Source organism: Chlorocebus sabaeus, chromosome 21, assembly GCF_047675955.1.
Source record: "Chlorocebus sabaeus isolate Y175 chromosome 21, mChlSab1.0.hap1, whole genome shotgun sequence".
NCBI lineage: Eukaryota > Metazoa > Chordata > Mammalia > Primates > Cercopithecidae > Chlorocebus > Chlorocebus sabaeus.
The window spans coordinates 129,285,523-129,346,470 of record NC_132924.1 but is presented as its reverse complement, the minus strand read 5'-3'; the positions used below and the strand labels follow the sequence as shown (position 1 = coordinate 129,346,470).

General features: G+C 42.3%; 1 protein-coding gene and 2 pseudogenes across 9 annotated transcripts; 1 reads left to right on the top strand and 2 right to left on the bottom strand.

Moving 5' to 3' along the window:
- Positions 1-1,135: 1,135 nt before the first annotated feature.
- On the bottom strand, positions 1,136-37,075 carry RNF32 (ring finger protein 32). Of its 9 annotated transcripts, none has more exons than XM_007983601.3 (9): positions 36,966-37,075; positions 33,889-33,980; positions 33,023-33,281; positions 22,932-23,074; positions 20,132-20,164; positions 19,459-19,583; positions 18,830-18,938; positions 2,526-2,693; positions 1,136-1,834 (listed from the first exon to the last, which is right to left on the bottom strand). In XM_007983601.3, exons 2-9 carry the CDS (start codon positions 33,901-33,903, stop codon positions 1,598-1,600), a joined length of 1,089 nt encoding a protein of 362 aa, XP_007981792.2. In that variant the 5' UTR covers positions 33,904-33,980; positions 36,966-37,075; the 3' UTR covers positions 1,136-1,597. The 9 variants fall into 9 exon arrangements, with proteins under 9 accessions (XP_007981792.2, XP_037846978.1, XP_007981790.2 ...); XM_037991050.2 differs by lacking the exon at positions 36,966-37,075 and adding an exon at positions 36,852-36,958; XM_007983599.3 differs by lacking the exon at positions 36,966-37,075 and adding an exon at positions 36,777-36,915.
- On the top strand, positions 37,069-37,998 carry LOC140709732 (putative transmembrane protein RNF32-DT; annotated as a pseudogene).
- Positions 37,999-44,116: 6,118 nt separating this feature from the next.
- On the bottom strand, positions 44,117-44,554 carry LOC119621562 (large ribosomal subunit protein uL24-like; annotated as a pseudogene).
- Positions 44,555-60,948: the final 16,394 nt, after the last annotated feature.

Genomic DNA, 60,948 nt, shown 5'->3' with positions numbered 1-60,948 from the left:
CCATTCCTGCCTTTCATCCCACCGATTTTCCTGAGTATCTGTTGCCTACAACTAACACTAGTTCCTGCGTCAGTAAAGTACTGCGCAAGTTGCAAAGAACAGAAATGGACTCTGCCAACATAAGCAGGAAAGGCGTTCACGGGGAGTGTATGGCATGGCTCACGGATGTCATGAGAAAGCCCCAGAAGAAGTGCTGGGCACAGCCTTTCCTGGGCTCTTCCCATCACTGAATGATCCGTGTATCTCCGGGACTGTCCCTCCCTCTAGATCCAAAGTTTGGGGCAGCAGAATCGGACTGCCCCGGCCTTTTACACATGCCAGTGCTTTGCCTGCCACAGTATGGGGAGAGAAATGTCAGCTTACAGAAAATTGAGGTTCTGTGATTCAGCTTCCCTCTGCTCTCTTACCGTAAAAGTGCTTACTCATTGTTTAAAGCATTCTCCAAATTAGTCTCCGAATTTTTTGATGGTATACATCATTAAAAAATGTTTGAGCACATCACAATACATGCATATTTATTCATAAATGATACATATGTAGCTATGTCATGTGTACATCACAAAACACATGAGAGTATTTTTTCTAAGGAATGAGATAAAAATAGAAATGTTGGTACTTCTCACCTTAGACGCTGGGTTATTCTGAGCGTGTGCCATGTGTACACCCACTTGGCTTCTTCCCCTCAGGCCCACACCCTGCCCTTTCCTTGCCCCTTGTACTTACCTGTGGCTGGAGTGATGAGTGCCACTTCCAAGCGTGGCCTCGAACAATGTCCTCCTGCCCCTCCACCAGCAGTGGGAGGATTCACTGGGGACTCTGGGCAAAGGAGACTGTGTCACAAGACAAAAGGGAGCCAGGGTCACACGTGGCAGACCCTCACCCTGCCTCACCCCACGCTGACATGGGTTGGACACCTCAGAAATCACGTGTCTTCAGCGAGCCACTGAGATTTGGGGCTTTACCTGTTACTTGGCTAGGGTTAACCTAACTGATGAGACTAACTGGTTACCGTAAATAACCAAGCTCCCAGTAATAGTAAACCAGTGACAAAAACAATTCTTATCCAAAAAGGTTCGCATTTTTTTAATGTATGAACTAAAACAGCCTTTATTGCTCTAAGACATTAAACTTTGCATTTTTTTGATGTTGAATACAACGGAATATTTTATTTTCATATTTTATGACAAATACAGCAATTATTACAAAACGAATATTAGGGATGGCAAAGGCTTCAAGACAAAGTCTTAGTGGAAAGCATTTGGAACTTAAGGAGTGTTTTACACTTGGAACTTACTGTAAGGAGTGTCGGTCAGACACTAGCTGTCTCAACCTCCATTTTTAAAAGCAACCTCTCATTTTTTGCCATATTTCAAGTGATTCAACTCATAAATTTGAAATTTACTTTTTAGAGACAAAAGACTAAAATTAGATGGGCTGTCATCTTTTAAAATATACTTAGATTTCCTACAACTACCAATAGCTTATTTCCCTGGGAAACAGATTGCATTGTAGTACTTAACCCAGAACTCATGCAGTTCATCCAAAATGATGGTAAACTTTTTTCCTCAGAATTACCTAACTTTCCTTGACTATGAATTCAGCATTCAAGAATCTTCTTCTGGTAGCCGGAGCGGCAGAGAGGACAGGCATGGAAAGGCGGCCTGTCTCCCACGGAGAACTCCTCCAGTGCGAGCAGACACGCATGGTGGAACACGTGTGAGCAGGACAGGAGGGCCGTCTCTCGGGAACGCTGGCCGGCCCCCACGCGCTGACCGCCAGCAGGGGAGAGGGGCGCCAGGCAGATGGAGCACTCGTGGGTCTCCCGGCGCAGAGCCTGCGGCACACGGGACAGGAGGAGGCCACGCAGGTTAGTTTCATCACAGCAGAAAGTTACTTAAACTGAAACGAGCATCATGTGCCCCGAGACGTGGGTCTTCTAAACATGCAGAAGTTTCATTCTGTGTTAAAATCACATGAATTATATATATATACTGTTACTCCTGGGAATGGTGGAAAGGGTTAGTAACCCACCTGTGACAAGCAATTTTGAACAAAAATACTTTCTAAAATGCTGAACATTGATATTTCCTTTGAAGTAAGCAATCGAGAGGACTGTTTTTCAAAACACTTGACTCACTGCTACACCTTCCCACATTTCCTCATTTTATGGTTTTTAAAGTAAGTTTTCCCCGCCTTGGCTTGAGTCATCTCATGGTCGTTTTCAGGCTGGAACTTTCAGGAAACCTGGGAAGGCGATCTGTTCCCTGGTGTTTTCATGGTTCACAAAACGGCATCATACAACAGGAACTTCCAGAATTTCAAACCGAAGGGACCTTTGCCGTCACCCTAAAGCCCACGACGAAGGTCCTACTATGGGTGCAGCGGCAGCTACGGCAGAGGTTACCCCGGGCCTGACGCTCCAGGCTCCCCAAAGTGACCCCTCGACCTCCCGCCACAAACCGCTCCCCACAGCCTCCCCGGCTGCAGCTGAGTCCGCTGGTTGCCAGGCCGCCAGCCACGCCTACCTGTACTTGGATTTTCTCCCATTCCTCTTCTGTGATCTCATGGCCGTATTTTTCTTCGAACTGCTGAAGAACACTGCGGTTTATAGCCAAGCACCGATCGATCTCTGCAAAGAGCTCTTCGATGTTGGTGTTGTATGAGCACAGGATTCGGTGGCTGATTTCTGTGAACTGGGGAGGACAGAGGGAGGGGCACGCTCACACCCGAGCTTGGTGCAGGTTGCAGGGAAAGGCTCTTGAGCCTGGCCATCTATTTTGGTAACCTTCCTCATCTCTGTCTTCAAAGAATACTTTTTAGGGAAACAGATACATGTCTATCTTACTTAACTTACTTAACTATAAATCCAGATAATCTATCTGGACAGATGACCACAAGAACCCCTATCTAATGGGGTTCAGAATACACTACCCCAAAATAGGGCACCTTGGCACACTGAATATTTTAAGGAAAAAGTGTGCCTTCCCAAAGGAATTTGAGAAATGACAGCTGCAGGAGGGACCGTCTGACCTGTCCCCACCCCTGAAGTGGGTCACAGGACCCTCCTGTGAGAGGCCCCCTCGTCTCCAAAGACGGAGGGAGCCGGGAGTAGGCTGAGCACACACAGGCCCTGCCGTGGTTCCCACCCACCACCCTCAGCTCACTCCCCTTGCACGCTTCCCCACGGCCTCCGCGTCCTCAGTCCAGCCTCGCATAGAAAGCGCTCAGGCCTCACTGTCTCTTCAGGTCTCCACTGCCTTAGGAAGGCTTCCATATCAAATGGACTTATTAAGTAAATCTCTTTTGTTAAGCTTTTTGTCTAATTTACAGGGCTCTAGCTAAAGAATGTAGGAGGGTAGGGGAAAAGGGTATATTGTTTCCCTCCCCTGCTGTTTTCTTGGTTGTGAGCTTTGACCATTAGCAGGAACACATTTGAAATTAAAAGTTGAGAGAAAAATTTGAATTTTGCAGGATCAGCTCTGTCCCACGGAAACGTACTGTGAGCTACATATGTAATTTTAAAATTTCTGGCAGTCACATTAAGTTTTTTAAAAGGCGAAATTAATTTTAATATCGTATTTGACCCAACATATCCAAAATATTATCACTTCAACGTTTATTAATTGAATACAGTATTTTGGTTTTCTGGTATTTTTGTTTGGTTTGGTGGAGACAGCATCTTGCTCTGTCACCCAGAATGGAGTGCATGGGGCCATCAGTGCTTACTCAGCATTGGCCTCCCAGGTTCAAGCCATCCTACACTATAAAGGTCTGAGTCATTGCAGAGCGGTCACCAGTGTCACCTGAGGCTCGGAGAGGTAGCTCATTCAGGGCCACACCAGCAGCTCCTTTTCAGGAAGCGTGAAGACGAATGTAAAGCAAAGGAGAGTAAGGTGTGTGAAAGGCTGTGCCAATGGTGACTGTCAGCCACGCTGCCTGCCCTCTTGCTTGTCCCTTCAAGGGCAGAGCTGTGGCTCACCCAGAGATGACATCTCCCATTCCTCCAAGCCCAGGTGGGGCCACGTGGAATAGTTCTTCCAGATGGACGTGGCTCGTGTCTCTTCTGGGTGTTCTCCAGGCCCGGGGGGTGGCAGATGAAGGACAGAGGGAGACAGTTCCCGAGCCCCACAGGCTGGCATGTTGCCTGCAAGTCAGGACACCTGAACTGTCCTATGAGATGGAAGCTCCGGCTTTTAGTCACTGAAATTCGAGGGTTCTTTGTCCAGCAGTTAGAAGTGCCCTGATTCAGGAGTTACATCTGCTTCATGGAATCGGGCTTGAAGCCCAAAGAAGGATGAAATGAAGAGGGCCCATGGGGATCTCACACATTTAGATGTGTGATGGGGAAAATGCATTTTGGATGCTCCATGACTGTCCAGGTTTCAAATATTCTAGTCTACCGGAGACCTCATGTTCTTTTTCTTTTTTTTATTTAATGTGGAGCAACCTGGCAGAAGGTCACCTGGCAGAAGGTCACCTGGCAGAAGGTCACCTGGCAGAACGTCATGTGTATTTAAGTCCCCAGACTTCAGAAGGTGCCTTTGAGGACATGGAGTTCTCTTCCAATTCTCTCCCTTCTGCAAAAAGATCGTGAGACAGCGCAGGGTCGAGTGCTGTGGAGACTATGAGCTGCCTTTGTCCTTGGGATGTTAGAAGAATGAGTATTGTCTTTAAGGATGAGAGATCCTTTTGAGTAAAGAACATTCTGTGAACACAGCAGGCGGTCCACAAGGGTTGGGGTTTGAATGAAGGGGGTGGCTGAGGATCTTCCAGGCACCTGTGTTTTGGGATTAGCCATACTTGGAAGCCCGGTGGAAGCTGCTTTTCTATTTATGAGTCAAATTCTCTTTCACTCTGAATGTAATTATAATTGCCAAGCAGCTGTATCTTAATTTAGGGTCTTCAATTGGTAATGTTTCCTAAGGCTTTAATTTTAGTTTTCTTTGTTCCTTGGCCTTTCAAATATCTAATAATATCTAAATAAATTATTGAAAGTAGAAGAGTTCTCTATATGTTGTAAAAGGAAAAATTACTTGGAAATATATACAGTTACCTCCAATTGATGCTTTGTAATTCAGGTTTTCTGTAAATTATTTTTAAGTGTGAGATACTTTCCACATATGCCTGAAAAGCAAGATCTTTTCTTCCTTCAAAATTATACCTCAGAGAAAGGGTCACATTCTATCCAGACCTTGCGAAGTGTTTCAAGTTGTGCGGCATGTTCTGAGATGAGTTTTGAACATAAAAGTACTATTTGGAATGATTGATAAATTGAGTGAAATGATCAATATGATCTGGGTGTTTATTCTGAAAGTGGGGCCCAGAGCCGCAGCCTCAGCTCCTGGGAATCTGAGAGAAAAGCAGAGCTTCAGGCTTTGCCCCAGGCCTGCTGAGGGCAGTCTGGGTGGGGGGCGGGGTAAGCCCTGCAATCTGTGTTTTCCAAGCCCTCCAGGTGATTCTGAGGCCCATTCAGGTTGAAGAACCAGGGTCACAGAAGTTACCGATCACATTTTTTAAATATGCAGTTATTTAACACAGCATTATTGATCATTCCTGAGGTGTTACCTCCCAACTCCAAGCATGGATATCGCTGTGCGTGAGCTTTCAGAAGCCACTTGAGGAACACAGTAAGTGTGTGGGCCACATATACATACATACGTACGTTGATATGCATTCATGTTACAGTATCACCTGTGTGTGCATATATTCTGTCATACGTGAGTGTCTCTCTCTCTCTACAGGATGCCTGGAGGAATCCCAGCTGTTCTGATGTTACATGAATGAGTTACTTGCAGCTCAAGGTAAACTTCCAAAGACAGCATCATTAGGACTGTTTAAAGTACATTTTCCTTCAAACGCGTTAGATGGAAATAGAGCTCACATGCTCTGAACAACTGTGTTGGGCGACTCCTAAGTGGCCCTATTTATGACAAAGACTCTGAGGTCCAATACTGATGTCACCTAAATGCCTCCTCCTGCCTCAGTCGCTGTGGCATACAGGTCCTGTCTCCTTTATTAGAACGTCAGTTCCTGGGGCCAGGAGTGTTGTTCTTAACACTGATAATACCATCCAGGGTTTTTAAAGGGTTTTGCATCTGTCATTACATCCTGCCTTTAAACCCTCTCAAGAGCTCAGGACATGCACTGACCACAGCAGGCGCTTGTGGAAAAACACAGACTTGTCGATTTTGCATATATACCAAATAAATCTCAGGGAGAGTGGCCCTTCACACTCAGTGCTCCAGTCTTAATAGTAACTGGTGTAATATGGCAAGAAAGCAAATAAATGCTTAGGGTATGTTAATATACATAAGAATCACAAACTAATTCCACACTCAGGTGTTTGATTCCACAGAAGAAAACCTAGCATGGCAGACGCAAATATCCTTTCCACAAGTTTTGATGAAATATTCCATTCCACAAGTGTTGTTATGTACTTTCACTATTCAATTGAAATTTTTTCTAATTTCCATTATAATAGGTTATTTAGAACTGTTTATCAATTTCCAAATGTGAGAGATTTCTGTTTTCTAAAACCATTTTATTTCTAGCCGCAGCTGCACTGTGGTCAGGGAACATACCCTGCACGACCTAAGTTTCTTAAAGTACATGGACATAAAGATGGTAACATGAGATACTGGGATGACTGGGGAGGGACACAAGGGCTGAAAAACTAACTTTTGGGTACTGTGCTCATGAGCTGGGTGACAGGATTATCTGTACCCCAAACATCGCCATCCTGCAATATACATCCAGTAACAAACCTGCACAGGCACCCCCAAATCCAAAAGCTGAAATTACAAAACATAAATGTCTTAACCTATGATGAAATTTGCATCATGGACAAGTATATGGTCAGTTTTTATAATGATATCTTTGTACTCTGAAAGAAAATATGTGCTACAGTTGCTCGGTGTGGTGTTCTACACCATTATCTCTAATAAACGCCTTTGCTTTAAAATCTCTTTTGTCAGGTATCAGTACATCAGCTTTCTTCTGTGAAGAGTTTATGTGTATATTATAGTACGTATAATGTGTGATACACACTCACACACACACAGTTCTTATGTTTTCAGGCATCTCCTCTGAGTAACACGTACATAATCTGGTTGCTGGAGCACTCAGTCCACTTTGTGTTGTTACTGATACACAAACGGCACACCTGTCCTGCTCTGTGCCTTCCATCTGCCCTGCCATTTTTAAAAAATTTTGCTCTTTTCAATTAAAATTTTCTATTCTCTTTACTATTTTGAAGGTTAAAACTCTGCTTCTATTCTTTTAGCTGTTGCCCTAGAAGTACATACTTACATTATTAAGGTCTAAATTGGAATTTTATCCCTTGAACCAATACAAGGATCTCAGCGTACTTTGTAATGTTCCTCTCCTGCTTTATGTTATTTTTGTCCTAAGCTCTCTCTGTCTCTCTCTCTTTTAACCTGAGACATGCTGATTCTCGTTTGGTGGAGTCAATGACTATTAGATTTACTCACATTTTTACCACTGACATCTCAGATTTCCCGTCTGGGGCCATTTTCCTTCCTCATGCAATGCATCCGTTAGAATTTCCTTTAATGAAGACATTCTGGTGGCACACTCTTTTTGTCTGATGGCTTTTCTTTTGCCTCTCTTCTTGAATGTAATTTTCATTTGGTTCATATGGAAGTCTAGGCTGACGGTTAGGTCTCTTCCAAAACACGGAGATGTCACCCCACCTTCTGCCGTTCCCACTGAGAAATCTGCAGGGCTGCAGGGTTTGCCATCGTTGATCCTTGTTCCTGGCCACCTCCAAGATGACTCAGCGCCGCGTGTTCTGCAGGCTCACTAGACACTTAAACAAAGCCATATGGGGCTTCCTTGGGCTTCTTAAATCTGTGGCTTGCATCTTCAGATCTGGGAAATTCTTAGCCTTTGTTGCTTCAAGCCGTTGCCTCTGTCCCACGTGTTCTCTTTTCTCTTTGAATTCTGACAGTGACACGGAACCCTGCGCCACATCCTTTCTTAGGCAAGTCACTTCCCTGGACCCGCCTTCCCAGGGGATACGAAACGCAGGGTCCCCCTTGCAGACCTGACTCCTCAGTGAGCTGAAGGCAGGGCTTGGCTAGAACGTGTGTGTATCAAGAGCCAAAGTCAAAACAGTAGAGCCAGCCGTGCTTAGCATCCAGCTCTTCCGGAAAGAAGGAAATGAGTGTGCACTAGGGGGTGGGAAATACCAACTGTGTACTTTTTGGTGATTCCACGTATGAATTAAATGCTCTTATATTTGCACTTAAAACTGACATTCTGGTGTAAAGATGCACTGTGAAAGTCATAAAATTTATAATTTAATTTTTTCTTAGAATAACATTAAATAGCAAATAAAAAACACTACATGACCACTGGAGAGAGAGGCCACAGAATTACATGCAGCTTTATACTTTTAGTACGCGAATGGCACTTTCCCCATGCTTTCTCTTTTAAACAGGGATCTGTGTTTTCATTTTCATGGCACTAGGCCATGCCTGCCTGCCTGCCTGTCACCTGGAACACAGCTCCCCAGCCCCGCATGCTGCAGCCCAGCTGTGCGTCTCATGTGGTTCTTCTGGGCCTCCCCTCCATGGGCACGCCCTGCAGAGGCTCCCAGGAAGCCCCTGTGCTGGAGGGGCCGAGTCATGGCCCTTTCTCCCTGGGAGTCCCCAGCCCTGCCCTCTTTACCCTCTTTGGTCTGGGTCCCAGCTCTGACCTTGCACCCCCGGGGCTCTGAGGGCAGTTTCCAGTTTTCATGTGGCTGCGGGTCGCCCTCTTGAAAATGACCTATCTGCTCAGCGCCCAGCTCAGGGCCTCACAGGGGTCTGGGTCCTGGAAGGGTCACCTGTGCCCACCGGCTCACACTCTCCCAGCCTGCCCCTCCCAGACGCCAAGCCGCACTGCCCTCTGCCTGGACAGAGGTTCCAGGGAACGGCACAGTCCCTCCATTTGGGTTCAGGGTGCATCTCCTCAGACATTTCCACCTTATTTCAAACATCTCACTCCCACTTCACACTCTGTCCCCTTCCTCTCTTTGTATTTTTCTTCCTGGCACTTATTACTTCTTGAAAATTTTAACAAAGTATTTTATTTATTGTCTCTCCCCAGCTCCCTGCAGGAAGGGTGCCCTGCAGCAGCCGGGAACCACCTGAGTGGCCTCCACATGCACCTGGACAGGCGCGCGGGCTGGGTGCTCACACCTGGGCCCCAGAGGTGCTGGTCAGCACCCCCTTTACAATGAAGGCTCGCAAAGTACACAACTCCAAGTGCCGGTCCATGAAAGCAGTTCACATAGACTTTTAATACAGTTAAGTCTAATTTATATTTTAATATCTACTCACCCTACGTAACCAAATATCATTTTTACCCTTATTAACAATACTTTTTTCTTCCTTAATTTAAGAGGAATTAAAGCATTTCCTCAATGAGAAAAACAATTCCCTTTACATGTAATGGTGGTTAAAGACTATTAATATGCATTTTAATCAATCTAAAGTAAATGATTTTAACTTAAATTTACCACTTCCAGGATCCACACGGTGAATGACAACAATTTCTAAAGGGGCTGGGGTGAAAAGAGTTGGGGAAGTGCTGAGCTGCCATGGAACAGGCACTGTGCTAGCCCGAGGGTCTGGAGGACAAACACTGGTTCCTTTAACAAAGAGCTCCCGTGTAGCAAGAAAAGCCCCGCTGACGATGGATGGAATGCGATGGAATGTGATGGAATGCGTGCTGCTGTGGCACCGGACTCAGGAGACATGGAGGAGGGAGGGAGGGAGGAATTGCCGGGCTTCTTGGGAAGTCAGCCCTGGGCCGACCAGCTGGTGGGACAGGGACCTGGGAAGGAAGGAGTGAGGACACAGGCAGAGGGATGACGCAGGGGGGCAAGACCCACAAGGGCAAGTCACTGGAGCCCAGCCCCACCCACCTCCCTCGACAGCCTCTGTCCTCTGGGAACACTCTCCCAGGTCACTCCCCACGGGCCACCCTCCTTCCTTCTTGTTCCTTCCTTTCCTGTGTGAATCTTAGGGTCTGGCCAAACTTGTTGACTCAGTTCAGTGAATCACTGTTAGATATTTCTGTTTCCCTGACTGCACATGAATGGCTAGTGGGATCCATGTGTCCAGGTACCTGGGCTGGAGGTGACCTCTCTCCTCTGAGCTCTCACAGGGCACTGCTGCTCCTTTCATTCCACACACGTCAGCTGCCCAGTGTTAGCTTTTTCCCGTGTGCATTGCTTATCTCCTTGAATGAGCGCCTTAGATTCAGGGAAGCACCAATTCATCTTTGTAAGGCCCTTAGCATTCAAGAAATTTTGACTTTAGGTTTGCAACAGATGAGAAATGAGAGCAAATATATGCCTCAAATGTACATATTCCAAAGGAGTGCAGCAGAAATCCTTTTTGGGGGAACTGAGAAAAAACACTGCCTACCTAAAATGATTTTCAAGTTATTTCCAGTGTCAAAATTCAGTAAAACATCAACTTTAGCTTATAATCATAACATTGACATTAGCTTATTAATAAATATACTGAAAGTCCTTTCATAGGCATTTATGACAAATTTAAAAAGTGAACTGGGATGAATATTCTCATAGCTTTGAGTATTCAAAAGTTAGCAAGGGTGGTACTTGTAAAAGTCAACATTTATTAACTGTTGTAGTTAATTCAAAGGAATATTCTGTGGTTAGCTACTATTAAATATTTTTAATTGTCAAATTCTTCTGTGTGCAACGTTCTTTATTCCTTTATTTACTCCCTCACTTTTCATGTGGGTTAGATGACCTTAGTAACTGAAAGGGCAAGAACTGTCAAAAACAAATGACAACTGATTTCTAGTTTTTAAACAAATGGTTGATATTATGAATTCTACAGAAACAGACAAAATACCTGAACATTTTCAATTTTACAAAGAATGAATGTCTTAATGTATTTTTCCTTTTAAGCCTCACATTTCAGATACTTGATAAACTAAGTAAGAGTTTGAGTTATTGATATGTAAAACAACTACTGGTCATTTACAAGTAACAAGCTGGCTAAACATTTTTAAAAAATATACTAACAAAAGCACCCAGGTGAACTCTGTCTACCCAGGAGGGCTTTTTAAGTGATCCATCTTGATGTCAGCAAATTGCTTACTAATGTGTTGACTTATGGCCGCCCTCAAAAGCAAAATGAAAAGCCTGGAATTTACAGCATATCAATGAATCAGTTGATAAGCTTTTACTGGTTTAATATCCTTCCAGTCCTGCTGCTTGGAGCCACTTCAAGTTAGCAACAGAATGTTTGCCATCTCTATGTGATAAAGGAAGTCAAAGGACTAAGCAAACTTTAAGACCATTATGCTGTTTGGTGAGATGTAAATGAAAAAAGTCAGAGAAATCTTGTGCTGGAGGGTGTGGGAGCCAGCAGCCCCTAAAGCTGCCCCAGCATCTGACAAATCACTCAGCCCACTTTCTAAACAATGTCCGGGACTTTTAGCTGGGGTGGAGATAATATAATGCACTTGAGAGTTTTAATTGCAGCAATAAAAGCCCCTGCCTCAATCGTATGACATACGCTAGCAGAGTTTCCAGATAAGGATCAAAGGCAGTCAGGCCCGGCCGCTGCATTCTGGGCAACACTGTGGACTTTCTGTACACACGGTGCTAGGTATTAGCAGAACAGCTCGAGTGACCTTTCCAGGCCTCTTTGATCTGCGTTCCTCAAAACCTGAATGAATAAGTGTACGAGGACTACTGTATCATCCCCAGACAACTCAAACACCCTCTCTGACAAAGGCATTTCTGAGTGAATTTTTATTCTCTGACACTTTTCAGTTCTTACCACAAGACTTCAACATAGCTGAAAGGACCTGCATTGTAGCACAACATCACTGCTGTGGCTGGGTTTTGTTAGGAATGTGTCAATGACATCCTAGAGCTGTGAAAAGAAACCTGCAGTGTATGTAAGCGTTCCTCTTACAGAAAGAGGGTCCCTGTGTTTCACTCGTCAACACCCAAAAGGTGCATGAAAACTGAAGAAAACACTTCACTACCTCTCTCTGTAGTAGAGGAGTAAAAATGTAGGAGCAAAGTTCGACAAGCAAAATAGATTAATTTATAAAAACAGAATGGCTTTGGGCTAATCTCATCCTGAGTATTAAAAACATATCCCTCTTGGTGAGATCCTAAAACATATAAGGGAAACAAACACTTCCTAATCAGCTATGTCTAAAAATATCAAACTATTATCCCTCCTTGCCCTTCTCTCTATTGATTAGACTTCTCTTTCCCTAAAGGCAACTTATCTTCGATCGAAACCAATGGTTCCCAAGTATAGCAAACAAGTTTTCACATATCTGCCAGCCAAGAAAGAATAAATTCAAGGGAGTGAAACATTTATAAGGCCAAATGTCTGCAGTGTGAAAGGAATATCCTTTAGTGTGCGGTCAGGTATTTTTTTCTTTTCTGGTGTTCAAATGATCTTTCTTTTCTGAAATGATTCTGATGGTACGTGGTGTTTTGTTTTTTCCTCTCACTTGGTGGGATGAGTGTAAAAAGCTGGCACTGACTTCGTTGAAGCCCCAAGTTTCTCTAGTAGTTCAGCAGAGTCCAGAAGACTGAAGAGCCCTGAAGCTGGTCTTTATTTAGTACAGTTTTAGTTCTGAAGAACTTTCGGAAACATAAAGGAACAAATGTAATGAGAAAATGAAGACTGAGTTGAGAACCTGAAACCAACAGTTATATTTTTATTTTAAATATCTTAATCTGTGATTTCTAGAAGCTTAAAAAGCCTCATTTTACTTATAATCTTATGTTAAAATTGTTATAGGTACTTGAAAGCAGTTCAATTCTTTTTTTTTTTAACTGAAACATATGTTTGTTTCTTGGTGAAAATAATAAAATTATGTTTCTATCATTGGAAAAATGACATTTTCACATGTTACACCCAGATTAAACTGGATAAACTTGATAATAGTATACTATTATTCTAGATAAAAAGACTGTTCTGCGGATGATGATGAATTTCTTTACGATAGGGTCTGTGTATTATTTGTCTCACATTTATTATTAAGCTCTTCCAGTTTTGAGCTGTCCAATATTCTACTCGTATCTTTAAAAAAGAACAATAAAATGGATGCAACCCCTAAACAAGAATATATAATATATACGAGGAAATTCTCCACTTGTACTAAACATGTAACTCAAGATGATCATTTTGCCTTGTCAACCAGGACAAATTACCACCTAGTGTGTTCCTGCAATGTTTTTCTTTTTCTTTGGATGGAGTTTCACTCTTGCCACCCAGGCTGGAATGCAATGGTGCGATCTTGGCTCACCGCAACCTCTGCCTCCCGGGTGCAAGCGATTCTCCTGCCTCAGCCTCCTGAGTAGCTGGGATTCCAGGCGTGCACCACCACACCCAGCTAATACTGTATTTCTAGTAGAGAAGGGGTTTCTCCATGTCGGTCGGGCTGGTCTTAAACTCCCGACCTCAGGTGATCTGCCTGCCTCAGCCTCCCAAAGTGCTAGGATTACAGGCGTGAGGAGCCACTGCGCCCGGCCCTTGCAATGTTTTTCTATAGCCTTGCCTTCAGAACGTTGTAAAAGCCACTGTGGCAATCGCGCAACGTACCGTTTGCATCAGAGCTGAATCGGGTCCAGGCTCTCTCCCAGCTCTCTGAACTGCACACGTTCTGTTAGGATCGTGGTGTTTTGTCTGTTCCCTCCATGTCTCCCCTGACTAACAAAGCACAGGCAGAGAGCAGGCACCCATGAAGCTATCTGACTCTATTAATTCCATGTATCCATTAAAATGTATTTAAGAATGTAATCCATGTGGAATGTTTTTGGCAGTAAGGTATAAAGCAGTGTTCTTTAATCCCTCTTCACATGAATGAACTCAATTTCCCAACTGATTTTTCTCAAATAATTTTTTTCTCCAATGGTCTGAAATACCTTCTTTACTACACTAAAATGTCCTGTATGCTGAGATGTGTGACTTAATACTGTTTCACTGTTTGTCTATTATTCCCCAAGAATCTTAGTTGCCAAATTTATATATTTTGATATCTAACAAGGCTGTTCTAGCTCATCAATCTTTTAAAAAAATTATTAGCTCTTCATACCTCCTTAGATAAACTTCAGAGTTAACCTGTAAAATCCCAAATGCACAGCCTATACTACTCCTTTGGGTGTTAGAAACTACATTAAATTTATATAAGCTAAGTGGACATTTTTATTCATTCCAGTGTAAAATGTCTATCATGTTATTCAAGCCTTTTATTCCATCAGAAAAAAAAAATTTTTTTATCAGTGGTACATTCCTTGTTTGGCTTATTTTAATATAAATATAAAATTGTAATATACATGTATGGATTTATATAATATACATAACATATGTACACATACATGCACACACATATATTTTGTTTTCATGTGTTATTGGCAAGGATTGGCTCAAGTGTGATGACAAATGAACCTAGTTTTCTTTATGATTTTACTCTCTAAAACAAGGTGTTTTTAGTATTTGACACATAGTTTTTACTGTGACAAGGAAATTTCACTCCAGTTCTAATGTCTGTCGTTACTAAGAATGGCTGTTAAATTTTATTAAATATCTTTTTAGTAAAAACTGAGATGCTCATATAATTTTTTTCAGTCATTTCATACTTTAAATTTCTTTCCATGTTTGCTATTTTTACAGGAAGTAATTTCAATTATATTTTCAGTTCTAATTGCATAAAGTTGTATACAGCAATTTTGTAATTTTAAAATGATTTCTATTTATATGGGTACTCCTCTCTGTGTATCTACAGAAAACCACTGTCCCAGTTCAAGCAGTCAGGCAGAGACAGAGAGAGAGAAAGCCCACGCAAGAGAGAGAGACCGTGCCTGTGTGCACACGCAATTCACTTTACTGAGTCCACTGATGCAAACGCTCAGCTCATCTGGAAATACCTCACAGACACACCCAGAAATAATGTTTAACCAGATAACCTGAGCATCCCTTAGCCCAGTCAAGTTGACACATAAATTAACCATCACACCTGGGTAATGTGACATTCAATAACCTAGTTCAATAATCTTTCAGATTCCATTAAACATGCAGGGCATCCTAAAATTGTAGATGAACATTTCCGAGAGGATTCCCTTCACTCACAGACTGAGTTTACTCAGTTGGAAAGGTAGAAAAAAAGCATCAAATTGTGAGGTCATTTGGTAAATGATGAAGTGGTCTTTATTATAAAGGACAGCCTTTGAGTTCTACTCATATAGGTATATACGCACACAGGGCATGGACCCATATAGGCAACTACTACCCACTGCTAATACACTGTCTGACAGTCAGTTCAATCTTCATTTATTTAATATGAGATTTGAGTTTACAGATTTCAAGTGTTTATGGCCAAATGGGATAACTGAGCAAGAGTTACATGATAGGATGCCTATTCATGTAACAAATGATGAGTATAACTCACTATGATGTGTGTGTGTGTGTACATCTCCTGTCGCTCCCCACCTGTACACTTGAAACTTGAATGAGGTAAGATTACAGTTCAGGGGATAACACAGTCACTTGTATTACGTTTAAGGTGGCAGCTACTGATAATGCAGACATGCTGGTATCTACAACCCATCATTGACTCATAACATTAATGTAGTAGGCCCAGCACTTTGGAAACAAAATGGAATAAAAATGCCCACAGTGCGGTGCCTGTGGTCACCGTAGATTTTGCTTTTGTTTCTGTTAAATGTATACATGTTGCGGGTCACTGCTATAAGCTAAAAATAAAATCCTGGCCGGGCCACGGTGGCTCACACCTGTAATCCCAGCACTTTGGGAGGCCAAGGCGGGCAGATCACCTGAGATTGGGAGTTCAAGACCTGCCTGGCCAACATGGGGAAAGCCTGTCTCTACTAAAAAATATAAAAATTAGCTGGGCATGATGGCAGGTGCCTTGAGTAGCCCAGCTACTCAAGAGGTTGAGACGGGAGAATCGCTTGAATCCAGGAGACGATGGTTGCAGTGAGAGAAGATAGCGCCACTGCACTCCAGCCTGGGCGGCTGAGCAAGACTCCGTCTCAGAAAAAAAAAAAAAAATCCTAAGGCCCCAGCAAGAGAACGAACCCCCCTTGGCCAAGGAGGCCCTAGGAAAACCTTAACAATGGAATTTCCAGCCACAATGGGAAGAAAGGTGAGTCGTCCCTCATTATGCCCACTCCTTGCTGAAGTTTAAGCTCAAGCGACCACTATTCCTGTTAAAAGAGGTGATAAGGCTGACCACACCGTCTGAGGCAGTTAAGAAACCAAATTACAACCAAGACCTAAGGCCACACCCGGCAAGAGACAGCCACGTCCCAGGCCATCAGTCTTGCTACACAGCATCCTCAACTTAGACATTCCCTTCTGCTGACTCCAGCACTTACAGCCCTACTCCTTCAACCAACTGCAAATAAAGAATCTCTGAATCCACCTAGAATCTGTAAGCCCCCACCACTTCAAGTTTCACACCTTTCTGGCCAAACCAATGTGTAACTTCCATGTACTGACTGATGTCTTTGCCTGTAACTCCCCCCGCTTAAAAAGTATAAAACCAAACCGTGATCCTAGCGCCCGGGGCGCACTTTCTCAGGACTCCTGGAGGGTGGGTTGGCTTCCTGGCCTGCAGTCACCCATATCAGCTCAGAATCAACTTCTTTAAAATACGTTACAGAGTTTGGTTTTTCTGTTAACATTGTTTAGAAGATATTTCTTATTGTGGTTGAGGAAAAGTCTGAAAGCCACTGCCCTAGCCTGTGGCTCTTGCCTGTAATCCCAGCTAACTGGGAGGCTGAGGTGGGAGGTTCACCTGAGCCCAGGAATTTCAGGCCAGCCTGGGCAATATAACAAAACCCTGTATAAAAATGTATAAAAATAAAAAACAACGTACACAGTTTGTTCTTAACACATACCTCCCTACCACCCCCGCAAAAAATAAAAACGCAGTTTTCCTTATCAGTTTCTTCCTAGATAATTGAGATCTTCTGAGATCATCTTAAAAGCCCCAAAGGAAAGACCGCATTTGTAATACACAAGCTAAAATATCAGTCATGCTTCTGTTCTTCTTGCTCTCTTAGATGGTATTGTTTAAACACACAATAGAGGTTTAAAGAAGACCAAAGAAATTGGAAGAAAACTTCAACTAGGCTTTGAAAAACTGGCACATTTTAAGCAAGGCAGAGGAAACCGGTAGGAACAGGCAGGACATGCGGGGGCGGGGGGGGTGCGGGCATGAGTGTGCTCAGAAGAGCAGACGTGGGGATCACAGCGGGGTGTGCAGAGCGATGAGGACTCAGGATGAGGGGGCAGCAGACAGGATGAACCAGGGATTTAAAAAAACAGGATTTGTGGGGAGGTAGGATGGCCACAGGGCCACGGACCCAACATCCGGTGGGACAGAGCTATGGATCTGCTTTGTAAAGTTCCATCTCTCTGTGGGAGACACTGAATTAGAAACTGAGGAATCTGTTTGATTAGGTCTCCCTGCCCTGATTGCTCTTGGTCACTTGCTTTTTATTTTTCGTTTCCTTTTTCCATGAAGCTGAAGGCTGCGGTATCTGAACACCTGAGCACTGAACGCTGAAACTTAACTTTCACTGGCTACTTTACAAGATAACACAAGGCACATTGTAATGGTTGCTTCACTTGTTTCCAGCAACCTGGGCCAGTTCTCGTCCAGTGCAATGGTCTCAGACCACCAACACTTTCAGTGGGCCTTTATCTTCAAGAGTTCTTATAAAATGATGTGTGCACGTGAAAAATATTTATATATACAAGGTAAAATGACTATCAAATCTATAATTAAAATTTTGTAAGAGGTGACAAAAAATCACTTCTAAGAGACAACCTACTATGACATATTAGAAATTACTGAGAGTAGCCCAGAGAACAAGACTGACTGTCAGCGACTGAAGATAAAAAACTGGAAAGAATGTAAAGGAAGGATGAAGCAATCGTGCATGGCAGTCCTTTACCAAATTGAGAAGGAACACCCGAGGTGAACGATCTCTGAAGATGAGAGACACTGCTCTCAGGAAGGAACAGACTGGCCAAACACACAGTAACTCATCTCCATATTCTAGGAAATGAGTTAATAGTGATAATAAATACAGAATTTCCAGCACCCACTGTGTGCTGTGCCGTTATAAATGCTACAGCTCTTCTCAGGCTTTCATATGACAGCCTCGGGGCTGCTGCTGTTCGCCTGAAGCCATGGGCTGATGGGGCAGGACGGTCCTTTTCGTATGGGGACAAGGAATGGGAATTGTTAAATAAGTCTCCCAAAAGTAAAACTGAAACATAAATAGTGGTTAAGAGGAAGGGCAGACGTGGAAGTTAGCTCTGAGGCTCACTGTGATGACCCCACGAGGTACTCAATACAATGGTAGCATGTGGGGGCTTTACTTTTATAGGTGGCTTCCGTTTTCATTACTATGAGATGTGCAGCAGATGTCTTCATTTACATATAGCCCAGGAGATGGGAAAAATTAAGCTGGTTTCTAGTCTTGTGTCTGAAGAGGTAAGTTTATTTAAACAATTAGCACAAAATGGCCAAACAGAAGTTGCTCTGATTTAACCTAATTTTATGATTTAACTAGAAAAGAAAGTCTAAAAGTATTTTACCGTCTAGGTTGGAAAGTCAATTTAAGTTAAATAGGATTTTTAGCAGCATCTCAACCATTTTTAAAAGGCCCTCAAAGTGAAATAAGTCTCAAAGTTTTATCACCTCTGTTAGCCTTCCTGACCCCAAGTGAATCACCCACACAGAAACCGTATCTGGAGAATTCATGATCTCTACCTACCTTTTTTTCAAAGAATTTTTTTCTTAACTTGGCGTCTGTGGGAGGTACTGTTTCCCTCAGGTTTCTGAACCACTTTCTGACAACGTAGCCTCTCCAGTAGGCTTGGATTCTAAAACACAGATATTTAAAAATGACTAATTTATGATGACTCTGAACCAACTACTATACTTCAGTAGCTGTTAGAAGCCCTGTGCTATATAAGGCCTTGGGGAAATTATAGTGGCCAAGAAGAGAGATAAAATCCCACTATTTAAAAAACAAGTTAGGCTGGGCACGGTGGCTCACGCCTGTAATCCCAGCACTTTGGGAGGCCGAGATGGGCGGATCACGAGGTCAGGAGATCGAGACCATCCTGGTGAAACCCCGTCTCTACTAAAAAATACGAAAAACTAGCCGGGCGAGGTGGCGGTGCCTGTAGTCCCAGCTACTTGGGAGGCTGAGGCAGGAGAATGGCGTAAACCCGGGAGGCGGAGCTTGCAGTGAGCTGAGATCCGGCCACTGCACTTCAGCCTGGGCGACAGAGCGAGACTGTCTCAAAAAAACAAACAAACAAACAAAAAAAACAAGTTAGTTGTCACAGCCTGACCTGTAAGTGTCTGCTTAGCGCCAGATGGGCCTGGCGTCCTCACCTGGTCACACACTTTATCCTGAACAGGCGAGCCCCATCGTGTATCACTCGGGTTTGATACTGGTTCTTTCTACAGAGAGGACACGTTTTCTTGTTTGTGAACTTTTCAAAAGCCTGAAGACATGCCTGAAGAAAAACATTTCATTTAAAATTTTACAATTACTTATAAACAACGTCTTTACTTTCAATGTTAGTGTTCTAATTACAGTGTTCTTTTCTCCCATAACTATGAAACTTAGCCCAATTTAGGTTATCAAGTGAGGAAGTTTCATCAGGTGCTACCACCTTCCTCATGAAACCTGTTCCAAAAGTGATTTCTTACAAGAATATACATGCAAAGACATCAAAAACTTCTGAAATCCACTAGCACAAAGGTGAGTCATGCGTGTCTATGGGACCACATGCAGACCGATCATGTGAATTTAGCTGTCACTGACACGCATTACTGACAACAATCTGTTACATAAACATTTGTGGTTCTTTTGTCACAAAACTCATGATTTTCAAAACAGGATGAATTGTACTGTAGCCTACAGTCATGTTTCTTTAACTATAGATGGTGGTGATGAATAAAATAAATGGCTCTTCTCAGGAGCCTTGAAAATGACTATAGTTTCTCTGCACTGTGAGAGCGATGTGTGGGGCACCTGGGCAGGCGTGAGGGGCGGACTTACTCTGTGGAACACATGGGAGCATGAAAGCAGCACCTGTTCAGGAGGAAACAGAACGACATTGAAGTTTACAAAAGAGAAGCAGCATGAATGCAACAGTTAAACTCCTGAATGCTTAGAAGGTAAGCTGTATTATTTCTTTAAAAATTAAAAAGGCAAATTTATAACTTTGATGTTTATACTATTTATTGTTTGTTTAGCACAGCACAAGTATATACTCTAAACAAGAAAAATTAATGATCTGAAATATCAAATAAACACATGAAGTTTGATATGTAACTATTAAAATGAGTGTATACTTAAGAGCGAAACAATGACAAAATGAGTGTTTCCCTTAGATGCGGGCAAAGACTGCAAACTGGAGGGGTGAGGAGGGGGGCCTGTCCAGTGAGGCCAGGGAAACGCTAAGTAAATACCATTTAGGTCTTTGTTCAGCTCAGTTATGCCCCCCGATTTTTGTGAAATCATAGCCCTACTGAGATATAATTCTGACAGTCTTAAATTTAAATAGCAACACATCATGGAGACATAGGAGTCTTTTTTTTTTTTTAATGCAGGGAGTGTGCTCACAAGAAAACTTCACCTTTCTGTGACCCAAATTCCCCACTGAACAGTGATACTCTGGGCTGTGACAAGACTGAAGCTTAGACCAGATGAAGAAGGCAGTGGGTACTCAGTAGAAGGGACAGAGCCACCAGCCCACCAGCGCCAGGCCCTGCGGGCTGCCACAAAGGCCAGGCTTCCCTTGGGGCGGGGCCGCTTCCAGCAATGGGGAGGAAAGTGGGGGAACTTGTGAGACTAAGTAAAGCGGTGGGGGCAGGCGGAGGGCTCTCCCTTTCTGTCAAGAATCTGACTTGGGTGACTGCAGTCTGGGGCACTCCCGGGTGAGGTTTCAGTCTCAGGCGGCCCAGGATGCCTGCTGTGGGGAAAACTTAACAGTTTTTAAAGTGAATCCCACCTGCCTTCACTCAATGTATGCTTTTCTTCTTAAATGGAAGAAATACAGAAATAAGCAGAACTCAGAAAGTTGTAAAACCTTTTCTTGAAACTTATTGCCAAGAGTAAGTCTGAATTGAATAAACTCAGTAATACGGGTCCTTTTTTATTACTATCGTTCAATAGCAATCTTTTCTCTACTTCATTCATCCTTTATAGAATACTTTTCAGTGTTCCCTCAACATACATTTATCTATATTGAGCAACATTAGACTCCAGTATACTAAAGTGTTATCTTTTTAAATGTCCACAAATATTTCTTATTGGCAAACATTCTCTGGTGTAACAAAAATCAAGGAGTAAGTGGTGGAAAACATACTAAAAATGGCCCAGAAGGTAGGCCTGGATTCCAGCAGGACTCCATACTTTCTAAGCTGGCCTACTGTGAACCATCTGAATTATTTTTTATTTCCTCATCTGCTAAGTGGGCAGAATGCCTACTATATGAAATTAATTGAAGGCCCTCTGAAATCATTAAATGTTGTAAACATGCCAACTATTGTTTATAACTAAGGAAAAATCTGAACACAGAAACAACATTAGAAGTGCCAAATATACAGGATAGGTTCTATATCAAAACCAAATAAAAATAATACAATTTAGGGAGAAATTTATAAAAACAGAAAGAAATGTTGGGCAGGGTACACCCTGATGCCCATAAGATACTTTCACTTTTCATTCTTCACACAGACACTCCAGGCTCGATATTTTAGTATAAGAAAGAGGTTGCTTAGCCAGAAAGACACCCTCTGATTTTATTCACAGTTTTGCTACCTAAAGTACTAAATTATCCTAGACAATTTGTGGTTTTAGGGCTAAAATCTGTCCAAAATACCCAACTTTCACATATGTAAGATTAGGTCCTGATAGAGAAATGAAATAAGTATGTCTAAGTAACTTATGAATTCAAATTAGTGAAGAGAAGTGTAACTGTTGTGAGCTTTCTGCAGATGAAACTTACTCAAATTCAGCGAAGACTCAGAGTTCATTTGCCCAGACTGTAATAAGCCTGAGTTCCCAGGCTACGAACTCCAAGGCTGATTTTAACTGTATTTGCTGTATTTTCTCAGCAAACCTCTGAGGGCCTGCTATGCAGGAAGCGTCATGCCACACTCCGTGGGAAATCATTACAGGGTAATCGCGCGCGTGCGCGCACACACATACACACACTTCTGATAAATCTAAGTGTCCCCAACTTCAAGAGACTGTTTTTTTAGTTAGGCAGACAAAATATGTATAGAAAAAACCCTACATGCATTCTTTGTGTGTGTGTGTGTGTGTGTGTGTGTGTGTATTATCTGTTAACCCAGAGTAGTATCATCAATCTTACTATGGTAAAGTTTCATGAGTAGAAATCATTAAAAGATTTTACTTTTCTTAAAGATTTTCTCATAAATTCTTTGGAGACATTCAAGCACAGTTTTTTTTTTTTTCTTTTCTTTTCTGACTCAAATCACAAAACAACGTAAGAGTTCCTCTGCTTCCATCCTTCCCGCACTGGGACACAGCCGCTCCCAGGAAGCCCCCGTTGTCCGCACAGCCACGGGGGGCCTGTTGGACAGAAACATTCCTTTCGTACAAACGTTAGTCCTTGAGAATACCCGTCAGCAAACAAACAAAACTATTTAATGAGGGTGTTTAGCTCTTCCCACACTTTCATTAATGGAAAAGAAAATGGAAGTGTGTGAGGCTCACACAAGAGGATGAAACTGGGAAAAGGAAGCCTGGAATCTTGGGCTCCAGCTCTGGGCCTCATCCCTAGGGAACAGCCCAGGCGCTCGCTAGCTCACCCTCATACGCTAAACACCTGAGGTCGAAGCTCGAATTCTTCTTTACAGATGGGGCACGGCTGCACCGAGTCCCCTTGCAGGAGGGAGCGCTGTTTCACCTTCTCCCATTCATCAGATGACAGTGGAGGTGGTGGAGGCCCAATGAGGCCCAACTTCTGTGCTAAAGGAAGACAGCAGACAGCACAGGACAGCAGTTAGAATGTCTTTTAGCATATGGCACCCACCTATAATTTTAATGACACCATTTGCAAACAAGTATTAAAGAACTATATATAGATCACATACTTTATTTCATAATAGAAGCTGTCCCTTGGTATCCACAAGGAAAGCGTTCCAGGCCGTCTCAAGGATGCTCAAGCCCCTGACAGAAGATGGTGGAACATTTGCATACAACCCATGCACATCCTCCTGTACACTGCCAATCATCTCCATCACCGATAATTCCTAATGCAAGTGCTATGTAAACAGTTGTTATACTGTATTGTTTTTCATTTGTATTATTTTTATTGTCCTATTATTTTTTATTCCTTTGTTAAAATTTTGATTTGTGGCTGGTTGAATCTGTGAATGCCAAGCCCACAGATACAAATGGCGGACTGTACAGAGGATGCTGTTTTCCTACGAGGGCACAGAAGTCAGTGGTAATAATACCTTACGTTGTCAATACATTTGTTTTTTATTTACAAAGAATTTCCCATACCTTATTTCATTTCCCAATAATTCAATAAGGCAAGCAAGAATGATATCCCATTTTATGAAAGAAAAACTGAGGAATACTAATTGTTCATACGTATTGGCCCAAGGTTCTGCCAGTTCTCACCTGCCTCAGCCCTCAGCACTGCCTCTCCCAGTTCACCTTGCTCTGCCACTAGTGGCCTCTACATCAATCCTGCACCTCCCCTGCTAAAACCTTCCTGTGACGTATCATCATGGTCAGAATAAAGTTCTTATTTCAATAACACATGGGTACCCAGCGTGTGCTGACTGGCATCGAGCTGGCAGTGCGGTGGGAAACACTTGCCTTGAAAAGCAACCACAATATCCTCAGGCAAAATGCAGGAAGTGAAGTGTCACCTTTTACCACCTCCCCGCACCCCAAAGAAGGGTCAATGCATACAAAGGCATCGACCTACAAGGATATCTTCAGAAATAGAAGACAAAATGTTACATTAACAAAACGACAGGAAGCTATGAAGGGACACTTTGAGTACAGAAAGAGCTCTTGGGTTTTTAGTAGAAATGTGAACGTCCACTGAAAGGCTGGAAGAGAAAGCTAAGATACAGTCTGGAGTTGCTTAACAACAGGCGATTGTTAAGAAATGTGCCGTTAGGTGATTTGGTCGTCTTGCTAACATCACAGCGTATGTACACATGCTTAGCTGGTACAGCCCACCACACATCAAAGCTACACGGTACAGCTGATTAGACTGCACACCTGCACAGCATGTTACTGTTCTGAATACCGCAGGTAACTGTAACACAATGGTAAGGATCTGTGCATCCAAACACAGCAAAGGTACAGTAAAAATATGTATAAAAGGTTAAAAATGGTGCATGTGTAGAGCACTCACCATAAATGGAGCTTGCAGGCCTGGAAGTTGCTCTGGGTGAGTCAGTGAGTGAGTGATGTGTGAGTGTGAAGGCCTAGGACATGACCATACACCACTGTAGACTTCATAAACAGTCTATACTTACACTAAATTTATAAAAATGTATTTTCTTCAATAATAAAGTTAGCTTACTATAACTTTTTTACTCTCTAAACTTTTAAATTTTTTAACTTTTTGACTCTTTTGCATAACATTTAGCTTAAAACACTATGTTGTCCAGGCTAGCACGTAGTGATGTGGTCACAGCTCACTGCAGCCTGTAGCTCCTGGGCTCAAGCGATCCTCCCACCTCAGTCTCCTGAGGAGCTGGGACCAAAGGCACACACTACCATGCTCACCTAATTTTTTAGTTTATACAAAATATTTTCTTTCTTTATATCCTTATTCTATAAGCTTTTCCTATTTTTCAATTTTTTTTTTTTTTTTTTTGAGACAGAGTCTCCCTCTGTTGCCCAGGCTAGAGTGCAGTGGCTGGATCTCGGCTCACTGCAAGCTCCGCCTCCCGGGTTTATGCCATTCTCCTGCCTCAGCCTCCTGAGTAGCTGGGACTACAGGCACCCACCACCTCCCCCGGCTAATTTTTTGTATTTTTTTTAGTAGAGACGGGGTTTCACCGTGTTAGCCAGGATGGTCTTGATCTCCTGACCTCGTGATCCTCCCGTCTTGGCCTCCCAAAGTGCTGGGATTACAGGCTTGAGCCACCGCACCCAGCCTCAAATTTTTTTTTTTAACTTTTTTGTTAAAAACAAAGACACAAACACACATATTAGCCTAGACCTACACAGGGTCAGAGTTATCAAGATGTCACAAAGTGGCAGAAATTTTTCAACTCCATTATAATTTTATGGGACCACTGTAGTTTGTTGCTGACTGAAACATTGCTATATGGCATGTGACTGTAATCTCACAGAAAAACATATATCAGGAGACAGAAAATAAGAAAATCAAGGGACCGGTCTAGGTGGTGTTGTGACATCTGAAAAACTAGCATTCTAGAAAGAAAACATGGAAAATGGGAAGTAAAAATTTTAAAGAAAATAGTCCAAAACCTCTCCCAGAAGCCAAGGACATGAGCTTCTGGTCTGAGAGGCCCAGCAAGTACCCAGAACACCGAGTCCCATTACTGGGAGAATCCTGGAGACAGAAAGCAGACTCAAAAAAAACCAGCCTCAAAAAAGGATCAGGAATCAGAACTGCATCAGACTCATCCACAGCACTACAGACAGGAGAAGACAATTCCTTCAAAATTCGGAGGCAGGAAAGATTTCCATATCAAGATTCCTTATCAGCTACAATCAAATGTGAGAAAAGAACAAAGACATTGCTACGCACGTGAGCTTCTGTCTGGGTCTCCTCCGCACTCCCCCAGCGAGCTACTGACAGAGGAGCTTCGCCACTGCGAGGGAAGAAACCACGGAGGAGGCCGCCATGACGTCCAGGCAGAGAGAATCCAAGGAGACAGCCTAGGGTCCCAGGATGCTGCTCAAGAGGGAGCCCGGAGAGGGGCCAGGGGAGAGAGCCACAGAGGATTCCAGAAGCAACGTCCTCATCCATAAAGTACCCTGGTATATTTTAATGTATTGAGAGAATGTATTTCTGGAGATTTTAAGGATGAATCAGTGATGAGTGATGATAGAGGAAACTAAAACGTGAAAAAATAAGACATAACTTCAGGGAAAATAGAAAAATGTCTGAGAAGGAAATTGTAATACAGAACACCACATTGCTCAGCTGTGAGTGAAGTCACGGAATTGTAACAGAGTAAACACTGAATGTATATTAGTCTAACCACAAGTTATGAAAACATTATGCTAAATCTTGATCTTCTACAGTAAGAAGAGATATCCAGAACTGAAAATTAACAAAACAGCAGTGCAGACACGTTATTTAGAAATATTAAAAATAGGGCCGGGCATGGTAGCCCACACCTGTAATCCCAGCACTTTGGGAGGCTGAGGTGGGCAGATCACCTGAAGTCAGGAGTTCGAGACCAGCCTGGCCAACATGGTGAAACCCTGTCTCTACTAAAAATACAAAAATTAGCCAGGTGTGGTGGTGCACACCTGTAATCCCAGATACTCGGGAGGCTGAGGTATGAGAATCACTTGAACCTGGGAGGTGGAGGTTGCAGTGAGCCGAGATCGCGCCACTACACTCCAGCCTGGGTGACAAAGCAAGACTCTGTCTCAAAAAAAAAAAAAAAAAAAAAAAAAAAAAAAAAAATTAAAAATAATACCAGAAGAATGAAACAAAGGATTTGAAAATGACTGCTTTAGAGTAATGCCCAAAAAAGGTCAGGGGACTGCTACACTTTCTGTTATAATCCTCATAGAACTATTTTACTTCTGAAACTATGCCCATGGAGCTTCTGGTAAGAATCAAGCAGCTACAAGTGTGATGACCGCCATGGAGAATGGTGTGCAGGGCTTGGATGAGGAGCTGTGACCCCAGAGAAGGTTACCTGACCAAAGTGGCATTAAATGGAGACCCGCAGGGTGAAGAGTAACAGCAGTGGGTGAAGGGGGAGGTTTTCTAGATGGAGGAAAAGGATGTGCGATGGCCATTAGTGAGAGAGCACTTGGCCTGCAGAGAAACAAAGGAAACAGTAAGACTGAAGAGGCTGAGACTGAGGTTGCAGAGGTGGGGTGCTGCCTCAGGCCAGCTCTTTGCCTTTGGCTCAAGGTGTGGGAGCGGGAAGAGACAGGGCCCCCAGCGCCACTCCTCCTCTTCAGGGAGACACGGGGCCCCCGGCGCCACTGCTCCTCTTAGACCTGGGTGGGCGCTTGCTGCACACTCCAGACTCTGCTATGGTCAATGCCAACTGCTTCAACTTCAAGCATCCACATCTCCCCATCATGCAAACTTGGCCTTATATTTATAAACTAATCAAGACCTTAGAACGGGAGGGAAGGTAAATAATTGTATTGACAGATTTCAGCAAACTGCTGTGTTCTCTGGCCACAACGCAATAATATTGAAAATCAGTAGCACATCCAGCACTCATCTTGCCTGCAGAACCACACTGCGCATCAGTGGAAATGGGCTCAGCCTCACAGAGGTCGACTGATGGATCTAAGCACGTCATGGAAGTCTTGCTACCCTTTGCCAATTTTTAGACTATCAATGGGCATGTGGCCATCTCAGGTGAAGCGGAAGGAAGGTCTGTTGGGAGCTTTCTCCCCTGCCTTTCCAGCTCGTCCCTTGTTGTTGAGGACTGACCCTGGGGCTGTGCACCCTCTTGTGTCCACGCACAGGGCAGCAGCACCCGACGGCAGCACCGGAAGGAGGCCGGTCCCGGCAAACATCAATAAGCCACCAAACCAGAACTGCTGTGAACAATGACACACACCGTTATGGCTGACATCACTTTCAGTGTGTTGTTCGTATACTTGCAGCCAAACGCATCCTAATCCATCACCTCTCCTCACCCCACTTAAAGGAACAAAAGGGCCTCAGGCCCAGATGGTTTTACAATCGAGTTACCCCAAACTTTTAAGGAACATATCACCCCTATTTTCTGTTATTCCAGAATACTGAACAAGAGGGAACACTGCCCAACTTATTTGGTGAAGCTTATATGGCTTTGATAATAAAACCAGACAAGGACAATCATAGTCCAGGGTAATCCATGGTTAAACGTCAAACATCCTGAATGAGAATTAGTTATCAGAATGCAACAGTGAATTTGAAAAACACCATGGGCAAGTAGGGTTTATTCAAGCTATGCACGAAGATTCAATATCAGAGTCTGTCACTGTAATTTATAGCACAAACGAACTCAAGGAGAAAACCCACAACAAACATGTTCATCTAAAAAGTTGCAAGAAAAAAGCATCTAAAAAAGTACACCTATTAATGAGTTTAAAAACGTCTAGCAACTTGCTAAAAGGGAAATCCTATAATTAGATCAAGGCCAACAAACAACACAAAACAGAACAATAAACAAAGGGCAAACATCACATAAGTAGGGAAATGAAATGTATTAGGTTCAGGAACAAGACAAAAATGCTAGGTATTACTACGTGTATTCACCACAGCTCAGGCGATCCTGTCCAGATTAAAAACAAAGCGGGGGAAAAGAAGAAGGGGCATAAAAGTAGAAAGGCACAGACAATAAGAATCACTGCAGAGACCAACTGACTTACTCAGAAAACCCCTAGGAGTCGGAGACAAAAAGATCTAAATGGTGTGAAATGCCACCATATTTGTGGATCAGATGACAACATCGTAAATACAGTATTTCCCCCATCTACAAATCCAATTCGTAAAACATCTCCAGCAGAATTTTATGTAGAAAATGAGGCAGCTTTAGAGGGAAAAAAAGAGGAAAGGTCTTTTCCTAGCAGCTATTAAGACATATAACAAGACTCTATTAATCAAAACAGTGCAATACTGACATAGAAGCAGCAGCCTTGGAAGGAGAGAACAGAACACGTTTTAACCTCATTTAACCACGATTTTCCCAGTATCATAAGCAAAACAAACTGTGGCGACATCTAAATGTGAAATGTAAAAGGTTAAAGAAAATGTGGAAAAATCCTTGCACTCTCAGAATGGTGAAGAGTATCTTAAGTCTCCCCTAAACAGCAATAAAGTGAAAAACAAAAACAAAAAGAAAACAATGGATTTAACATTAATCAGAATGAAAATTGTATTCAATATAAAACGACAGATGTAATTTAAAAGATGGTAGAAGAACAGAAGATATTTTCACTGGATAAATCAACAAGAGATTACTATGTAGAATATGCAAAGAACTCCAGTAAATCAGCAAGAAAAGACAGCAATCCAAGCGGAATATTACATACAGATAGTAAAGAGCATATGGTTCAATGTCATTAGTAACTAATATGCACAATCAAGATTTTTTCCATAAAGAGGTCCTGAAGAAAGGTCTCATGTATTTTCCTTAATAACTTTACTTATTTTCCAAATTGGGACATTTCTCTTTATGTCTAATTTAAATTTTTCCTGATTAAGATTGATTATGATGAAACTATTTGGTCATCTACATAAACCACACAGGCACAACAGAAGATCTTCACTAAACTGCTGTATGACATTATTCCAAGTGTCAACATGTTCATGAGCCACACCGTTTTCTAGAAGACAACGAGCTTGTTAGCAGAAGTTCAGAGGAAGACAACATCGAACATCTCCCCTGGCACTGCTGTGGGAAGACGTCCCCTCCACCTCGTGCGACTCCAACACAACGGGCCTTCCAGCACCTCCAGATCCATCTGATCTGCGCTAGGACACGTGGTCTTCAACCAAACCTATTTTCTACGCCCACCATTTAAAAATCATATTTCTAACTTTTCAGTTTAAAATAATTTCAGATTTACAAAAGGTTGTAAAAACAGTATGAAGAATTCTCAACAAAGGACTAGTATCCAGAATCTATGAGGAACTCAAACAAATCAGCAAGAAAAAAAACCTCTAGCAACTTGCTAAAAGGGAAATCCTATAATTAGATAAAGGCCAACAAACAACACAAAGGATGTGTCTACCCAAAGGAAAAGAAGTCATTGTATGAAAAAGACACATGCATACGTATGTTTATTGCAGCCCAATTCACAACTGCAAAGATATGGAACCAACCTAAGTGCCCATGAACCAATGAGTAGATAAAGAAAATATGGTATATATACACCATAGAACACTACTCAGCCATAAAAATGAATGAAAAAATGTCTTTTGCAGCAGCTCGGATGGAGCTGGAGGTCATTATTGCAAGTGAAGTAACTCATGTTGTATGTTCTCACTTATACGTGGAAGCTAACGTATGGGTATGCAAAGGCATACAGAATGGTATAATGAACATTGGAGACTCAGAAGGCAGAGGGTGGCAGGGGTGTGGGATAAAAAAAACTGCAGGTTAGGTACAATGTACACTACTCTGGTGGTGGGTGCACTAAAATCTCAGAATTCACCACTATATAACTCATCCATGTAACCAAAAACCACTTGTACCACAAAAGCTATTGAAATAAAAATAAATAAAAAAGAAGAAACACACACAAAAATCAAACAAACAAAAAAATCAAAAAACAGGCCAGGCGTGGTGGCTCACACCTGTAATCCCAACACTTTGGGAGGCTGAGGCAGGTGGATCACCAGAGGTCAGGAGTTTGAGACCAGCCTGGCCAACATGGCAAAACCCCGTCTCTACTAAAAATACAAAAATTAGCTGGGTGTGGTGGCACACACCTGTAATTCCAGCTACTTGGGAGGTTGAAGCACGAGAATCGCTTGAACCCAGAAGGCAGGGGTTGCAGTGGGCCGAGATTGTGCCACTGCACTCCAGCCTGGGCAACAGAGCAAGACTCCATCTCAATAAAACAAAACAAAATGAAATTTCAACATAAGCTTTGGAGGGGACAAACATTCAAACCATAGCCCAGCCACTGTGAGCTGTCAAAAGACCTCTGGCACCTATCAACACAGTAATATATGTGAGTAGTGGATAAGGAACAACGTATGAAAAGTACTCAGCTTGATGTTGTGAAAAAGTCTTCCAGACAACAAATGTAAGTGAAGGATTCTGTTCTCATTGATGCCAAATCTAAATGGAAGTTCTCCCCTATCAGGGGCATACTTGATGCACTGGGTTGAATAGCGTCATCTCAAAATTCTTATTCACCTGGAACCTCAGGATGTTGACATTATTTGGAAATAGAGTCTTCGCAGATGTAGTTAAGATGAGGTCATACTGGTTTAAAGTTGGCCCTACATCCAATGAATGGTATCCTTGTAAGAAGAGGAAAGGGAGGGTACAATCACACGTAGAGAAGAAGATTGTGTGAAGTCAGAGACAGAGACTGGAGTGACGCTGCCACAAGCTAAGCAATGCCAGGAACCACCAGGGAAAGGTAAGTTAGGATTTTCCCATAGAATCCTGCCAATGGTGCCGCGTTAGACTTCTGGCCTCCAGGACACTGAGAGAAACTTAACCCACCCAGTTTGTACTAATTTGTTGTGGCAGCACTGGGAAACTAATATACTTAAAAACAGCATTTACAATTATAAATGCATAATACATCTCCTTTCTTTTATCAATTAGAAGAAATGGAATTGATCTGCATGCCTTTACTTACAGGCACAAACTTGTAGCAATACTACACACAGTAAGAATGTGTGTCAAGTTGCATGCTATATGCATCCCACCTATCGTAAGGAAAGAATTTCAATCAGCCATGACGGAGGTAAGGCTGACTTATTTCTATAGAGAATGACATTACAGAATTACTGTCACATGAAAATACGATCAAAGAGTATCCAGCAATCAAAAGAGATGGAAAAAGTATTATAGAGATATTTCAGGAAGCTAATTAATACAAAACATTATTGCTATTTTTATTGATTTTTGTTTAGGATATATTTCATGTTTTTTGAAATTCCTAATTTGTTGCAAGTTTGGTCTTATTCTAAATAAATATTCACACTTGTAAAAAGAAAATATTATCATATGTTCCTAAACCCAAATGTTAACCTTTTACATAACCCTAGTACAAAGATCAAAACCACGAAATTAATGTTGCTATAATCTATCAATAATCTATCAATTAGCCTACATGCCTTCTGCAGGTCTGGTTCTCTGTCACACTCATGTCTTTTTTCGGAACTAGGATCTGATCCAGGATCACAGACTGCACTTGCAGCTATGTCCTGAGTCTCCTATAATCTGGAACAGTTTCTAGGTCTTCAATTGCTTCTGTTGACTTGACACTTCTGAAGAGTACTAGCAAGGAACTGTGTGGAATGTCTTTCACTTGGGTTGGTCTGAGGTTTCCTCATGATTAAATTCAAATATGCATTTTGGTAAGAATGCCACAGAAGTGATGTTGCACCTTTCAGCAGGAGACATGTGAGGCTGGCCCGTGCGTTACTGCTGACCTAACTAGGATTACTTGGTGCAGGCGCTGCCTGCCAAGTGTTACGACTGTACAGCTGAAGTAACTGTGAAGTTACTGTTTTTCTCCCTGCCATGTACTTGCATCTCTGGAGAAACTACCTCAATATTCTGTGTCTGCACATAATTTTTCTCATTCCTAATTTCAGTAATGATGATCATGACTGTGGTGTTTGCCAAAGGTGATTTTCTATCCCCTGTCTACTATCTCTATGAGTTATATTCATTCTACTATAAGGGATTTTTCTTTTCCACCATTTATTTACTCATTTATTTTTATCAATGTGAATCAACAGGTATTTCTTTTGTTCTCCCATTTTTACTTATTATCCTACTTGCCATTACTACCTTTACCTTCTTGCTCTAAAGGTCCCCTATCATTTTTAAACTTCAATACATACACACCTTCAATACACACATACCTCTCTGTATAATTATAAATAAATTATTTCTGTAACATAAAAAATACTATTAACCTCTCTGTATAATTATAAATAAATTATTTCTGTAACATAAAAAATACTATTAATCTCAATAGATTTTTTAGCCCTAATAAGCCAAAAGATGAATGACTACATCAGCTTACCCAAAGTCAATGGTGGCGGTTTGGGATCAAGAACATATTCTTTTTCTGAATCTTCTAGTTTGGGGCACTGCATAGTTTTTTTAAGTCCAGTATCTATTATTGCCTTTGTATCTCTTTTTAGAGATTTGTTCTCTTTCTTTTGTACTTGTGTCTTAGAATGATCTGCAACTGAAAGATTTCGAAGTTGAAGATCACATAAAATGTGATCTTGTAAAGCAACTGCATTGACTGCCAAGTTATCTTTCTTAGATGAGTGACCCTAAAAAGTAGGAAAAAAGTCATATTTAGATGAATATTATGTAATATATCATTTAAAAGAGAACTGAGGCTTCAATACTCAACCTTGATGGCACATACAAACAAATCAAATAGTAAGGAACGCTTGACTCATTGTTTACCTAAGCAGGAGCAGACCCTCGTCTCAGCATTTATGTTAACAATACAGGAATATCTTTTCATTTAATTACTAAAGCCTTAATTATAATATGAATAAATTCATTATGACCTATAAACCTGTGCATGCCTAAACAAACCCATGCTGCTTCACTGTAATTAAATTAGACTCCAGGCAAGTACTAAGGAGACTCTTGCCATTTCAGCTTGTGCCTTTTTGTGAAAACTTGGCAATTTCCTGTGCAGAATAAAAATCATCAAACAGCTAAGAGATGCCTGCAGTAAATATCACCAGAGATTGTTTTTCCATCGGCCTATCCACTGCCCCATGCCACACTTGGCATTGCCCATTCCTGCTGACAATTCCTAGTTGAAGCAGGGTTTGTAAACTAGTTTTTATACTCTCAAATGGCTGAATTAAAATACATTTCATGAGTCAAATAATATGTATGTTTAACAAAAGAATAGTGTACCTTATTTTTTAACATGCCGAATCAGGAAAAGTTGTTGCCTGGCTATCACAAATTCTATCATCACATCACATCACCTTCCTTCTGTTCTTCGGCTGCAAAGACATGGTCAACAGAAAGTCAAAGCTATAGTGCACAGAAAAACCTATGCAGTTTGTGAGGACGATCTGTAAGAGTCTAACAGATCATGAAGCGGCAGGAATGTCTGCTACAGGGTGGCACTAAGTTATACATTCTGGTTCCGGAGGAAGGGGGTGAACTCAAGTCAATCATGCTTCGACTCATCCCTGTCCTCAAACAGTTCAGCCCTGAGCTCCTGAGGACACATTAATACAAATGGTAAATTACTAGGAATTAATCCATTGCTAAATATAACATGATACACAAGTACTACAAAATTTCAGGCTAACACTGGAGACTTGTAACGGAAAAACTAGTTAAACTGGCATTTGAAAGATACATATAGGGAAATGAACATGGCACACTCCAGGTAGGAGGAAAGAACCGGCAGGCTGGAAATCAGCATGATATGCTTATTTTGGGGAGAAAGGGAACAATGAAGAAACTGGAACGCAAGAGGAACACTGCCTAACTTCAGTCTCTCCAGAACACAGAAGTACAGAATATGGGGACAGACCAACTTGAGTTCCAACTGAATTCCACCACTTTGCTGCGCAAGATACTGAACACAGCTGAGCCTCATGATCCTCATCTATAAAGCAGGTATAACAATGCTGGCTTTGCAGGGTTGCCGCAAGGATTAATGAGACCTTTGAAGTATCTAAAGTAGGTCTTTTCACACAGAACTTACTGTTGTTATTCTTGCTTCAATTCCCTTCAAAGCTGGTGGAATAGTTTGGAATTGGCCCTTCTAGATTTTGGACATGGTGTATTTTATGAAGACAGATGTATTCAAAATATACTGTGATGAGGAGAAATAGAAAGTTATTCAAGTAATCTAGGAACTGGCACAGGAGGCCCTCGAACACATTTCTTCTAACATCGTTTCCTTGTAACATTGATGAGAAAAGAAATTGATCCCCAGCAGGGGCCACTGTCTGTGTGGAGTTTGCATGTTCTCCCCACGTGCTGTGGGTTTCCTCCAGGCACCCCGGGTTCCTCCCACATCCCAAGGCTGTGCACGTGAGGCTCACTGGTGTGTCCCCATCTGAGTGACTGTGAGTTTGAGTGTGCCCTGCCATGGGATGCTGTCCTCTCCAGGGCTGTTGCCCGCCTTGGTCCTGAGGTGCCTGGATGGGCTCAGTCCCCTGCCACCCTGAACTGGAATAAGGAGGTTGGAAAATGGAGGGATACAAATTATTGTAAAATAAAAATTTGTAAAGCACACGGTAATCACACAGAGATGCAGGACAATACCCGATGCAGTAGGAAAGGCCCAGCGGGCTGAGAATTGGCTGTTGTTTTGAAACTACATGGTCGGGGGAGGCGCTTCAGAGCTTTGGCTTGGCCAACATTACCTTTGATTTAACGCAGCCCCTCCATGACCTGGTCACTCATGGATTCACCAGAAATTGGGTAATGATCTTTCTTAAATGTATGTAGAGCTTATATGTATTTCAGCGTTTCATATTAGAAGTGCTTCGGTCTTTATTTAGAAGTTTGGTGATGTTTTTGTGACCAGGAATGTGCTGTGGGAACTTACCTCTTATTTATATCAATTAACCTATGGTGAAACTGGTTTCCTTGTACACTGCATGGCTTAAAGCTCCAGTTTCTAAGAACCTATGGATGATGTTAAGTAAGGACTTACTGTATTGAGGGCCTAACTGTAAAAATAGAAAGAAATTAATCCAAAAGAAATTAATCCAATATAATCTAAGGACTAACACTTGTATTAAATTACTCCAACCGAAAGAACAAACTCACTAAGGCGTGAGTGCAGAGACAGAAAAGCACAGTGGAACCAAATCTCTGATATCCAGGGTTAGGAGTAAAAACGTCAGTCGCTGCTCAAGTCCTGCAGAGGCTTTGATGATGGTTCTTACTACAACCCTTCCCTGTTCCCGTTCAATTCTGGCATCAAGAGATGTTTGAAAGAAGTTCCACCCATATCTCATCAAGACAACTGAACTTGGAGAAATTGTGGAAAGAATTTAAAATCCTGAAAGATCACTGCCAGAATTTTCTCAGTTCCTGTTTCCAAAAAGCCTATAAGCTGCAGAAGATAGTGTGCATCACACTAAAAACGGTCGCGTGGTATCTGCAGTGCGCAGTTTAATCTCAAGTTTCTACACGGTAGGCCACTGTCACTAATGTCAAGGTAAGGAGCTTTTGAAACCTGTACTCTTTCAAAGTCCTACGGTATCATTAAGTTTTAGAGTTTAAAATTTAGAATTTAAAGGTATTGAAAACGCTTCAATTATCTAGTCCAGCTCCACTTTATAAATGAGAAAACCAAACACTGGGTGAGTCCTTCAATACATAATGAGCCTGTGGCACTGGCAGGGTTAGAAACGTAACCTTGGCCAGTATTGAAAGCTAAGATGAACAGGAACACGTTGCTTTGTAAATCCCAGTATTAGACGCTCAGGAGGCAGAGCTTGGTGGCAAAAACGACCGTTGGGGTGGGTGCCAACGCAAGTGATTTCAGCTAATTAAACACGCTCAAGAAAAGTACACGAGACCAAGCCTAGGACGGAAAGATGCAATTCTAGCAGGGTCTTGGTGTTTATCTCCTGCCTTCTGAACCCCGCTGACCGTTTTCTGAGATCCTACTCATGCCGGAGGCGCGCGGCGACGAGGCTCCAGTTCCCCTGAAAGCCGACACCACCCTGCGCCTGGGGCCCCTGATGACAGCGGGTCCTACCGGGTTCTGAAATTACCGACGTGGGATCACTGTTCTAAGGTTTGAGGCCGCCGTATATTCGTACCCTCAGGAAGAGCTGTGGAAACCAACCAGGACCCCGAGTCCCCCGAGGACGTTGCGCGCCGCTACGGGACCCGACCTCGCCTCACAGCTGCGGCCATCGCCGGCCCGGCTCGGAGGAGGCCAAAGCGAGTCCACGGACCCCCTGGCGGGCCGCCCTTCTTTCCGCCCCCGCCCCAAAGCCTCTCCGTGCCTCGACTCCGCCGGGAACACCGGAACCCAGGGATGTCTGCCCCTGTTCCCTCTGGCAACTCCCCGGCCGCCTGCCCGCCGTTGCCGTAGCAACGCCCGCCTCCGCGCTCGCTCCAGTCGCGCTTGCTTGCCAGCCCCGCCCTGTCCCATACTGCGCATGCTCGCTAGCCCCGCCCGGCCCACACTGCGCATGCTTGCCGGCCACGCCCGGTCCACACCACATTGCGCATGCTCACCGGCTTCCGCCCCGCGCCCGCCGTCAGCGTCGAGACGCAGGTGCGTGCCAGTCGAGGCTCGCTTTGCGGGCGTGTTTGGGGATTGCCTGGCAGGGTATTTGGGAGCCGCGGGCTGACGCGCAAGGGCGTGCATCCGCCGAGGCCTCGTGCAGTGACTCGTGTAGTGAGGGCCGAGCCCCGCGCCGGATTCGCTGTAGCCCGCAGCCGCTGGCGGCTTTGTGGGTGCAGCCACGCTCCTCAGCCGCCCGCCCACCTGGGCCTGGGACCCGGTCGTTTCCCTGCGTGTCTGTGGTCGTTCCTTTCCAGGGTCTCGAGCGCACCGCCCCTTCGCTGCGCTTTTAGTCGAGGGCAGTTTTCTGGGGCATTCCCCGGTCCCCCCGTGCCTCTCGGGCATCCTGGCCCGCGGAAGCGCGGGCGCCGACTGCCTGGCGTCGCCCGTGACACCTGGCCCCTCTCTGTGGATCCCTGTGCTTCTCGCTGCGGGTTGTGTTTCCTGCTTCGTGGGCCTGGCCGTTTGCGTTGGATGCAGGCCCCGGTGATCCTTGCGTGGCCCGCTGGCCTTTTCCTGCTCCCGAGGTGACTGAGCCGCGTGTGACACATCGCAGTGACTTGAGGCAACGCGTTCCTTTCCAGGCTTGCAGCAGGCGGTGCTGTTCACGCTCCTGAGCGGAGCCTTCCGGTGCTTTACTCGACGCCCCAAATAGTGCGCTGTTCCTCCCAGGGACTGCCGCGAGCTGGAACTCTTCCCCCGCCCTGTGAGCTCGGGGCTGTACTTTCTCCGGTTGTCTCACTCCAGCCTCGATGTTTCCTCGCTGCCTAAACCTGCTCGGGAACACTCGAGAAGGCCGCTCCAGGACTCCCGCTCTCCATGGAAGGGCTTCTCCACGGAAGGGCTTCTCCACGGAAGGGCTTCCCCTCGGATTGCGGCTTGGCCCCTGGAACCCTCTCTCCGTATTCTCTGCTGTTACTCTCTTGGCCTCCATTTGGGTTGTGGCCTGGAAACTCCTGGCTCGCTGCTTCCCTTCTCTTAAGGATCACAGCCCTGCACTGCCTGTCGTCCAATGCCTGGAAACCATTGTATTTTTTGGTCTGATTTTGTAGTTGTTTAAGAACTTAAATCTGGTCCCTCACACTCCATGACCAGAAGCAGAAATCAGTAGAAGTTTGTTTTTTCTTAAAATGACAATTACTTTATTGTGTTGGTTCAATTTATGTTGTACTTTAGAAGAAATTTGGCTGAAAGTACAAAGAAAATATACAAATGCAAGTATTTTTTTTAAAACTTCCCTGAAAGCAAGGTCTGAAGAAATTACCAACCAACTTAGACTGGATCTGGAAGAAAAGGAAGGGTCCTTGCAGTCTTAGGACTCTTCCATTCCGTGACGTAGGTGTTAGGTTGACAGCCATAAATGGTTGTAAGACTTTGGGCTCAGATAAGTAGACTTAAGTTCAAATTTTGACTTATTTTACAAGTATCTGATTTGTGGCAAGCTCATCTTCCTAAACCATGAGCTCCTTATTTGTAAAGGGGACATTAGCCACTCTCCAGCAACAGCACTGGCACTTCTTCAGTCCTGGGATGGGACGTATGACTAGCCTAAGCGAACCAGAAAATCCAAGCCCCTGACCACAGCGACTTAATCAGGGCTGGCGATATGTCTAGGTAGGCCAACCAGGTGGACTCAGTATTTTTGTGGGTGCTACTGGAAAGTTTTCTTCAATTCTAACTGAATGTAGAAATGAGAACAGACATGAAATGGCGGCTGTGTTGCTGTCTTGTCATCATGAGGTGAGGGTCTGAAGCTATGGTAGCCACCCCGTGTACCTTGGAAGGAGGATTCTACAGGAACTGGCAGAACTGAGACTGGGACGCAACCCAGTCCTGGTGACGTATTTAAACCCTGAGGCTGGCCCTCCTGTTAGTCTTTTCACTTACTGGCTTCAGCCAGATGGGGTCTGGTTTTCTGTTACTTGCAACAGGAAGAATCGGAATGATAACTAGGCATGCTATTACCGCCTTATGGCTGTGGTGAGATTAAAACATGATATTGTGGGTGAACTGCTTAGTCCAGTGCCTGCTATTTATATTGGTTTTAAGGTATTTTTCTTGAACTTCATAAAGTTCTAAGAAAAATTACCGTTTTAAAATTCCTACCCTCTGTTCATATATTTTAAATTTTCATGATAGTTTTTCTGTCTGCATGTTTTCTATTCAAAATAAATTGGTCATTCTCAGCTACAAATATTTTAAATTTTATATTTTTAAATTTATTGATACATATTAGAAGAACATGTTTTTGGAGTACATGTGATAATTTGATAAATTCATATAATCAAATCAGGGTAATTGAGATATCCATCCCCTTAAATATTTATCGTCTATTTACACTAGGAACATTCAAGTTATTCTAGCTATTTTGAAATGTGCAATTGATTTGTGTTAAGTATAGGCTTGACTGAAAATTTAACCTTATTGCTTTCTAATTCTTGACAGAAACAAAGCTAACGTAGTTGACATTTGAAGAATAATACATTCATTCTTCAAGATAGTGTGTTCTGTTGAAGTGAGTTAGATGATCAGAATGCAACATCTTGGATAGGGTTAATTAAAATATATAGTCAACCTGTCTTGTCCCCAATACCATGTTGTCAGTGATTTATATTTTAACGTTATGCCTTTGGTTTAAAAAGATTTTTTTTGAGATGGGCCTAAGAAACTGCATGTGTACAAAGCATGTTTGCATCTTCAGAAAACTGCTATTGAGTACATTCCCCATGGTGCTGTTCAGTGCCATTTGTGTAACCACCCACATGATTATTTTAGAATTTCAAAATCATTAATTGAAGGTCCTAGGAATAGTGGAGATGGAAGAGAAAATTAGAGGTGCATGATGGTAAGGATGATGAGGTTGTGCTTAGTCATGAGGAGAAGGGCACCAGTGTGCTTGGCTGATTAAGATGCACTTCTGTACTCCACTATGCTTAAGAAGAAAGCTGCATGTGGTAACCGTAAGAGATCTGTTGTATAAACATTGTCACAAAAAGAGTCATGAGCAGCCCAAGATGGATGGCAATATGGACTATTTAAGTGGAAGACATTGATATGAAGGGAAAATCTTATGTTTTACTTGTGTAGAAGGCAATTCAGAGAAAGTGTTCAAATACTAGAATAGGCAGTTGGAGTCCATCTTGTGGAGGTTGGGGTTTTTTTCATGATGACACTAGAGACACATTATTGGAGACTGGTGCTGGCACTGTATGGATTTTTTTTTTTTTTTTTTTTTTTTGAGACAGAGTCTCTCTCTGTCGCCCAGGCTGGAGTGCAGTAGTGCCATCTCGGCTCACTGCAACTTCTGCCTCCTAGGTTCAAGCAATTCTCCTGTCTCAGCCTCCCGAGTAGCTGGGATTACAGGTGCCTGCCACCACGCTTGGCTAATTTTTGTGTTTTTTAGTAGAGATGGGGTTTTGCCATGTTGGCCAGGCTGGTCTTGAACTTCTGACCTCAGGTGATCCTCATGCCTCGGCCTCCCAAAGTGCTGGGATTACAGGCGTGAAGCACTGTGCCCGGCCTATGGATTCTTAACGTATCACACCCACAGGATTTGAGTTTGCCCACCTGCCTAGTCTCTAAATACTGCACTAATGGAAGCCTAGGCAGGGTCAGAATGGTTCTTTCTTCAATATCCTTCTCACGTTTTAATATCTTAATGCTTTCACATTTCTCCTTTGTTATCTACAAAATATTCTCAAAACCTACTCAGTACATATTTGGACTCTTGTCTTTCTTAACACAGTCCTTGACATCTAAAACAAACCTAAGGAGCAGAAATTGGTGGCATGGGTTTCATCGTTAATTTAGCTTTCAATTTTAACCTTCACCAAAACCACGTCTCCTTCCATTTATTTTTCTTAATCTTCAGTATTACCTTTAACTTTCTACTCACACTTGTATATTTATTACCAATTTCTATTACTAAACTTGCTGATGTGGTTTGGCTGTGTCCCCACCCAAATCTCACCTTGTAATGTAGTAATTAATCCGCATGTGTCAAGGGCAGGGGCAGGAGGAGAAAATTGAATCATGGGGGCAATTTCCCCCATACTGTTCTTGTTTTAGTGAATAAGTCCCACAAGATCTGATGGTTTTATAAATTGGAGTGGCCCTGCACAAGCTCTGTCTTGCCTGCTGCCATGTAAGACCTGTCTTGCTTCCCACTCGCTTTCCACCATGATTTTGAGGCCTCCCAGCCATGTGGAACTGTGAATCAATTAAACCTCTTTCCTTTACAAATTACGCAGTCCTGGGTATGTCTTTATTAGCAGCATGAGAACAAACTAATACACTTGCTTCCACCCAGATTATTTTTTCAAAGAATTCTAAGTCGCTTCTGGTTTTTTTTTTTTTTTTTCTGTATGTGAGGACCAGCAATTGTTTGGAATTTTTTTTTTTTTTTTTTTTTTTTTTTTGTTTGTTTGAGACGGAGTCTTGCTCTGTCGCCCAGGCTGGAGTGCAGTGGCCGGATCTCAGCTCACTGCAAGCTCCGCCTCCCGGGTTTACGCCATTCTCCTGCCTCAGCCTCCCGAGTAGCTGGGACTACAGGCGCCCGCTATCTCACCCGGCTAGTTTTTTTTGTATTTTTTAGTAGAGACGGGGTTTCACCGTGTTAGCCAGGATGGTCTCGATCTCCTGACCTCGTGATCCGCCCGTCTCGGCCTCCCAAAGTGCTGGGATTACAGGCTTGAGCCACCGCGCCCGGCCAGTTGTTTGGAAATTTGCCAGTCTCTCCTAGTGTTTTGTAGCAGCAGTTGCTGTAAAGGCTCAGGTATACTAGTGGGAACTTACTGAAGTGTGTTTTTTTCCTTGAGATTATATTATAGTTCTGTTTTGTCCTTAATAATGAAAAAGGGCTTAGGATGAGTTGTTTCCACTCCTCTGACAAAGTGCATTTAAAAAAAATACTGTGACAGACATAAGATGATTACGTCATTCCTGTCAACATTAAAATAGTAGTAGAGAAACACTGATGAAAACACTTCTGACACTGGAGAAGAGAGGCGAAATCTTGTTTTCATTCTTACTCTATAATTTAAAGTCATGGGTATAACAAATGAGCCTTTAAAAACTGTTTTCTGAATTTAAAAAATGGAGCAAATTCATTCTTTGTTGTTGAATTCAATATACTTAGAAGTAATTTATCACTTTGGTAAAAAATAATGTCCTGTGCCTTAATATCTGACATGATGAAGATATTCATGCTGTCTACGCTGTGATCACCAGATACTAGCCACTTTAAAAATGTTGCCAAAAGAAATTGGGCATACTGATTGTGTCAAAGGTGTTTGGGTAATGTGGACTCCTTTCAGACATTTGTGATTTTTCTGCCTTAACTGAAAGTTTTGACAGGTTTGTAAAAGCATAAATGTCAGGTTATTAGTAGAAACTCTAAAATAACCTAGGAAATAAACATATATACTGGTTTCAACCGGTTTGGCTAAAGCTGGATGTCTCTAAAAATTGAATCAGTTGATGCTCTAATATGTTCAATATATCAAAAGACAGGGTGTTTCCTGATCACATCTAGATAATCTTAATTAATAGGTTTATTTTCTCAATAAATTTTACAGATAAATTAAAAATACAGAGCGCTCCATCTCCTTGCAACAGTTTCCCCTATTTGCCATTTGTATGCTATGTTTGTTAAAATTGATGTACAATAAGGTTGCCCATGTTTAATGTTGACTATGAAACTCTCCACAAATAAAAGTATACCCCACAAGTACACAGGAGAGGCCCCTCTGCAGTTTTATTCATAGTGGCACAAGCAAAGGAACTATTGAGAGATGAGTCTCATGATAGCAGAAAAGTATTGATCCATGAGCTGTCCACATCTAGGATGCTGTCTGCTTTTGGGGAGAAACTTTCATGGTTAGCTTTACCTTAAGGTCTCCAACAGGTGTATAGATTGAAGAGTCTGGAGGGGCCTGTTTCAGCTGTGAGATTGTAAACCCAAGGCTCAGGGTCCTGAAGTTTTGCTGCAGTGTAAGTGGCAGGGGCAGTCTTTCCCTGATGATATTTCCAGAAGACTCAGTTTCTAGGCTTTAGATAATGTAGGGTTTGATTGTCCTCAGTAGACCATGGAAAGCTTTCTTTACCTGGTGAAAATAACACTTGGGCATAATGCCTCAAAGCCTTGCAGCACTTAGTCATATTGGAGCTTAGGAGGAGGAGATGTGTGAGGTTTTATTATTAGGAGCATAGGCCTTCAGTGACTATTGTATAAGGGATCAACTTACGTTTTCCACGTGGAAGTGGATCTGTCATCAATCCACAGTACTTTAGACCAAGGAAATCCAGTCAATTCAGTTAGCTTATCCTAATGTGATTGTACCTATGATACCTTATCTCATTGTTTTACAACTTGTCTGGTGAAACAAGTACCTCTATCACTAGCAATCTTTCCAGGTATGTCCCATGAGAGAAACATCTTTCCTAATAACCTTTTATCTACTGTTACAGCACGAGACTTTTTGAATGGAAAAACTTCTATACAATCAGAAAACATGCATTGAAAATGGCAATGGAATGAAATCCCTCTAAAAATGTTTCAGTGGCCTATCATGTAGCAGAAATGTACATGAAGTTTTGATTGCCTTCCCAGGATTATAGATTTGACAAACCAAACATCGGTCATAAACCATTTTAGCAATTTAGAACATTAACCATGCCAATATTCTATTTGGATCATCTTATCTCTTCCATGATGGGCCGTGGAGTGTAGAGCTTTTAATAACAGAAGCTTTAAGGATTCAGAAAGGACCAGGCATCTGTCCAGGCTCTCCATGAGTCCATCTTTAACATTAGATTTATATCTTCTTTTTTTCATTTCAAGTTTTAAAGCTTGTATGTAAGATTACTTTATTCCTGCATCTTCTCAGTTGTTTCTTCCTTGTATTTGCCCTTTTCTTTTTCTACTTGGCAAGATTTGGCTTTCCGTTCAAGAATTTTTTTGTGGTCTGTGTCCAGTTTTAGCCTAGTGATAACCACCTTTCTGGGGTGAATGCCTACATGCACAGTTGTGCCATTAGCCTTTTCCCGCTGCACCCGTTCAGTGTGGAGGACATATTTCTTCCTGTAAACATGGACGACTTTGCCAATTTGCTGACCTTTATAGTGTCCTCATACAACTTGAAATTCATCATCCTTCTGGGTGGGCATGGATCACACGTTGTACTTCTGTCTCAGCTCTTTGGAAAGAGGAGAAGACATAATCTTCCTGTAAATGTGGGAAGGTGCATTGAAATGCCTTTTGTGGTTCTTGCTTCGGTCAGAAGTTGCAAAGGGATTGAAGTTCATTTTGGCCATTCTCACTTCAGTGATAGCAGCAAAATGGAAGATTTGTATCTTCTTAAATATCGGTTTTGTTTCTCCAATTCAGGTGCATAGCACTGTTTATTAGATGGGTTATTATAGGTAAATTTTACTTGGATTATGGAGTTCATCTAAATTACATATCAAAACCATTTCAGTACTGGCTGACTTAGCTTGAAAATCTGGCAGAGTATTTCCTTGGCATTCAATTAATTTTTATCCTGATTGGATTATCAGTTTCATAAACCAGTCAAGTCTGTTCATTAGAGTGCTGGTAATTCATACCCAGTCTAAACGATATGATCCTAAAGTTATCAGAAACTTGGCATTCAAGAGTGCTTGTCAGTCCTTTCCATCCCTTTCATGAATCTCCTCAAAGGCACGATACTCTAGGATTTTACTAGTTTATGAACTTAACGTAGCAGATAATCCTGCTTCTCTGTCTTTTGGATGCTGCAAGGGTCCTCTGTAGCATCCCAAAGTTAGTTTGAGGTAACAACAAAAAAAGACAATTAGAAATTTGATTTTGGGAAGCCTGTCAAATATGTCAAAGGTTTAAAATAATCAAAACAGGATCACAAGGCATTGTAAGATAATATTCATTTAGCCAAAGTGATAAAAGGGGTTAGAAAGCAAAAACTGTTCTTTGATAGAGAGGAGACTCCGTTTTCCATTCAACAGATCTGAGAAAGACAGCATGAGACAGAATCTGTCTCCTCCTCTTCTCTCTGTCTCTTTTGCAGTTTACTCAAAAGGTGAACAAACGTCTTTTGCTACCTCTTATTAATACTACATGAAAATTCTTGTTCAAGGCCGGGCGCAGTGGCTCACGCCTGTAATCCCAGCACTTTGGGAGGCTGAGGCAGGTGGATCATGAGGTCGGGAGTTCAAGACCAGCCTGACCAATATGGTGAAACCCCGACTCTACTAAAAATACAAAAATTAGCCGAGTGTGGTGGCAGGTACCTGTAATCTCAGCTATTTGGGAGGCTGAGGCAGGAGAATTGCTTGAACCTGGGTGGCAGAGGTTGCAGTGATCTGAGATCATGCCACTGCAACTCCAGCCTGGGCTACAGAATGAGACTCTGTCTCAGGAAAAAAAAAGAAAAGAAAAGAAAAGAAAAGAAAATTCTTGTTCGAAAGGGAAAAGTAAATTTTACTTTTGCATAGTGTATTATCAACATTACGCTAATAAAACCTGATAAACAAATCTGTCCAATTTGTCATCTTTTGACCTCAGAAAATTTCCATAAACTTTTTATAATCTCTTACAATTTTTTCATTATTTTCAACTTCATTCATTTAGTTTTATCTGTCCTTTTTATTCCTTCAATTTGAAACAATCTTCAGCTTCTAGACAGTTATTTTTTTCTCAACACACGTTTTCATGCCTTACAACTTTCCTCACCAAAAAATGCTTTGCTTTTTTTTAGATACTGTATACAAAATTGTTTCTTATATCTATTAGTTTCAATTACATATATTAACTACAATTTTACTAGTAACCCTAATTTCTAGTGAAAACCTAGGAAGTAATTTTGAACTGTTCTATATCAATAATTGTAGATGAAAACTATTTCTTAACTTTTTAGGTAGGTTTTCTCAAGTTGTTGTTTATTAATATATGTAAATATATGTAGCTTTTCTATACCATATAAAAATAAGATGCCAAAATATATAAACTTACATTTATGTTTACTAATTAATGTTTTAGTATTTTAACTTACTCAGAAATGACTCAGACATTTATGCTCATTGCTTAATTCAACATAGCATAACTTTAAGATTTTAAATTACGGAAAAGAACTTTGAAACAGGTACTCTCATGCTAATGACGCAGGAATTCTACTAATGACACAGGTACTCTCCTGCTAGTATTTTCCCCAGTTGCTCTGAGTCTCAGTCACATAGTACCCAGGATGGCTTTGAATGGCAGGGCCTATTTGGGTCTTGAATTTACATACCAAATGTAGAGCTCAAGACAGAAGACACCTGTGAAGATGATGCCTGGGAGATCCAAACCCTTTCAGCATGGCTGGGAGACAAACCTGGGCCAAGGAGGAAGGGGCTCATCTTGGACTTGACTCTGCCTTGTAACTGGTGGTCTGGCCACTAATAACATGTCCCCAGGCCTCACCATGGCCACCTATCCAGACCCCAGAATCCAGAGACTCAAAACAAAGAACAAAATATTACAGACAAATTAAGCAAGTATATGAAGTATTATAGAAGCAGCAGTTTTTTGCCCTTAAAAACATGTAGTAGAGATAGCATAAACCTATTTGACCAGTAGATCTAGCCAAAAATATCTGAATTGTATTTAACTGACAATTCTGAAGCCATTTCTATTTTATCAACAATTTTAAAGCTAGCTTTATTTGCCAAATATACACATAATGCATATCAACATACAGACACATGGAGAAGCAGAGCTTTTAGCTTTTACAAGTAATTCTCATTTGCTAGCTTTCAAATAGTTTTTATTTCCCTATTCAGACTATTAATCTTCCAATTACCTGTTTCATTGCCCTAAGCAATTGTTAGCTAGGCAGCCCTAGATTTGCGTTTCTAGGGGTGACTGTTAGGTGAAACAAGGTACAAAATTTATATCGCAAAAGCTCAGAGCTGAGACTTTAGCCTTAAAGAAAAAAGATTGTACATAAAGGCACAGTTAAGACAAGATGGCCAAGAAAAGCACCTTAAAGGTAAGACTTGTTATGTAAATTTAAAATAATGGTAAGAGTTTTTGGGGTGGGGGTGGTACCACACACTTTTAAATAACTAGATCTTGCAAGAACTCATTATCATGAGAAAAACACCAAGGGGGAAATCTGCCCCTGTGATCCAATCACCACCTACCAGACCTCACCTCCAACATTGGGGATTACAATTTAACATGGGATTTGGGGGGGGACACAGATCCAAACCATATAATTCCACCCCGACCTCTCCAAATTTTATGTCCTTCTCACATTGCAAAATACAACCATGCCTTCCCAGCAGTCCTCCAAAGTCTTATTCCAGCATTAACTCAAAAATCCAAAATCTCATCTGAGACAAGGCTAGTCCCTTCCACCTATGAGCCTGTAAAATAAAAAAACAAGTTAGTTGCTTCCAAGATACAATGCAAGTATGGACATTGGGTAAATACTCCTGTTCCAAAAGGGAGGAATCCACCAAAAGAAAGGGACTACAGGCCCCACTGGAAGTCTGAAACCCAGGAAGGAAGTTACTAAACCTTAAAGCTCCAAAATAATCTTGTTTGACTCCATGTCCCTATTTCAAGACACACCAGCGTGAGGTGGGCTCCCAGGTCCTTGGACAGCTGTGCCCCTTTGACTTTGCAGGGATCAGCCCCCGCAGCTGCTCTCACAGGCTGTGGTTGAGTACGTGCAGCTTTTCCAGGTGTATGGTGCAAGCTGTTGGTGGCTCTACCATTTCAGGGTCTGGAGGATGGTAGCCCTCTTCTCACAGCTCCACTAGGCAGTGTCCCAGTGGGGACTTTATATGGCGGTCCAACCCCACATTTCCCCTCTGCACTGCCCTAGTAGAGGTTCTCTGAGAGGGCTCTGCTCCTGCAGTAGGCTTCTGCCTGGACATCCAGGGTTTTCCATACATCCTCTGCAATCCATCCAGGTGGAGGCTTTCAAGCCTCAACTCTTGCATTCTGTGCATCCACAGGCTTAACATTATGTGGAAGCTACCAAGGCTTACAGCTTGCACCCTCTGAAGCAGTGGCCCAAGTTATACCTGGACCCCTTTTAGCCATGGCTGGAGCTGGAGTGGCTGGGATGCAGGGAACAGTGTCCAGAGGCTGTGCAGGGCAGCAGGGGCTGGGCCTGGTCCAGGAAACCATTCAGTCCTTCTAGCACTTCAAGCCTCTGATGGAAAGGTGATATGGTTTGGCTCTGTGTCCTCAACCAGATCTCATCTTGAATTGTACTCCCACAATTTGCACATGTTGTGGGAGAGACCTGATGGGAGATAATTGAATTGGGGGGCAGTTTCCCCCATACTGTTCTCATGGTAGTGAATAAGTCTCATGAGATCTGATGGTTTCTTTTTTTTTTTTTTTTTTTTGAGACGGAGTCTTGCTCTGTCGCTGGGCTGGAGTGCAGTGGCCGGATCTCAGCTCACTGCAAGCTCCGCCTCCCGGGTTTACGCCATTCTCCTGCCTCAGCCTCCCGAGTAGCGGGGACTACAGGCGCCCGCCACCTTGCCCGGCTAGTTTTTTGTGTTTTTAGTAGAGACGGCGTTTCACTGTGTTAGCCAGGATGGTCTCGATCTCCTGACCTCGTGATCCGCCCGTCTCGGCCTCCCAAAGTGCTGGGATTACAGGCTTGAGCCACCGCGCCCGGCCCTGATGGTTTCTTAAGGGTAAACCTGTTTCTCTTGGCTGTCATTCTTTCTCTTGCCGCTGCCATGTGAGATGTGCCTTTCACCTTCTGCCATGATTGTGAGGCCTCCTCAGCCATGTAGAACTGTAAGTCCAATAAACCTGTTTCTTTTGTAAATTGCCAAGTCTCTATGACTTTATCAGCAGCATGAAAATGGATGAATATAGAGGGGCGGACTTGAAGGTCTCTGAAGTGCCTTAGAGGTCTTTTCCCCATTGTCTAGGCAATCAGCACTTGCTTTCTTTTTAGCTATTCAAATTTCTGAAGCCTACTTGTATTCCTCCCCTGAAAATGGGCTTTTCTTTTCTACAACATGGCCAGGCTGTAAATTTTCCAAACTTTTATGCTCTGCTTCCCTTTTCTTTTTTTTCTTTTTAAAAAAATTATACTTCAAGTTCTAGGGTACATGTGCACAACGTGCAGGTTTGTTACATATGTATACATGTGCCATGTTGGTGTGCTGCACCCATTAACTCGTCATTTACATTAGGTATATCTCCTAATGCTATCCCTTCCCCCACCCCCAATAATAGGACCTGGTGTGTGATGATCCCCTTCCTGTGTCCAAGTGGTCTTGTTGTTCAGTTCCCACCTATGAGTGAGAACATGTGGTGTTTGGTTTTCTGTTCTTGCGATAGTTTGCTGAGAATGATGGTTTCCAGCTTCATCCATGTCCCTACAAAGGACACGAACTCATCCTTTTTTATGGCTGCATAGTATTCCATGGTGTATATGTGCCACATTTTCTTAATCTAGTCTGTCACTGATGGACATTTGGGTTGATTCTAAGTCTTTGCTATTGTGAATAGTGCTGCAATAAACATACGTAGGCATGTGTCTTTATAGCAGCATGACTTATAATCCTTTGGGTATATCCCCAGTAATGGGATGGCTGGGTCAAATGATATTTCTAGTTCTAGATCCTTGAGGAATCGCCACACTGTTTTCCACAATGGTTGAACAAGTTTACAGTCCCACCAACAGTGTAAAAGTGTTCCTATTTCTCCACATCCTCTCTAGCACCTGTTGTTTCCTGATTTTTTAGTGATTGCCATTCTAACTGGTGTGAGATGGTATCTCATTGTGGTTTTGATTTGCATTTCTCTGATGGCGAGTGATGATGAGCATTTTTTCATGTGTCTGTTGGCTGTATGAATGTCTTCTTTTGAGAAGTGTCTGTTCATATCCTTTGCCCACTTTTTGATGGTTTTTTTTTTCTTGTAAATTTGATTGAGTGCTTTATAGGTTCTGGATATTAGCCCTTTGTCAGATGAGTAGATTGCAAAAATTTTCTCCCATTCTGTAGGTTGCCTGTTGACTCTGATGGTAGTTTCTTTTGCTGCGCAGAAAACTCTTTAGTTTAATTAGATTCTGTTTGTCAATTTTGGCTTTTGTTGCCATTGCTTTTGATGTTTTAGACATGAAGTCTTTGCCCATGCCTATGTCCTGAATGGTATTACCTAGGTTTTCTTCTAGGGTTTTTATGGTTTTAGGTCTAACATTTAAGTCTCTAATCCATCTTGAATTAATTTTCGTATAAGGAGTAAGGAAAGGATCCAGTTTTAGCTTTCTACTTACGACTAGCCAATTTTCCCAGCACCATGTATTAAATAGGGAATCCTTTCCCCATTTCTTGTTTGTGTCAGATTTGTCAAAGATCAGATGGCTGTAGATGTGTGGTATTATTTCTGAGGGCTCTGTTCTGTTCCATTGGTCTATATCTCTGTTTTGGTACCAGTACCATGCTGTTTTGGTTACTGTAGCCTTGTAATATAGTTTGAAGTCAGGTAGCGTGATGCCTCCAGCTTTATTCTTTTGGCTTAGGATTGTCTTGGCAATGTGGCATCTTTTTTGGTTCCATATGAACTTTAAAGCAATTTTTTCCAATTCTGTGAAGAAAGTCATTGGTAGCTTAATGGGGATGGCATTGAATCTATAAATTACCTTAGGCACTATGGCCATTTTCACAATATTGATTCTTCCTATCCATGAGCATGGTATGTTCTTCCATTTGTTTGTGTCCTTTTTTATTTCACTGAGCAGTGGTTTGTAGTTCTCCTTGAAGAGGTCCTTTACATCCCTTGTAAGTTGGATTCCTAGGTATTTTATTCTTTTTGAAGCTATTGTGAATGGGAGTTCATTCATAATTTGGGTCTCTGTCTGTTATTGGTATATAAGAATGCTTGTGATTTTTGCACATTGATTTTGTGTCTTGAGACTTTGCTGAAGTTGCTTATCAGCTTAAGGAGATTTTGGGCTGAGACAACAGGGTTTTCTAAATATACAATCATATCATCTGTAAACAGGGACAATTTGACTTCTTCTTTTCCTAACTGAATACCCTTTCTTTCTTTCTCTTGCCTGATTGCCCTAGCCAGAACTTGCAACACTATGTTGAATGGGAGTGGTGAGAGAGGGCATCCCTGTCTTGTGCCAGTTTTCAAAGGGAATGCTTCCAGTTTTTGCCCATTCAGTATGATATTGGCTGTGGGTTTGTCATAAATAGCTCTTATTATTTTGAGATACGTTCCATCAATACCAAATTTATTGAGTTTTTAGCATGAACAGCTGTTGAATTTTGTCAATGGCCTTTTCTGCATCTATTGAGATAATCATGTGGTTTTTGTTTTTGGTTCTGTTTATATGCTGGATTACGTTTATTGATTTGCGTATGTTGAATCAGCCTTGCATCCCAGAAATGAAGCCCACTTGATCATGGTGGATAAGCTTTTTGATGTGCTGCTGGATTCAGTTTGCCAGTATTTTATTGAGGATTTTTGCATCGATGTTCATCAGGGATATTGGTCTAAAATTCTCTTTTTTTGTTGTATCTCTGTCAGGCTTTGGTATCAGGATGATGGCCTCGTAAAATGAGTTAGGGAGGATTCCCTCTTTTTCTATTGATTGGAATAGTTTCAGAAGGAATGGCACCAACTCCTCCTTATACCTCTGGTAGAATTCGGCTGTGAATCTGTCTGGTCCTGGACTTTTTTTGGTTGGTAGGCTATTAATTATTGCCTCAATTTCAGAGCCTGTTATTGGTCTATTCAGGGATTCAACTTCTTCCTGGTTTAGTCTTGGGAGATTGTAAGTGTCCAGGAAATTATCCATTTCTTCTAGATTTTCCAGTTTATTTGCATAGAAGTGTTCATATGGTAGTTTGTATTTCTGTGGGGTCGGTGGTGGTATCCCCTTTATCATTTTTTATTGCATCTATTTGATTCTTCTCTCTTTTCTTCTTTGTTAGTCTTGCTAGCAGTCTATCAATTTTGTTGATCTTTTCAAAAAACCAGCTCCTGGATTCTTTGATTTTTTTGGAGGGTTTTTTCTGTCTCTAACTCCTTCATTTCTGCTCTGAGCTTAGTTATTTCTTGCCTTCTGCCAGCTTTTGAATGTGTTTGCTCTTGCTTCTCTAGTTCTTTTAATTTTGATGTTAGGGTGTCAATTTCAGATCTTTCCTCCTTTCTCTTGTGGGCATTTAGTGCTACAAATTTCCCTCTACATTCCCTCTGGTATGCTGTATCTTTGTTCTCATTGGTTTCAAAGAACATCTTTATTTCTGCCTTCATTTTTTTATGTACCCAGTAGTCATTCAGGAGCAGGTTGTTCAGTTTCCATGTAGTTGAGCAGTTTTGATTGAGTTTCTTAGTCCTGAGTTCTAGTTTGATTGCACTGTGGTCTGAGAGATAGTTTGTTATAATTTCTGTTCTTTTACATTTGCTGAGGAGTGCTTTACTTCCAACTATGTGGTCAATTTTGGAATAGTGTGATGTGGTGCTGAGAAGAATGTATATTCTGTTGATTTGGGGTGGAGAGTTTTGTAGATGTCTATTAGGTCCGCTTGGTGCAGAATTTTCAATTCCTGGATATCCTTGTTAACTTTCTGTCCCGTTGATCTCTCTAATGTTGACGGTGGGGTGTTAAAGTCTCCCATTATTATTGTATGGGACTCTAAGTCTCTTTGTAAGTCTCTAAGGGCTTGCTTTATGAATCTGAGTGCTCCTGTATTGGGTGCATATATATTTACTATAGTTAGCTCTTCCTGATGAATTGATCCCTTTACCATTATGTAATGGCCTTCTTTGTCTCTTTTGATCTTTGATGGTTTAAAGTCTGTTTTATCAGAGACTAGGATTGCAACCCCTGCTTTTTTTTGTTTTCCATTTGCTTGGTTGATCTTCCTCCATCCCTTTATTTTGAGCCTTTGTGTGTCTCTGCATGTGAGATGTGTCTCCTCAATGCAGCAAACTGATGGGTCTTGACTCTTTATCCAATTTGCCAGTCTGTGTCTTTTAATTGGACCATTTAGTCCATTTACATTGAAGGTTAATATTGTTATGTGTGAACTTGATCCTGTCATTATGATATTAGCTGGTTATTTTGCTCACTAGTTGATGCAGTTTCTTCCTAGCATCGATGGACTTTACAATTTGGCATGTTTTTGCAATGACTGGTACCTGTTGTTCCTTTCTATGTTTAGTGCTTCCTTCAGGAACTCTTGTGGGGCAGGCCTGGTGGTGACCAAATCTCTCAGCATTTGCTTGTCTGTAAAGGATTTTATTTCTCCTTCACTTATGAAACTTAGTTTGGCTGGATATGAAATTCTGGGTTGAAAATTCTTTTCTTTATGAATGTTGAATATTGGCCCCCACTCTCTTCTGGCTTGTAGAGTTTCTGCTGAGAGATCTGCTGTTAGTCTGATGGGCTTCCCTTTGTGGGTAACCCGACCTTTCTCTCTGGCCGCCCTTAACATTTTTTCCTTCATTTCAACTTTGGTGAATCTGGCAATTATGTGTCTTGGAGTTGCTCTTCTTGAGGAGTATCTTTGTGGAGTTCTCTGTATTTTCTGAATTTGAATGTTGGCCTGCCTTAGTGGGTTGGGGAAGTTCTCCAGGATGATATCCTGCAGAGTGTTTTCCAACTTGGTTCCATTTTCCCCATCACTTTCAGGTGCACCAATCAGACGTAGATTTGATCTTTTCACATAGTCCCATATTTCTTGGAGGCTTTGTTCATTTCATTTTACTCTGTTTTCTCTACACTTCTCTCTCGCTTCATTTCATTCATTTGATCTTCAGTCGCTGATACTCTTTTTCCAGTTGATCAAGTTGGTTACTGAAGCTTGTGCATTTGTCATGTAGTTCTCGTGTCATGGTTTTCATCTCTATCAGTTCTTTTAAGGTCTTCTCTGCATTGATTATTCTAGTTATCCATTCATCCATGCTTTTTTCAAGGTTTTTAGTTTTTTTGCATTGGTTATGTAGTTCCTCCTTTAGCTCTGAGAAGTTTGATCAACTGAAGCCTTCTTCTGTCAACTCGTCAAAGTCATTCTTCGTCCAGCTTTGTTCCGTTGCTGGCGATGAGATGCGGTCCTTTGGAGGGTGAGATGCACTCTGATTTTTTGAATTTCCAGCTTTTCTGCACTGCTATTTCCCCATCTTTGTGATTTTTTCTGCCTTTGGTCTTTGATGATGGTGACATACTGTTGGGGTTTTGGTGTGGGTGTCCTTTCTGTTTGTTAGTTTTCCTTCTAACAGTCAGGACCCTCAGCTGTAGGTCTGTTGGAGTTTGCTTGAGGTCCACTCCAGACCCTGTTTGCCTGGGTATCAGCAGCAGAGGCTGCAGAAGATAGAGTATTGCTGAACAGCGAGTGTTGCTGTCTGACTCTTGCTCTGGAAGCTTCATCTCAGGGGTGTACCCCACCATGTGAGGTATGAGGTGTTGGTCTGCACCTAGTGGGGGATGTCCCCCAGTAAGGCTACTCAGGAGTCAGGGACCCACTTGAGCAGGCAGTCTGTCCATTCTCAGATCTCAACCTCCATGCTGGGAGATCCACTGCTCTCTTCAAAGCTATCAGACAGGGGCATTTACCTTCTACTGCTTTTTGTTTAGCTATGCCCTGTCCCCAGAGGAGGAGTCTACAGAGGCAGGCCGGCCTCGTTGAGGTGTGGTGGGCTCCACCCAATTTGAGCTTCCCAGTGGCTTCATTTACCTACTTAAGCCTCAGCAACGGTGGGCACCCCTCCCCCAGCCTTGCTGCCGCCTTGCAGTTAGATCTCAGACTGCTGTGCTAGCAATGAGGGAGGCTCCATGGGTGTGGGACCCTCTGGGCCAGGTGTGGGATATAATCTCCTGGTGTGCTGTTTGCTGAGACCCTTGGTAAAGCGCAGTATTAGGGTGGCAGTTACCCGATTTTCCAGGTGTTGTGTGTCTCAATTTCCTTTGGCGAGGAAAAGGAATTCCCTTCCGCCTTGCACTTCCCAGGTGAGGCGATACCTCGCCCTGCTTCAGCTCTCGCTGGTCGGGCTACAGCGAGACCAGCGCCAACTGTCCGACATGCCCCAGTGAGATGAACCTGGTACCTCAGTTGAAAATGCAGAAATCACCCATCTTCTGCGTCACTCACGCTGGAAGCTACAGGCTAGAGCTGTTCCTATTTGGCCATTTTGGACGCGCCCTTCCTCTGCTTCCCTTTTCAATACAAATTCCAGTTTCAGGTTATTTCTTTGCTCACATATATGAGTATAGGTTGTTTAGAAGCAGCCAGATCATATCTTGATTACTTTGCTGCATAGAAATTTCTTCTGCCAGATACACTAAATCATTATTTTCAAGTTCAAAGTTCCACAGATCCCTAGAGCAGGGGCACGATACAGCCAGGCTCTTTGCTAAAGCATAGCAAAAGTGATCTTTATTCCAGTTCCCAATAAGTTTCCCATTTCCATTTAAGATCTCCTCAGCTTTGACTTCATTGTATCACTATCACATTTTTGGTCCTGACAATTTAGCAAGTCTCTAGGAAGTTCAAAATGTTCCTTAATCTTCCTTTCTTCTGAGCCCTTCACATTCTTTCAACCTCTGTCTGTTTTCCAAAGTTGCTTTCAGGTTTTCAGGTATATTTATAGCAATACCCCACTTCTGGTACCAATTTTCTGTATTAGTTCTTACACTCTTATAAAGAAATACCCAAGACTGGGTGATTCATTAAGAAAAAAGAGGCTTAGTTGGCTCACAGTTCCACAGGCTGTGTAGGAGGCATGATATTGGCATCTGCTCAGCTTCTGGGGAGGCCTCAGGACACTCACAATCTTAGTGGAAGGCAAAGGGGAAGCAGGCATGTCTTTTTACATGGCCAGAGCAGGAGCAAGAGGTGGGGTGGGGGTATTCCATACAGATCTCATGAAAACTCACTCATTATCATGAGAACAGCACCAAGGGGGAAGTGTGACCCCATGATCCAATTATTGCCCACCAGGTCCCAACTCCAACATTGGGGTTTACAATTTGACATGAGATTTGGGTGCGTACACAGATCCAGACCATATCACCAATCAAATGCCAGAAAGATGTATTTTAGAGACAGGATTTTGTTCAGTAGGTGGTCTTTTTAACTTAGGTAGTTTGTTGGTTAAAATTACTGAGTTCAGGGTGGAGCCCATTAAATAGGGCAAAGAAAGCATTCGTTGTGTCTGGACTCAGCATGGATACCTCTGAAAAAGAAGCAAGCCTATTTTACCCAAGGGCCTACCTTTGGCTTTCTTTTTGCTTTTGGGGTGGGGTAGTAACTAAGCCAAAAGGCTAGCATATTTAACTTTTCTTATCAATTAGTCACTTAAACTTTTTGTTTGTCTTTTAGAATGATTCTTTTAAAAGAGGCAATAAAAAAATTGACATCTTTTTAGAAGCTTCTGCAGATCAACAGGAATTGCTGGATGAGACTAATTTGGGAGCCCTCATTTTCAAATGCACTTCTTAAAGTGCAGTGTTGTTTATTTGAATGTCCTATAGTTTTTGTTTGTTTGTTTTTGAGACAGTCTAGCTTTGTCACCCAGGCTGGAGTGCAGTGGTGCAATCTTGTCTCACTGCAACCTCTGCCTCCCAGGTTCAAGTGATTCTCCTGCCTCAGCCTCCCGAGTAGCCAGGATTACAGGTGCCCACCACCATGCCCGACTAATTTTTGTATTTTTAGAAGAGACAGGGTTTCACCATGTTGGTCAGGCTGGTTTCTAACTCCTGATTTCAGGTGATCTGTCCACCTCAGCCTCCCAAAGTGCTGAGATTACAGGCGTGAGCCACCGCACCTGGCCCCTACTATAGTTTTTAATTGTCTTTAATAATATTTCACCATGTCTACATGCCATATTTGCTGTTTGTAGGGCCTAACAATACATGTATAGATAGTACATGTATAGATAATATATGTATAGATAATACATGTATAGATAGGCATAGCCAGAAGGTAGAGTACTCAGTTCTTCAGAAATTAAGGATTCCATTTTTACATTGAATCTTGGCTTTGGCTTGGAGATCCCCATAATCAACTTAGCCAATGATTTTTCCCTACCTAAGCATGCAAGAAAGAGAAACAGAGGGGATGGAACACGCAAAATCGCTGCAAATTTTCGAAAGCTGGGGTTTGCGCCCCCTGCAGTACTGCCATGTACTGCCAGTTTCTGCCTGACCCAGTCAGACCTCTGAGGCCTCTATCTAACTGGATCCAAGCCAGTTAATCATCAGATCCAATCTGATCCTGGACCCAGTCCAGTTTGTTATGACTTCCGAACCCAGTTGGGATTAAAATTTTGCTCAAACTTGGATAGCTCAAAACACAAATCTGTGGAGCTTCAGAATTTGGGAGAGAACTTACCCAGCATCCCCAGCGGCTGTGAGACACAATACACACAGCGGGCCCGGTGGGGATCCTGTTTGGTTATTCCATGCTCCTAGGTGTCATTGGACGCTCTACTTTGGATCCCACTTCTGATGCCATATGTTAAAAGAAAAACTTGGCCGGGCGCGGTGGCTCAAGCCTGTAATCCCAGCACTTTGGGAGGCCAGGGTGGGTGGATCATGAGGTCAGGAGATCGAGACCATCCTGGCTAACACGGTGAAACCCCATCTCTACTAAAAATACAAAAAACTAGCCGGGCGAGGTGGCGGGCGCCTGTAGTCCCAGCTACTCGGGAGGCTGAGGCAGGAGAATGGCGGGAACCCGGGAGGCGGAGCTTGCAGTGAGCTGAGATCCTGCCACTGCCCTCCAGCCTGGGCGACACAGCGAGACTCCGTCTCAAAAAAAAAAAAAAAAAAAAAAAAAAAAAGAGAAACTTGAGACAAATTAAATTTACTAGAGCTTAATACAGCAAAGAATGATTTGTGAATCAGGCAGCACCCCCAAACCAGAATAGGTTCAGAGAGACTGGCACTGCTGCATGTTTGAAGAGGATTTACAGGCAGAAAATTAAAGAGAGGTGCAGAAAATGGAAGCAAGGTACGGAAACAGCTGGACTGGTTACAGCTTGGCATTTGCCTTATTTGAACGTGGTTTGAGCAGTTGGCTGCCTGTGAGTGGTTGAAGTATGGCAGTGATTGACTGAGACTCAGCTGCTTGTCACAAGTGTAGGTTACAGTCTGTTTACGTGTCCAGTTAGGTTACAGTTTACTATGTACAGAAGAACTTTTAGGCTGAATTTATGAAGAGGTAGCTTTAGGCTAAACTTAATTTAACAGTTTCTTAGCCTTTCCCCACTCCTCTTATGTGAGACGGGAAGACTAAAGGGAACGGAATACATCCAGTTGTCTTTTTCGTAGGTTAGACAAGGCTCTTAACAAGATGGCTTCCCCTGAGGGCCAGTCCCTGACGTGAAGAGAAAGCTCAGGTGTATTTCATAATGGCGACCTTTTTCCATGGCCTATTTCAAAATGGTTACTTTTCCTCCCCTACTGCCACAAAAACAAAGGAGTTTTTCTGTGAAATTCAGTGTGAGAACCTGCTCAGACTCCTGTAGGTAAAATTTATGAAAGTATGGGGATACCTTAAGAGTGGGCCCCCAGGCCAGGCATGGTGGTTCATGCCTGTAATCCCGGCACTTTGGGAGGCCAAGGCGGGCAGATCGCCTGAGGTCGGGAGTTTGAGACTAGCCTGACCAACATGGAGAAATCCCGTCTCTACTAAAAAAATACAAAATTAGCCGGGCATGGTGGCACATACCTGTAATCCCAGCTACTCAGGAAGGCTGAGGCAGGAGAATCGCTTGAACCTGGGAGGTGGAGGTTGCGGTGAGCCAAGATTGCGCCGTTGCACTCCAGCCTGGGCAACAAGAGCGAAACTTCGTCTCAAGAAACAAACAAAAATAAAATAAAATAAAATAAAATAAAGTAAAGTAAAATAAAATAAAATATAACTTCGGCCCCCAGTGGTCTCTAACTCTTAGGCGAGTCCACACTCAGCCTCTAGCGATTTGTGCCTGCCCGCTGCTGGCTGCAGCAGTCACTTTTGTACCGTGTAAACTGTGGCTCTCTGTATTCATGTCTGTCCCCAGCTTCTGAGGTGGTGATTTGCCCTGCGACCTCATTTCTCTGGTTATTCTAAGAAGTGTTGTTGATTTTCAGTTTGTTCAGTTTCTTCTTGTGAGGCTGGGAGTAAGTACTGCAAGTTCTTCGCATGTCAGAGTAAAAACCAGAATTTGTGAATCCAAATAGGTGTTTCATTTGTCCTTGTTTTGTTTTTGTCTTGAACTGTCCTCTTGTTGTATCATGTTCTTTTATTCACATTCTTTGGAGTTTTTTTCTTTCTTTCTAATTATCTCTCTTTTTAATTTTTCTACTTTTTATTTTATAATGATCCCAGGAGGATTTTTTGGTACTTACTCCCTTTGCTCTCTAGTACCTGCTATTTATTTGGTTTATGTACATTTTCTAAACTTTTCCTCTATATTTTCAGTTTCATCAATTTTTAATACGTTATTGAATGGATTTAGATATTTATATTTCTTTCTTTTTTTTTTTTTTTGAAACGGAGTTTCACTCTTGTTGCCCAGGCTGGAGTGTAATGGCCTGATTTCAGCTCACTGCAACCTCCACCTCCTGGGTTCAAGCAATTCTTCTGCCTCAGCCTCCCAAGTAGCTGGGATTACAGGCATGCACCACCATGCCCAGCTAATTTGGTATTTTTAGTAGAGATGGGGTTTCACCATATGGGCCAGGCTGGTCTCGAACTCCTGACCTCATGATCTGCTTGCCGTGGCCTCCTAAAGCACTGGGATTACAGGCATAAGCCACCGCACTTGGCTTATTTATTTATTTTTAATGGATAAAACTATATATATTTGTTATGCACAATGTGTTGTTTTGAAATATGTATACATTGTAGATTGACTAAATTTAGCTAAGTAATGTACGCATTACTTTGCATAATTATTTTGTAATGAGAACGTTTAAAATCTCTTAGCAATTTTCAGGAATTTAATTCATTGTTATCAATTAGTCATATAATAAAGTTATACAATAAACTACTGTTATACAATATATCTCTTGAGCTTATTTCTCCTATTAACTGAAATTTTGCGTCTTTTGACCAACATCTCCTGAACCCGTCCCTCTCCACAGCCCCTGCCAACCACCATTCCACTCTCTACTTCTATGAGATCAACTGTTTTAGATTTCATATATTAGCGAGATTAGTGGCATTTGACTTTCTGTGCTTGACTTATTTCACTTAACATAATATCCATATGATTGCAAATAACAGGATTTGCTTCTTTTTTATGGTTAATAGTATTGAATTGTGCATATATACCACATTGTCTTTACACATCTGTTGATGGACACTTGGGTTGATTCTACATCTTGGCTATTGTGAATAACACTGCAGTGAACATGGGAGTGCAGTTATCTCTCCAACACACTGATTTCATTTTCTTTGAACACATATCTTGTAGAATTGCTGAATATGGTAGTTTTATTAAGTTTTTGAGAAACCTCCATATTATTTTCCATAATGGCTGTAGCAATTTCCATTGTCACCAACAGTGTGCACATGTTCTCTTTTCTTCACATCCTCTTCAATACTTGTTATCTTTGATCTTTTTGGTAATAACCATTCTAACAGATGTGAAGTGACATCTCATTGTGTTTTTAACTTGCATCTCTCTGATCATTAGTGATGTTGAGCAATTAAAAAAAATTTTTTTTTATTGAAATAGA

Bases quoted from the DNA above. Each gene is read 5' to 3' on its own strand.
- RNF32 (XM_007983601.3), bottom strand. The intron at 19,584-20,131 runs GTAAGTCCGCCC...GTTTTTCTTCAG, and splicing joins GCTCCCATGTGTTCCACAGA to GCATGTCTTCAGGCTTTTGA. The intron at 1,835-2,525 runs GTAGGCGTGGCT...CGTGTGCCGCAG, and splicing joins GGGAGAAAATCCAAGTACAG to GCTCTGCGCCGGGAGACCCA.